Source organism: Stegostoma tigrinum, chromosome 28, assembly GCF_030684315.1.
Source record: "Stegostoma tigrinum isolate sSteTig4 chromosome 28, sSteTig4.hap1, whole genome shotgun sequence".
Taxonomy (NCBI): Eukaryota; Metazoa; Chordata; class Chondrichthyes; order Orectolobiformes; family Stegostomatidae; genus Stegostoma; species Stegostoma tigrinum.
The window spans coordinates 9,197,955-9,270,043 of record NC_081381.1 but is presented as its reverse complement, the minus strand read 5'-3'; the positions used below and the strand labels follow the sequence as shown (position 1 = coordinate 9,270,043).

At 42.0% G+C, this 72,089-nt stretch overlaps 2 protein-coding genes across 2 annotated transcripts; one reads left to right on the top strand and one right to left on the bottom strand.

Annotated features, from left to right (window-relative positions):
• Positions 1-28,287: 28,287 nt before the first annotated feature.
• Positions 28,288-37,350, bottom strand: LOC125466518 (trypsin-3-like). Its single transcript, XM_059655591.1, has 6 exons — positions 37,308-37,350; positions 36,425-36,575; positions 36,162-36,303; positions 33,409-33,675; positions 29,661-29,766; positions 28,288-28,451 (listed from the first exon to the last, which is right to left on the bottom strand). The coding sequence occupies exons 1-6, from the start codon at positions 37,348-37,350 to the stop codon at positions 28,288-28,290; spliced, it is 873 nt and encodes a 290-aa protein (XP_059511574.1).
• A 1,897-nt stretch (positions 37,351-39,247) lies between these two features.
• Positions 39,248-59,001, top strand: zmp:0000001088 (trypsin). Its single transcript, XM_048561103.1, has 5 exons — positions 39,248-39,293; positions 52,574-52,721; positions 52,820-52,964; positions 55,639-55,905; positions 58,782-59,001. The coding sequence occupies exons 1-5, from the start codon at positions 39,248-39,250 to the stop codon at positions 58,929-58,931; spliced, it is 756 nt and encodes a 251-aa protein (XP_048417060.1). The 3' UTR covers positions 58,932-59,001.
• Positions 59,002-72,089: the final 13,088 nt, after the last annotated feature.

Here is a 72,089-nt window from a genome sequence, read left to right as displayed (position 1 = left end):
TCAGGGCTGAACTAAAATCAATTCCTTTGGAACAGTAAAATAGTTTTGAGCATTCTCTTCTGACATGTTGCCCTAACTTTATTAATAGCCTGTTTAATGTTAAGTTGATTTCAATTTGTTTGTTGCAGTAATATTCTTAACATGAAATCTTTCCTTTTGGAATCTTCCATCAGTCAGCTGTTGATTCATCTCTTTTAAAAAAAACGATTGACAAGCAGGAGTGTTGGACAGGGGGAAAAGCCTATTGGATAGACAGTGCAACTTATGAGCTTTAACGACAGGCAGTTATTGGCTTGCTCGCCAAGCTGCCTAGTTATTGTATAGACATTCTGTCACCATGCTAGGTAACATCAGTGCAGCCCATATACAAACCCATGCAGGACAGAACCAGAAATGACACAACCCAACAGAACAGACTGGATCATATAAATACCAGGCAAAGTAGAATGACATTGCTTCATCGGAGGCCGCACTGATGTTAACTAGCGTAGTGAGGAAATGTCTGTAATAATCAGCCAGCTCGACAAGCAAGCCAACAACCTGAGCTCGAAATCTTAAGAGCCTTAAGAAGCTATGTTGTGACAAAATGTTTCATCTTGCAAGTATCATGACATTTTGCAAGAAAACAGATTCAAGGGGAAAACATTTAACCAAATGAGAGAAGTGTGCTGATTAGTTGGCAAGTGAAATCTTGTGCATGCACTCATTAATGCTGATTGATACTAATAGCTAGGTTTTATTTAAATTTAAACCAGACAGGTTGACTGTGAACATATGAACAAGGAACATTAGGAGGCTACTTGGCCCTTTGAGATTGTTCAGCAGTTAAATAGAATGATGGCTGATCTGATTTTAACCTCAACTCTCTAGTCCCGAATCCCCCGATAATCTTTCATCTCCTTGGTAATGAAGAGCCACACTCCCTCTGCCTTTAAAAATATGTAAAGATTCTGCATCCCCTGCTTTTTCAGGAAGAGAGTTCTGAAGAGACTCGGCCATCTTGAGATGAAAATCCTGTGATTTGAAGCCAAAATGTTGGATGTTTTCAAGATGGTGTAAAATATAGCTCTTAGTGATAAAGGGATTAAGTGATAGAGGGAGAAAGCAGGAACCGGGTATGGAGTTGGATGATAATCCATGATAATATTAAATAACCTGCTGTTTCTGTTTTGTGTTTAGGTGGGTAACCTCTTAGTTTAAAACTATCACCCAAGTTCTAGAAACTTCCACAAGAGGAAATATACTTTCCAAATCTACCTGATCAGGTCCCATTAGGCTCTTTTTTTTTATGTATCAATTAAATTGCCTCTGACTCTTCTGAATTCCAGAAAATCCCTACCCAAGTCTGTCTAGCCTTTCCTCGGAAGGCAATTGACTCTGGTCTGGTCAGAGATAATGGGAACTGCAGATGCTGGAGAATCCAAGATAACAAAATATGAAGCTGGATGAACACAGCAGGCCAAGCAGCATCTCAGGAGCACAAAAGCTGACGTTTCAGGCCTAGACCCTTCATCAGAGCCTCTCTGATGGAGGGTCTAAGCCTGAAACGTCAGCTTTTGTGCTCCTGAGATGCTGCTTGGCCTGCTGTGTTCATCCAGCTTACATTTTGTTATCTTTCACTCTGGTCTGGGTGTTGCCCTAAGAAATGATTCAACAAATAGTATCAATCTATACTGGTAAATATGATCAAAAACAGACGTTGCTGGAAAACCTCAGCACGTCTGGCAGCATCTGTGAAGAATAAATCAGAGTTGGCATTTCGGGTGCAGTGACCCTTCCTCAAGTGGTGAATATGATGATTATTATGTTTTATTTGCTTGTTCAGACTGGGTTGAGATATAATAATGTCTACAATGAACTGTCTCTTCATGAATGTGGAATCAAAATCCCGGAAAGGCCTTCCTAGCAGCATTATGGCACATCTGCAGATACCATTACCTATCGGGGCAATTAGGAAAATATAAGTACTGGTCTAGCTAGTGATTATGCTATTAAAGAAAATGAACAAAATCATTGCCAATGTTGGATAATGTTGACTCATTTGTCACTTAATTTTTTTCAAAGTGACGATACTTTAATCCCCTGTTAAGATAGAAAAAGAGTCATTGCAAGTTATTAGGTATATACTTGGAAGGTATTTTTATCTTAAAAACTATTTCCTTTTCATTTCATACATGTAGTCACATGCCAACATGTATGATTCTAGTTTCAATTTATTTATAATTGTGTTTGAATTTCATTTCAGAAGTACAATACTTGTGCTACACACATAAAGATTTTGTCCTTCTAAATCATATCCTTTTAAATACTGAAAAATAAAATGCTGGCAAAACCAGTGGAGAAAAAGAAAAGCATTAACATGCCAAACTGAATTGGACTCTTATTTGTAAATTTTGAAATACTAGCTAATTTCTCTTGCCATTGCATAAGGAACCTTGACAGGCAGTGATATAGAGGTAATATAATCGCATGTCTCCATCATGAGAATAAAGAAAAAGACTTAAATAACAGGGAAGCTAATGGTGCAATATGGGAGGACGGGTAAAATGTCTTGAATGAAAATAAATTATTGAGCTAACAAGTGGCAAGTAACAATGTTCATGCCAGGCTGTGGTATGAGAGAGAATCAATCTAGCCACCACTACTTCATATTCACTGGCATTACTACCACTGAATCACAGGATATAAATACAGTGGGTACACAGTACGTCAGAGACTGGGAACACTACAGCAAGTAACTCACCTAACTCCCCAAAGTCTATCCATCATCTACAAGGCACAAGTCAGGATTATTATGGAATACTCCCCACTTGGCTCTTGGATGATTGCAGCCCCAACAACACAAGAAGCTTGATGCTAAACAGCCTGCTTCACAGGCACCACATCCATTAGCTTCAACATTCCTCTTCTTCACCGGCAATGCACTGCCTCTGCAATGTCTACTACCTGCAAAATGAACTTCAGTAACTCCCGGAGGCTTCTGAGCACCTTTCAACCCTGCAACCTCTTCCAGGTAGAAAGACAAGATGTGGAGATGCCAGTGTTGGAATGGGGTGGACAAGGCCAAAAGTCTGACAACACCAGGTTATAGTCCAACAGGTTTATTTGAAATCACAAGCTTTCTGGGCACTGTCCCTTTGTCATGTAAAATGGAGAGACCACCCAGGCACAGACTTTATATTCAGAGAGACTAAAAGATCATAAAAATGGTGTGTGTGGAGTGTTGACAGACTGAATAATAGGTCTCTGCAGGTGATCAAGTCAGACGGTGTGAGTAAGGTGTCAGCAGCTGAATAACAAATGAAGGGATGAGCCTACAATCTCATGAATTGAGCCAGAGAGATAATTACAAAAAATTAAAAATAAAGCGGTGCTGGAGACAACCCAAACAGCTGGAAATAAGATCAATAACAAGGTGTAGACCTGGATGAACACAGCAGGCCAAGCAGCATCTTAGCATGCTAGGTATGAGAGTTGCATGCCAAGGTTCTAACCAAAGTAACAAGTCATCCAAAACTATACAAACCGATTAAGGTAAAGAGCTCATAACGAGTTGTCAAGGCGCTGTGTAGCACGACATGAACCCAAGATCGCAGTTGAGATAACAAAGTGTGAAGCTGGATGAACACAGCAGGCCCAGCAGCACCTCAGGAGCACAGAAGCTGACGTTTGCTCACGGTTGAGGCTGTCTTCATGGGTATTTGTCTATCAGTTTCTGCTTGGTGGTTCTGGGCAGGTGCAGGCCGTCACCTGCAAGCCATTCACCATCCTGCCTTGAAGTTATACTGTTATTCCAGATTTACAGATCTTCAGTACAGTATTTTTCTTTAAAAAGATCTCAGTGTCATTGTTAAACCTGTAGCGTTAGTTAAGCCTGTCGAGAACCTTGGTTTGACAACTTGAGTGTAGTACGCAGCTTTGGTTTCTACAGTACAAAAATAAAAAAAAATTGCAAAAATATTTGCAAGAGCTGAGAGGTTACGCCGGAAAGATTGTGAGGAGAAAGCTATGTGATCTGAATGAGGTTTTTGCCATTGTGAACATGTTTAAGTTAATGAAGGTGTTTCCCCACTTGGGGAGTTTAAAATATAAATGACATATATATGATAGTCACTAATAAATCCATTAGGAATTTCAGGGGAAACCTCATCACACAGATTGTGTTGACAAAGTGGAACTTGCTTCCACAGGGATTGGCTGGACTAAATTAAACAAATCCATTTCAAAGGGAAGTTGGTTGAACACAAAGAATGGAATAAAGATTATGCTGAACGGATTTGATGAAGAGGAGATGCCAGGAGTCTTGTACAACACAAAACACCTGCACAGACCAACTGGAACAAGTCGAGCTGCGTATAAGCGGTCAAAGCCAATGCTTACTCACCCCTAGATAATAAAATGTGAGGCTGGACGAACACAGCAGGCCAAGCAGCATCTCAGGAGCACAAAAGCTGACGTTTCGGGCCTAGACCCTTCATCAGAGCACTCACCCCTAACAAGGCATGACTTTGGACTCAGCAACTGCTCTGTACAGTTGCTCACAAAGCCACGTAGTGGTGAAACCATGAAACTGCAGCGCTACCAGCTTTAACGTTACAGTACCGCAAACATGAGGAAGGCTTCCCTGGCAGGATGGGAACTAACACAGACAAGATTGAAAGTCTCAGGCCTGATACTATTCACAAAGACCTTTGAAAAGTTGAGAAGATGTGTAGCTTTTAACAATATATGTAAACTGCAGTGTACGTTATTGTTTATGTTGTGATCGTTGTGTATTTGCAGATTAATCATGCTGTAGAAGTCCCTTCCAATTTTAAAGTCCCACAATTTACAATAGCAAGTGGTTTCCAAGCTGTTGTAGTTGCCTATTCGTGGGGTAGATGTCACTCCTAATTGTTGTTGTGATTTTTGTTTTGGAGTTTGGATTGTAAGATAGTCACGTATGTTGATGATCCTTATATGACAACATCGCATTATCTGGCCGGTACAACAATCCAGCAGGAGGAAGAGTGGATTTAGATGGATGAGGACTTCCTGCAGTTTGGAGTTGTCAGGAATGTGTAATGTAAGCACATAAGCCACAATTTTAGCTCCGTGATTATACACATTGCAGGAGAAAATGCACGTAGAAATGATTTTCCTTTTTACTTTAAATGAGGAAATTCAGAAGAAAAATCTAATGTATTATCTATATGTATTGTATTAAATCAAAACACAGCTGCTTATATTCATAGTGACCTCAAAGGCTTACTTTACAATACTTTTTAGAATGCTTTTCATTCTGCATTTCATTAAGAAAGCAGAAAAAATTTGTAGGGTGTAAATAACAGGAAATGGAGCAGTGAAAATGAAACATGCATTTCAGCTCTTTCTCGGTTCCCAGCCAACTGTCTTGGAACATCACCTCCAGCTGTGATTCTCAGTTCATCTTGTGGCCTAATAAGACCATAAGACATAGGAGTGGAAGTAAGGCCATTCGACCCATCGAGTCCACTCCGCCATTTAAATCATGGCTGATGGGCATTTCAACTCCACTTCCCTGCACTCTCACCGTAGCCCTTGATTCCTTGTGAGATCAAGAATTTATCAATCTCTGCCTTGAAGGCATTTAATGTCCCGGCCTCCACTGCGCTCCGTGGCAATGAATTCCACAGGCTAATGTTTATCCTAAAAGTAATTAGTGTCAGCCACTTCCAGGAACTAAGGTGTAGCATTAATAACCTAATTCTTTCCCTGTAACATAAATCCTCAAAAATGCTTAAAAGCTTTTGTTAGAACCAAACAGGAATTTTTCAATATTTCACAGGATGAGGATGTTGCTGGTGGAGCCAGCATTTATAGCCTGTCCTTAGTTGCCCCTTGAGAAGGTGGTTGTGAGCTTCATTTATTGAACCACTGCAGTCCATGTGCTGTAAGTAGACCCACAATGCCATTAGGGAGGGAAGTCCAGGATTTTTGACCCAGTAACACTGAAAGAACCGCAATATATTTCCATGTCAGGATGGTGAGTGGCTTGGGGGGGGATCCTAGAGGGGATGGTGTTCCCCTGGATCTGCTGCCCTTGTCCTTCTGGATGGAAGTAGATGTGGGTTTGGAAGGCGCTGTCTGATGGGGTGAATGTTATTATCGATCATGGTTTGCAGGAATGCCTGATTTCAAATGGAATGTGGGAACAGGCAATGCATATATTAAGAATTAATTGGGTTTGAATTGTTTATATCAGTATGGGGACCTCATAGTCATTGGGATGAGAGTTTTATGCTTACTGAAATAAAGCTGTCACAAAGTAGTGTGGACTTGGACTCTGCTTAAATACAATTGTCTTTTGGACTCTAATAGGAAGTTGTGCAGTGCAACTTGTATGTGGTACATGCCATAGCTACTGAGTGTTGTGGTTGAGAGAGTGAATGTTTGCCGGACGTGGTCCCAGTCAAGTGTTCTACTTAATCCTGCATAGTGTCAAGCTTCCTGAGTGTTGTTGGAGCTGCACCCATCCAGGCCAATGAGGAACATTCCATCACACTCCTAGGCCTTGTAGATGATTAACAGACTTTGGGGTGTCAAGAAATGAGTTATGCACTGCAGTATTGCCAGCCTTTGACCTGCTCTTAGTGGCCACTATAATTATATGTCTAGTCCAATTCAGTTTATGGTCAATGTGACCTCCATGATGTTGATAGTTGGAGATTCAGGTATGGTAATGCTATTGAATATTGATTTATGATTGTGGAGTGGAGTCAATGTGGATTTTCTAATCTCTGTTCAACTTTGTCCACGAGCATTCAGCACATGTAAAGCAAGTGAGTACATTCAGTAAATCCAATATAGCACATTCACATCCGAATCAGCGAGATATATGTTGAAGACCCACTGCAGAAACCTGAAGACAAAGTACTAGGCTGGCACATCTAGAACAATACTGAGAAAGTCTGCATCATGATTGTAATGAGGTCAGCCAGCTGGACTTCATAGAATATGAGTTCCCTGATTGGACCAGATGAACAGCCCCAATCAGGGAGCCCTGGCTGACAGATATAAATAGAAGTGTCAGACATCATGCTCATCCTGAGAACTGACTTTGAGGGAGCTGGATCAGTGCCAGGGTCTTGCCATATGTAAACAAAGGGTGACTTGGTGGCAGGATACCAGTCTCTGTGGAGTTATTTCATGCTGCACTATCAGAGATGCTGCCTTTCATAAAGGCATTAAACACTCTACTCTCCCATTGCTATGCAAAATAACTCATGGTATTATATCTAGATTGAGTTGGGTATTCTTTTGATCATCTTAGGATCATATTTATCCTCAACCAAAGTCACTCAAACCAATTACTTGGTTATGAGACATTATTGCTTTACATAAGTTGTCTGTTGTGTTAGAATATTAATCGGTGATCACATTTTAAAATAAAATCTGAACAGGTTGCTAATGGCTCTGGGCTATGTTGATGTACGAATGGTGTCATTATGTTTAGAGTTATTTACATCATGTGTTTTTAGGGTGTAATATTCTACTTGGACTTGAAAATTGACAATTTTTGTAAATAGCAGTATTCAGAGTCATACAACATGGAAACAGACCATTGGTCCAACTTGTCCATGCCAAACAGATGACCAAAATTGATCTAATCCCATTTGCTAACACTTGGCCCATATCCTTCTAAATCCTTCCTAATCATGTATCCATCCAGATACCTTTTAAATGTTATAAATATACCAGCCTCCACCACTTTGTCTAGCAGCTTGTTCTGTACTCATACCACCCTCTATGTGAAAAATTTACCCCGGAGGACCCCTTTAAATCTTTCGTCTCTCACCTTAAACCTATGCCTTCTAGTCTTCGACTCCCCTATCCTGGGGAAAAGACCTCAGCTATTCGCTGTATCTATGCCCCTCATGACTTTTTAAACTTCTATAAGGTCACTCCTCAGCCTCCCCTGCTCCATGGAAAGAAGCCGCAGGCTCTGCTTATAACTCAAGCCCTCCAGTCTCAGTAACATCCTTGTAAATATTTTTGCATCTTTTCCAATTTAATAACATCCTTCCTGTGGCAGCAAGACCAGAATTGTGTGCAATATTCCACATGGGGCCTTAGCAAAATCTTGTATAGCCATAACATGACATTCCAACTGATATACTTAATGCTGTGACCAATGAAGGCAAGCATACCAAATGCCTTCTTCACCACCCTGTCTACCTATGACACCACTTTTAAGGAAGTCTGTACCTGCAACCCTAGATCTCTGTATTCAACAATACTCCCGTTGGCCCCACCATTTGCTGTGTAAGTCCTGCCCTGGCTTGTCTTGCCACAATGCAAAACTTTGCATTTATGTGAACTCAACCCCATCTACCATTCCTTGGTCCACTGGCCCAGTTGATCAAGATCGCGCTGTACTCTTAGATAACATTTTTCACTGTCCCCTATAGGGCCAATTTTGGTGTCATCTGCAAATGTATCAACCATGCTTTCCATATCCTCATCCAAATCCCCTATATAAATGGCAAACAACAGTGGGCCCAGCACCAATCCTTGCGGCACACTGCTGGTCACAGGCTTCCAGTCTGAACAACAACCCTCTACCACCACCCTCTGTCTCATATTGTCAAACCAATTTTGTATCCAACAGGCTAATTCTTCCAGAACCCCATGTGGTCTATTATTTTTAAACAGCCCACCATGTGGAACCTAGTCGAAGGCCTTGCTAAAGTCCGTGTAGAAAATGTCTACCACTTTGCCTTCATCTATCTTGTAGGTTACTCCATTAAAAAAAACTCAATCAGTTTTGTGAAACACAATTTCCCACGCACAAAGCCATGTCGCCAGCATTCCCTCCGACTACTTACCCATTGCTGATATTAGGCTCACCAGTTTATAGTTCCTTGGTTTCTCCTTGTAGTCTTTCTTAAATAATTGCACAGTAGCCACCCTCCAATCTTTGGGTAATTCACCTGTGGTTGTCGATGATACAAATATTTCTGCTAGGGCCTGCAATCTTCCTTAGCTTTCCAAAATGTTCTGGGATACACTTGATCAGGTCCCGGAGATGAATAGGAATCAACAATAAATTGGAGCACAGATGGACAGGCAAAGCCTGTGTTAGAACAATCTTTAAGGAAGAAGTGGTTCAGGTTCAGGCTCCATATGTTTCAACAAAAGGCAGGGGAACCAAAACCAGGGCTTGTTGGATAAAGGATGAGTAAGAGAATATGATTTGAAAAGAAAAGAGAGGTTGTATGATATCACGCCGAGGAATTCTTCAGGTGAGATGTGGGGAAAGCACAATAAGTTCAGGGAGTGAGATAAGACTGGCAAAGAGGCTGAGAATAGACTGGCAGATCATGTAAAAGGAAACTCAAAATTCTACTAATCTATAAAGCAGTAAGTTGGTTGTAGGAGGGAGTGGGCTTTATGACAGACAGAGTCAGTGATATACGAGGCTGAGAGGCACAGTGCAAAGCCAGAATTGTAAGGAAGAGGATCCTGACAAAAGTAGGAGAAATTAATGGGCACAAAAACAAAGTTGCTGGAAAAACTCAGCAGGTCTGACAGCATCTGTGAAGGAGAAAACAGAGTTAAAGTTTCGGGTCTGGTGACCCTTCCTCAGAAAAGGAAGGGCCTGAGGAAGACTCGCCGGACCTGAAATGTTAACTCTGTTTTCTCCTTCACAGATGCTGCCAGACCCGCTGAGCTTTTCCAGCAACTTTGTTTTTGTTCCTGATTTACAGCATTTGCAGTTCTTTTGGTTTTTATTTAGAAGCTAATGGATAGGTTGAAAATTGTTAGTAAGGATAAAGAGTAGAGACTGGCTATTTTTGGGTCGGATTGGTTGTTGGATCCAGATTGCTTGGATCCTGGGTTGATAAGGAAGTGACAAATGGAGGTCATGCCATGGCTAGATGGAAGGGAAACACCAGAGGATTGGAAAGGCTGTGAGAATGTTGTCAATATCTACACATGGGTCAGTGTAACAGCAGTGATGGGTAAGGTATTAATGGGGAGATGGTAGAATAGTGGGGATATCACTGGACCTGTAATCCCTAATACTAAGCTGGGAACATGGGTTTAAACACCACCAGGGCAGAAGGTGAAATTTCAATTCAGATAAAAATTTGTATTTTAGAAATGTAGGGCTATAGAAACAAAAATCAAGAAAAGATCAAGCAGGCACTTAGAGAAGTTGGAGTTAATTAAGGAGATCAGCATGGATTTGTAAAAGCCTGATTGTGCTTTACTTAATCAAATTGAATTTTTGTTGAAGTACCAGAGAAGGCAGATTCAAGAATTATCACAGATGCTTATGTTTTTTTAAAGTGTTTGACAAAAAAATATAGTTATCAAAATGAGGCTCTTAGAATTAGAAAGGTTAGTAACAGTTTAGATAAAACAAATTGGCTTAAGGACAGAAAACCTGATGGGTTCTGGTCACAACACTTAAGAAGGATCTGAAGGCCCTTGAGAAGGTGCACAGGAGATTTCCCAGAACTGTCCAGGAGTGCGGGACCATATTTAGTTACAAGGTTAGTTGGAGAAGCTGGGGTTGTTTTGCCCACAGAAAATGAGTTGATTGAGGTGAAGAAGATTCTAACAGGTCTGCATAAGACCGATGAAGAGAAGCTGTTCCCATTGACTGATAATATCAGGACCAGACAGTTCTGCAAAGTGAATGAGAAGAATTTATCTTTTGGTCATGGTATTGGATACAGAGAAAGTGATAGTGAAAGGAAGTTAGATGACCATTGAAGGGAGCATTTTTGCAGGGCAATGGTGGGGGGAAGGATTGTTCTCTAGGCACCAGCATGGACTTGATGGGTTGAATGACCTCCTTCTGTTGAGAAATGACTCAATAACCACATGATTCTAGGAATATTGTTTTAATAATGTCCATATTAACTCTACCCAAAGTTAGATCAGAATTGGTAAACTATTGGATACAAATCAACAACTGTATTGTTGGACGTATCATCAAATGGAATTGTCAATTAAATGCTTCAGACCATTAACAGTAATTCAACTACTGTCGTATTTCACGTCATTAAAGCAAGAAATACTGAGTGTACTAGGATCTAAATGTGGTCTTTGTGATGTATCAGCCTGTATTGAATATGTCAACGTTAGTAAATGCAGATGGGGAAGGAAATTTAAAAGGCAACAAAATGAAATAATGGAAATGATTAAATAAAACAATGTTGCTAAAGAGAGGAAGGCGAAGCTAATACACCTCGAATTGCTCTGTAAAATAAAGTTGAGTGTTTATATACCCAAAGAACGTCAGTGTAAACTGACATCTTCAGTAAAAGGTTGAGCAATGAATATTTGTGCCTGGCGGTGCAGGGCTGGTCAAGTAAGGGAGCTGGCTGAAAAGATTATGTTTGAAAATGAAACCCACCTGAAAGTTGTAGCAAGTGGATGAAATATCCAATGATTAAAATGTTTAATGTTGCTGTGTTTAGGACCAGGACTTTATGTGTGTCAGGTGAAATATTTTCTCCCACCAGGTCCAGGCAGGATAGTGTGGAAAATATTCAAATTTTTTACAGAGTCTGTTCATGGGATCTGATTCACTGTGTGGGAGAATCATGACAACATTGGAATAGATCACAAATACTGAAGACCAAATTTTAGATTGATTCAAAAAAAACTCCAGTTTCTAAATTAGAAGGGCCTGATTTAACATACCTTTCTATTATGGGCTTGTTGAGGGAGTTCCATGGGGAATTGCTTTGATTGTTATTTGGCCACATTTTTATTGAAATACATCAATATTGAACAATGTAACCATGACCCAGTGACAGAGGAACCTTCCTGCATTTTACTCCCTGCCAGTTGTGAAGGCAGAATGGTCAAACCATGTGTTCTATGCAATAAAAATAAACAGCTTTCAGTATTATTACATCAATGATCTCTGCTGTAAAGATTTTAAACCTGCATTAAACATACTTGCCTAATATAACAAAAACTGCTATTAATGTGTTTTTTTGTTATAGTTTGAGCAGGGATGATGCTCTTTACCGGACATTAATTTAACAACAGTGTAACAATTGAAAAGCATTTTGAATTTTGTAGTACTCCACTAGTTTGGGCCTGAAATGAAATCCCTTTGGGGTCTGGAATTGTTTCTGGGGCAAATGTTTTAAGTGTGTTTCATTCTGACACAGATCTCACTGCCCAGATAGTTACAGCAAACTACAACTTTCAAAATATGAAGCCCTAGATCTAAACATAGCAACGCTGAAACATTTTAACAGTTATATAAGATGGGTTTCATCTTCAAACATGATCGTTCCGGCCAGCCCTCTTTATGGCCCAGTCCTGCACCACCAGGCAGAAATATTCACCACTCAGCTGGATCCTGGAGATTGTCAGTTTATACTTACCAATCTGAGATCTGGAAACATTGAGAAGGTCTGGAATCTTTGTAATGAAATGCTGTCACAGCTGGAAAAGGAGGATGAATTGCAGAGTTCTGAGAGTCAGCCATTGGATATCACCCAAAGCAGCTGATGTCCCCAGTCTGTGTGAGGGTTCCAGTGACACTGCACCTGGGAGTATTTCAACTATATCCTCCACATGGGGTAAACAACACAAACTGAGCCTTCTGTGACACAAGAACCCTCTTCAGGTCTGTTTTGTATTTCTCTTCTTGCATTATCAGATCTGCTTTATTTTCAGTTTTTTTCTTCTAAACTATGGTTCTGGAAGAGTTTTCATGCACAACTCTCCCACCACCAAATCACCCTGACCACTAGTGCAGGCAATTCGAAGTTTATAAATAAAGCACATTACGGCCAATGAGAACCAGCAAAAGCGATTGGGAAGGTCGGACCTAGGGAAAGTGGGATAGGATTACATCAAAAAAGCAGCGAGAGCATTGATGGACACTGTATGCTCCCTCTCCAGGGACACCTGGGCACAAATATAGCTGCGAAAGAGGGGCAGACAGTTGGCAGAGATGACCCTCTCCACGGCCCACTACCTGGACATATTTATAGCCAGTCTGGCCAGGCCCAGGAGCAGACCCACGAGGATGTCCTTCAATCTGCCCACACCTCTCTGCACAGGGTGCCCAAAGATCAGGAGCATGTGGCTGAAATGTAACCAAAAACAAAACAAAAGAATTTTCTAATAACTGAAAAAGGAGAGCAAATGCTCACAACCAACACATACATAGTCCGTGGATTCCACAGCATTGTAAAGTCAACAGTTTGGCTGGGAGTCCGTGAACCACTGTAATTTGCTGTTGCTTGGGATTGCTACGTGCTACACCCTCCACCCTCGATCCCCAAGGGAACCGGGAAGGAGTCCCACTTCGAGAACCCTCCACAGGGGATTCCCTGCCACCAGCCCAGGTCTGCTTTTTACAGTTTGTTTCCTTTATACCATGAGGTGCAATTATGCAAAACTGAGCACCTTGCCCAGCACAAAATCACTGTGATGACTTTCTCCCTTTTCAGTTCATTTAACCAGTACCAGTAACTACCCCACTCACTTCTCACCAATTAAATACTTACAAGCAAAGCCCAGACTGGGCAATGCAAACTGTTACGAGTTGGGGGAGGAGGGATTGTGTAGGGAGAGAGTGAAGGGACTAAAGCAAAATGGAGTTGGGGATAAGGCATTGCATCCCCCGCAGTCTGGGCCAGCTTTATTTTTGTTTTTTAATCAGCCTGTTTGGAAATGTTATTACACACTGCTGGAGCATTTGGCACTTGAATCCAGGCCTCCTGGTTTGGAGGTAGGGACACTGCCACTGCATCACAAGCCTCGGATGATGAGTTCTAGTTGGGCAGGCCATTGCCTGTTACCATGGAAACTCATACTCAAGGAGTTGGGAGATTAAGTAGTAATTCCCAAGAGCCTTGTAGGAGTTAACACAGGTTACGGGACTCCAAGCATGAATTTCTCTCTCCACCAGAGCTGCTGTGTTCCTCCAGCACTTTCTGCATTTGTTATTAAACTTTGTGTTTGATTGAAAGAAGGGAAATATAAAGCAGACGTGAAGAGGGTTCTTGTGTCACAGAAGACTCAGTTTGTGTTGTCTACTCCATGTGAAAGAATATAGTTGAAGTACTCTCAGGTGCAGTGCCTGACAACACATTCACACAGTGTCACTGGAACACATTTACTAATGAATACCAACTTCAGACATTCAACAGCTCAGAAAGAATCAGGCTGGTATAGCAAGCTCAATCTGCCCTTTACTGCCTGTTCCCTGCAGCATGGAGACACAGGAGAAATGTGACAAATGCAGAGCAGATACTGTTGCACCAACTTCTTTCAGACTTTCTCTGCCTTGCTGGATTAGAAGCGTTATCAGCTACAATCTAGCTTCTGAAGTTAGCTCCCTGCATTACAGGTGAATGTAGGAGAACCTAATAGTGCATTGGAGATTGGTGATAATGGGAACTGCAGATGCTGGAGAATCCAAGAGCATCCAAGTGCATTGGAGATGCCTGCTACACCACCCAACAAAAATAAAATCCTGCTGATGCTAGAAATCTGAAGCAAACAGAAATTGCTGGAGAAACCCAACAACTCTCACAATGTGTTTAAGGTTCTTGTGAAGATTTGTAGCTTGGGCCATGGATGAAGTTGTTGACTTGCTCGCTGAGCTGCCTGCTTAGCATACAGACTTTTCTCACCATGCTAGGTAACATCAGTGCAGCCTCTGATGAAGCAAAGTTGTTCCACTCTGCTTGGTGTTTATATGATCTGGCCTGTTAATTTGAGTTGTGTCATTTCCGGTTCTGTTCTGCATGGATTTGAATATGGGCTCTAAGTCCACATGTTTGATAATTGTATTATGGATTAGTAACCAGGCCTGTAGGAATTCCCATGTGTGTATGTGGTTGGCTTGAGCTAGGATGGTCACGTAGTCCCAGTTAAATTGATGGCCTTTATTGTCCAAGTACATTGAGACAATTCATCAAACTTTCCCAGTGCACTTGGACAATGAAGGCCATCAATTTAACTGGGACTACGTGATCATCCTAGCTCAAGCCAATGAAAGACATGCTTGGGAATTCTTAGAGGCCTGCTTTCCAACCCATAAAGCAATTAACAAACATGTGGAATTGGATCCTATATCCAAACCCATACAGAACAGATCTGGAAATGACACAACTCAACTTAACAGACCAGATCATATAAATTCCACGTGGAGTAGAATAACATTGCTTCATCAGAGGCCACATTAATGATGTTACCCAGCATGGTGATGAAACGCCTGTATGATAAACACCAGCTTGGTGAGTAAGCCCATAGTCTCGCAGTGTGTGCGGTGAGAGAAACAGAGTTAATAATTTGAGTCTAATCCGACTTTTCTTCAGGACTGAAGAGCTTCCTTATTGTCCAGATCAGATAATGGAACAGTTTAGTCACTGTCAACATTGCATTGATCCTCGGCTGGAATGAGAATTTAATCGTCTCAGATTTTACAAAAGCTGCAACAACTGCTTTGGAGTGTAACAGTGATATCTGTGGTCAGAGACACTTGACAGCACATAGGAATGTGCTGGAGCCCGGGTTGGGGGTGGGTGGGAGGGGGGAGGTAGTGGGTCTCCAGAATTCTCTCAGAGAGAAAGGGAAGCATCCAAACTGCATGGGACAAGGTAACAGAAGGGGTGATGCAGCTTCCTGCTGTAAAATGTTCTGTGAGACAGTTAGCAGAGTGCAGCCTCCTATTCTGCAAACAAGCAGATTGTGGTTAAAGAGGTAACCCTGAGGCTGTTACAATAAAGTATGGAGGTCAGGAGGGGGGAATTCCAGGATAACTGAAATGTGAACCATTTCTAGAAAACCCACTTTGACTGAAGCCGTGGGGGATGCGGTGTGTGTGGTACAATGTAAATGTCACTGGTGCAACTTGCCTGGAAAACCATGAGTCATCTCTTGCTGTTGCACTCATTGCCATTTAGAAAAAAACTATTAGAAAACGGTGATAAGCAGCATTTTAAATGTTTGTTTTTCTGTTTGCTTGCCTGTTTTCACCAGAAGCTGAGAGGGATAGCAATAATCCATGGTTTGGAGGATTTATTGCTGTTGTTATCCTGCGACCATACATAGAACATAGAACATAGAACATAGAACATAGAACATAGAACATAGAACATAGAACAGTACAGCACAGAACAGGCCCTTCAGCCCACAATGTTGTGCCGACCATTGATCCTCATGTATGCACCCTCAAATTTCTGTGACCATATGCATGTCCAACAGTCTCTTAAATGACCCCAATGACCTTGCTTCCACAACTGCTGCTGGCAACTCATTCCATGCTCTCACAACTCTCTGTGTAAAAAACCCGCCTCTGACATCCCCTCTATATTTTCCACCAACCAGCTTAAAACTATGACCCCTCGTGTTAGCCATTTCTGCCCTGGGAAATAGTCTCTGGCTATCAACTCTATCTATGCCTCTCATTATCTTGTATACCTCAATTAGGTCCCCTCTCCTCCTCCTTTTCTCCAATGAAAAGAGACCGAGCTCAGTCAACCTCTCTTCATAAGATAAGCCCTCCAGTCCAGGCAGCATCCTGGTAAACCTCCTCTGAACCCTCTCCAAAGCATCCACATCTTTCCTATAATAGGGCGACCAGAACTGGACACAGTATTCCAAGTGCAGTCTAACCAAAGTTTTATAGAGCTGCAACAAGATCTCACGACTCTTAAACTCAATCCCCCTGTTAATGAAAGCCAAAACACCATATGCTTTCTTAACAACCCTGTCCACTTGGGTGGCCATTTTAAGGGATCTATGTATCTGCACACCAAGATCCCTCTGTTCCTCCACACTGCCAAGAATCCTATCCTTAATCCTGTACTCAGCTTTCAAATTCGACCTTCCAAAATGCATCACCTCGCATTTATCCAGGTTGAACTCCATCTGTCACCTCTCAGCCCATCTCTGCATCCTGTCAATGTCCTGCTGCAGCCTACAACAGCCCTCTGTACTGTCAACGACACCTCCGACCCTTGTGTCATCTGCAAACTTGCTGACCCATCCTTCAGTCCCCTCATCCAAGTCATTAATAAAAATTACAAACAGTAGAGGCCCAAGGACAGAGCCCTGTGGAACCCCACTCACCACTGACTTCCAGGCAGAATATTTTCCTTCTACTGCCACTTGCTGTCTTCTGTTGGCCAGCCAATTCTGTATCCAGGCAGCTAAGTTCCCCTGTATCCCATTCCTCCTGACCTTCTGAATGAGCCTACCATGGGGAACCATTATGTAAAACTTTACTCATCTCTCACGAGGTTATAAATAAAATTATGTTCAATTCCAGTCACCACACATTAGGGAGGGTTTCAATATTTTACTACAGTTTTTACCAATTTAGAAAATGGTGACAACAGCTTAGTTGAAAATGTGGTGGTGAGCAACTGAGCAGTATAGTGATAGATAAAGAGGAGGTACTAAGAAGCTGGCAGCACTCCAGGGAGAGAAATCAGCAAGGCCCAGATGGGATGAATCCCAGATTACTGAAAGAGATAAGGGAGCAAATTGCGGAGGCGTTGACAGTAGTTTTCCAGGCCTGTCTGAACACAGGATCAGTCCCTGCAGGATCATAAATGTGATACAGCTGTTTAACAAAGGAACAAAGGATAACCCAGGAAACTAGAGAGCAGTCAACTGGACATCAACAGTGCAAAAACGTTTGGCATTGCCTCCTCATGGTGGGTGGGTTAGCAACTTATAAATTTTTGGGATTGATGGGGCCCTGGCACCATTGATCAGAGGTTGGCTAAAAGATAGGTAACAGGGCAGGTATAGATGGGCATTTCTCAGATTGGAGATTAGTTGAAAGTAGTCTTCCCAAGGGATTGGTGTTAGGACTCTTGCTTTTTCTGATTTGTATAAATGATTTGGAGGCGGGTGTTGAAGGGAAAAAATCTCTAAATTTGCAGCTGATACTAAGCTCAGGAGAATAGTGACCTGTGAGGCTGATACTGAGCAACTTCAGAGGGATATTGACAAGTTGGTTGAACACCTGGCAGGTGAATTTCAATGCAGTGAATTGTGAGGTAGTGCATTTTTGTGGACAGCCACAAGGCAACACAGGCTCGATGGTACAACTTTGAGGGGAGCACAGGAGCAGAGGGACTGCAGGGTTCACGTGCAGAATTCTCAGGAAGGTGGTTAGGCAAGTTGAAACAGTTGTTAAGACTGCTCACAGGATCCTTGGGTTTATAAAAAGATGCATAGAATATAAAAGCAAGGAAGTGATGCTTCACCTCTCCAAATCATTGGTCAGACCACATTTGGAGTATTGTGTTCAGTTCTGAGCACCTTATTTAAAGAAGAGTTTAAAGCCTGTGAAAGAGTGCAAAGGAGATTTACTAGAATGAGGCATTTTAAGTACAAGGAAAGATTAGAAAATTTGGGCTTTTTCACCTTGGAGCACAGAAGATTAAGAGGTGAACTTTTTGAAGTGTTCAAAATTATGCATAATTTTGACAGGGTAAAGGAGGAGATTCTGTTTCTATTGGTTAGTATGTCAGTAATTAGGGATCACAGTTTCAAGATAGTTAGCAAGAGAGCTAGGAGTGAGAGCTAGGAGAAGAAACTTCTTTACTCAGAGAGTTGTTAGGATTTGGAATGCACTGCCTGAGAGAATGGTGGAGGCTAATTCTATCAGAGATAGTAGGAACTGCTGATGCTGGAGTCTGATATAACAAGGTGTAGAGCTGGAAGAACACAGCAAGCCAACCAGCATCAGAGGAGAAGGAAAGCTGATGTTTCGGGTCTGGACGCTTCTTCAGAAATGGGGGAGGGGAAGGCAACTCTGATAAATAGAGAGAGGTGTTAGGGTTAGGGTTAGGGTTAGGAGGCTAATTCTATGGAAGATTTCAACAGAGAGTTGTGTATTTATTAGAAAGTGATGAATTTAGAGAATTACAGGGATAGGGCTGGAGAGTGGGACTAGCTGGTTGGCTGGGCCAGACACAATGGTAAAATAGCCTCCTTCTGTACTGTAAAATTCTATGACTATAAACATGGGAAAGAGCAGGGAGTGGGATTTATTGAATTTGGTAAAGTGTGAAGGGTCACATGGCTGTCAGATAAAATATCCAGGAAGCATAACAAGTTAAAAAGAAAACTGTGACTGGTTCTGAAACTGCAAGTCGGCACAACATTGTGGGCTGAAGGGCCTGTTCTGTGCTGTACTGTTCTATGTTCTAAGTACAAGTTGGTTAGGTACTGTCCATTTGTTGCTTGTTGTGAACAGTCAAGGGGATATACTGTCTGTGATGGTACACTGTCTTTGGGATGTAGCTAAGAGCAACTTTTTAGCTTGACTGCAACACCTTGTTTGTGGTGACACCACTGATGCTGCTAATGTACTGGAGCAGCATGAAACAAGTGGCTTCACCTGTGCTTGAAGCTTTGTGATACCTTCCCCTTCCAGAGTAATCAGAGGTAAACTGGGCACTTTCCAGGGGCTGATGCGTGTAGTGATTGGAACAAGTCGGCCAGATGGACCTCACAGAATATGCGTTCCCTGATTGGAGCTGTTAATCTGGCCCAATCAGGGAGTCCTGGCTGACAGGTATAAACAGGAGTGTCAGGGGTTATATTCACACTGAGGACTGGCTCTGAGGGAGCTGGATCAGTATCAAGGACTCTCCACATGTAAATAAAGCATGACCTGGTGATGGGATTCCAGCCTCTGTGGGCTTATTTCAGAATGGACTGCCTGCCTGTCACTATTCCTAAATTTCTCACTAAGTATCACACAGACACACGCACACGGACAGCCACAAGGCAATGCCCTGACCAGATAGTGTCAACCTGCCTGGTTTAAAATTTAGATAGATGCTAACTAACCTGCTCAGAGATGTTCTGAAACACCTCTGGAGCAGTGTGGGACTTAGACCTTGATTTTCTGGCCCAGAGATAGGAACAGTACCACTGTAGCACAAGTGCCCATTTCCTCAGTTTCTCAGGTAGGAAACAGCTGAATTCAAGTTGCACTTGTTCATCAAGGAGGAACTGTGAATGATGCGATTGAGAAAGATGACAATCAGCTTGCTAGACCTACCTAACTAAAATATGGGACAGGTAGCAAGGTTGTAATGTCTTTGTCTCTGGGCCAGAAGGTTCATCCTCAACTATCACTGAAGTAAAAGTCTGAACAGTTTGTTGTATTTTTAAACGAAGCATGAGGGTTAAGGCCTGAGAAAAGCCCTTTTCTTGTTCTAACGGAACGCGAACAGAGAAGCTTGAAAGATTATTCCCTGTGACAAACAATCATTTAAGTAAGGATAGCCAGAACCGCAGATGCTGGAGTCAGAGATAACACAGCTGGAGGAACACAGCAGGTCAGGCAGCATCAGAGGAACAGGAGGGTTGACATTTTGGGTCGGGATCCTTCTTCAGGAATGGCGGAGGGGGAAGGGAGCTCAGAAGTAGAGAGAGGAGGGGAGCGGCTGGGGAAGGTAGGTGGGATGGTGATAGGTAAGTGCAGATAGGCAGTGGTGGGGATTAGTCAGTGAGGTGGGAGGAGCGGATAGGTGGGAGAGAAGATGGACAGGTTGTGTCAGGTCAGGGTGGCAGGGATGAGAGGGAGGGTTGGACATGGGATGAGGATGGGCCTGTGGTCTTTTTTTGAAGAATCATGGGAGTTGCTGTTCTTGTTTTCTTCATTAATCCTCTGTCACCAAATCACCCATGAGTGTTTTTTGCCTCGATTAACTATCATCAGTAAGTTACTCACATTTTCTAGTTGGTTAATTTATACACCCCATTAGGGGCAATGCAAACCATCAAAGGGGAGGGAGATATCATGAGAGCAGGAAGATGCTCCTGTGCTTCACTGCTTTTATCACCATGCCCATTCTACAAACTGCCTTGTCTTCCTTACTAACATATTAATGAGCTGGTTTGAGCTCTAAGTGTTTGAATGTACTTGTTGGGCTGTTGTTCAGCAGCTCTCTATGACTGAGGTAAGTCTGAGGCCTAGATCATGGTGAAAGCCCAGACCAGATTAGCCTGTATCCACTGGAGTTTGAAGGAGTCAAAGATGATTTAATTGAAACATGTACCAACTTGAGGGGACTTGGCCAGGTTTGAGACATATAAAATAATCAGAGGGTTAGACAGGGTGGATAGGGAGAGCCTTTTTTCCAAGGATGGTGATGGCGAGCACGAGGGGGCATAGCTTTAAACTGAGGGGTGAAAGATATAGGACAGATGTCAGAGGTAGTTTCTTTACTCAGAGAGTAGTAAGGGAATGGAACGCTTTGCCTGCAACAGTAGTAGATTCGCCAACTTTAGGTACATTTAAGTCGTCATTGGATAAGCATATGGACGTACATGGAATAGTGTAGGTTAGATGGGCTTGAGATCGGTATGACAGGTCGGCACAACATCGAGGGCTGAAGGGCCTGTACTGTGCTGTAATGTTCTATATGTTCTATATGTGGAAAGGATATTTCCTGTTGTAAGCTGGCATGGTGGCATGTTGGCACAGTGGTTAGCACTGCTGCCTCACAACACTGGGGACCCTCAGGTGACTCTCAATGTGGAGTTTTCACATTCTCCCCATGTCTGTATGGGTTTCCTCTGGGTGCTCCAGTTTTCTCTCAAAGATGAGCAGATTAGATGGACTAGTCATGGGAGATATGGGAGTTACAGGGATAGGATAGGAGGCTAGGTCTGGGTGGGCTGCTCTTTAGAGCGTTAATGTAGATGATTTGGGCCAAATGGCCTCTTTCTGCACTGTAGGGATTCAATGATTCTTGTGGAAGAATCTAGAATTAGGGGTCATGATTTAAAAATAACAACATTTAGGACAGAGATGAGGTAACTTTTTTTTCTCTCAGATGTTTGAGAGTCTTGAAATTCCCTTTCTCAAAAGACATGTGTGAAATTTTTAAATATTTTTAAGTCAGAGAGAGATAGATTCTGATTACGAAGGGGTTGAAACATTATCGGAAATATGCAGGAGTATGGAGTTGTGTTAAGATCAGACCAACCATGTTTTTATTGAGTGGCAGAATAGGCTCAAAGGGCAGACTGACCTCGTCTTGTTCTTTGTGGGTATGTTTATGTTTGTCTGACTCAGTGTCAATGTGGAGCATGGTCGTAGACTGTGCAGAAAGTCCACAAAAGCTTCATTCAAGACCCAATATTTAATCTGGATTAAAGTGACTTCCCATCTTCGGCTGGAGTTGCTGAGTAGTACTCAGAAATTGACTCCGCAGAGGAATTCTCAGATAAATTGTTTATGACATTTTATTCCTGGAATTCCATCAAGGCACCACACTCACCACCTGGTCAAGACATTATCTTCAAAAGGCAAATGTTCTTTTGCACAACTTCCCTATCTCAAGCGAATCCTGCAGCTCTCACCTGGAGAGTTTCCACATTGCAAGACGCCTGTGTGTGGAGTTACATTTAAGGGGAATCACAATAGGCACACGTAGAAAGAGGAGCTGATAGGGTGAGATGAGGATGAATGTGCAGTGTAAACACTGACGAATTGGGTCAAATTGCTTGTTTGTATCCTGTAAAGACACTATAATATCCTTGAGGTCTTTCCAGAGGGAGGAGGGTAACTTCTTCAAGGTAGGCATCCTTCGAAGAGGCTTCACAGTGGGGTTAAAATTGTTACAGAGATAGTAGGAAATGCTGATGCTGGAGAATCTGAGATGACAAGGTGTAGAACTGGATGAGCACAGCAGGCCAAGCAGCATCAGAGGAGCAGGAAGGCTGACGTTTCAGGTCTAGACCAATCCTTCATCGTGTATCAGTAGCTGGTTGTGTACTGCTGGTGCTATGAGTTCTACTCCAACAAAGTTCACACTCCCTAGCACACTCTGAGTGACTCCCTGGTAGCAAAAATAAATTTATAATACCAGAGAAACACACAATATTTACTGTTAAATTAGCATCTTCTTGACTCAGGAATATAAATACAAAATTCATCAAGAGTCTGGCCATGGAATACGAACATCTAACTGGGACTTGTTTTTCTATGGAGTTGAAAAGGCAGCTTTTAATCAGATGGGCTCAATATTGTTGTTGGAATAAACTTTTGAAAGCTGCCTATTATAACTTAAGTATTCCTCATTAAGTAGAACAATTTCCTAACTCACAGACTTGTTATTAATTTGTCTGACACTATATTTAATATATTTTCATTCAAATCCAGTGTGTTTCTGTTTCTGGTGCAAAGAATATGTTTTTGAACCATAAATTGCAGCAAATAACTGTCCCCAGCCCCATTGCATCGTATTTATTTCATTCTGCCATTTCTTCCATCCTTTCCATTCTATCCCCATCCCTCACAAAACCTCTCCCCTGCTAGTGGCTCTTTATTGTTCTCTCCCCCACGCACCACCGCCCCCCCCCCCACCCCCCCCCCCCCCCCGCCCCGCACCAACCACTGGCAGCCACAAAAACAGCATGCTGTCAATCTCCTCTCAAGCTGCACTTGCCTCTGTGTAAGCCAGGCACTGCCAAGAAAAACCTACCAGCAGACTCACACTTACCAATCAGAATACTGGGGTCTGGAAACAAACTGAGGAATTTGATCCCAGATGAAGGGTTGATTTTGCATTACAGGATGAGGCTGGCTCTTTGTGGAGAGCATAAAGAGCTCCTGGAGCAGGGATCCCAGAGTTGAAGCTGACACTGAATAGTTGGGATCATGTGATGTGGTTATAATGCAGTGTTTGTATTGATGCAGTAGGATTACTTAACAGGCTAGTGATCTGTTAGTCACACTAAAGCCCATACATATCAGTCCACTGTACATTTAAATATTGCACTAGCCCTTTTTTTGCAGTCTCCCTCTATTTAGACAATCCAAGTCAATAACTTCCAATTTACTGGATAGGCTGGGAATGTTTTAAACTTAGGCTTCCTGTATAGAGTAAAACTTTTGTGCCCCTGGGCTATCACAAAATTAAAGTTGTATTGGCAGTGTGCAGGGGCAGCTGTCAACATCAGTGGTCTGTTGGCTATACATCACAATATAAAATTTCAGTCCATGCTCAGACCTTTGTACAGAAAGGAATTTATTATCCCTGCATTTATATATGCAGGTTCTAATTAGTTAATCTTGGCATTTCGGTGAATGTAGGTACTGCCATCTGTCAGTGATTAATATGAGGATCTCACTTGCCTCCCATCCATTTAATTCTCTAATTCTCGGAACCACATTTCCATTAGAGCTTCTCGATGTTTTTCTTGGTCCCTACAGCCACGAGATAGTTTTATCTGAATGATTGGGGATGATTTTCTGAGCAGGCAAATGTGAATATTTTATCTACTGCAATTGTTAGGTGTTATCACCTTCATCGATCTGGGCCAATTGTACAACACTGATTCCTTTAATTATCAGAAATAGATTTGATTTATGGAAAACAACTTTCCATTCCTGGTCTATTTTCAAATAATAGATCTTGTCAATAATTGATCCATGCAGAACCACACAGGGAGAACACATTTGTGAGTCTGTTCTTACATGGTGTTTGTGAATCCAGATACCAGTTTGATTCAGTGCCTTTGACAAAGAAGGGAAGATAGGAGGAAAACACACTAAAACCAGGTTATCCTGAATGCCTGGGATTTATATTCAAAACAAACTCTTGCAAACTAATTGAACAGAATGGAAAATACAACAGTTTGTAACAAGTAATTATTCCATTCACACACTTGGTGCTTTAATTTGAGCAAAACTACTGTAATTGAAGCAAATGCAAATAGACAAACAGAAAAAGTGTTACATTTGTGTAGTCATTATCTTAGAACATATATGAATTATTATAAAGAACAAATATTTTGAACAAGGGTAAATGAATCCAAAAAAACTGTCTCCTCATGACAGACAACGAGTTGTATACTATGTCTTCCAGTTATGGAAGATCTTTGTTGTTTTTGTTTAGGTCACGGTTCATAATAATTTGGTCACAATCCTAACATATTGCTCAAGCTACATTCTCAGTAGCTGTGGGATACAATGTGATCCTGCTGTCCAACACGCCACATAAATCCTTTTTTGTTTTAGTCAAACCAATTGAACAGCCAGAACCTGAGCACGTCAATGAGAAGAAGCTGGAGCACTATTTGGAATTTATAGTAAAAAAATCAGATTTTAACATGTCTTTAGGGGTGAGGATAGCTGGTCTTCTAGTAGCTTTTACTGGAGGATTGTAGAAATGGAAGAAATGGTTAACATCCTCCAGCTAGGCCTGATACTGGAGAATGAGCCTGGCCATGTGATTGAAGTTTTAATGGGGGACATTTTCAGGAATAGTGACCATAATCCAGGTAGACAACATCCGATGCCCTACCCTCACCAATCAGCTTTGTCTCTTCCTCGAAAAACTCAATCAGATTCGTGAGGCACGACCTCCTCAGCACAAAGTCATGCTGCCTACCATAACTTTTAAGTTACTTATAAATAAGAGTAATCCTTAGATGAAAGTACTAAATTAGGGGAAGGCTACCTATGACAGTATTAGGCAGGAATTGGAGAATGTAGCTTGGGGACAGCTGTTTGAAGGTAAATCCAAATCTGGCATGTGTGAACCTTTTAAAGGCCAGGTGATTAGAGTTCAGAACCAGACATTCCTGTGGAAATGAATGATAAAGATAGCAAGATTCAGGAACCTTGGAAGACAAGAGAAGTTGAGAGATTAGTCAAAAAGTGAAAAGAGGCATACACGAGGTTTAGGAAACTGAAGACAGGCAGACCCCTCAAACAATACAAAGATAGCAGGAAAGAACTTAAACAAGGAGTGAGGAGGGCTAAAAAGGGGTCATAAAATGTCTTTGGCATCCAGGATTAAGGAAAATCCAAAGGTGTTTTATACACACTATATGGAGCAAGAGAGTACCTAGGGAAAGAGTAAGTCCACTCAAGGACAAAGGAGGGAATTTATACATGGAGCTGGAGGAAGTGGCTGAGGTTCTTACTCAGTACTTTACATCAAAATTCAGATATGAGAAGGACATGATGGATGATGAGTTTAGAAAAGGGTTTGTTGATATTCTGGGGCATATCAATATAAAAAAGGAGGGGTTGGGTGTTTTTAAGAATCTGATGGGATCTATCCCAGAATGCTGAGGGAGGCAGGTGAGGAAATTGCTGGGATCTAGTACGAAATCTTTGTATCTCCTTTAGTCACAGGAAAGGTCTCAGAGGATCTGAGAATAGCCAACATTGTTCCTTTGCTTAAGAAGGGCAATAGGGATAGTGATAGAAATTATAGGCCAGAGAACCTTACTTCAGTGGTAGGAAAATTATTGGAGAAGATTCCTAGAGACAGGATTTACTCACATTTGGAAAGTTATGGTAGGCAGCATGACTTTGTGCTGAGGAGGTTGTGCCTCACAAATCTGATAGAGTTTTTCGAGGAAGTGACAAAGCTGATTGGTGAGGGTAGGGCATTGGATGTTGTCTACATGAACTTTAGCAGGGCTTTTGATGAGTCACCTCAAGGCAGGCTGATACAAAAGATGAAGCCACACTGAATCAGTGGTGAGCTGGCGAGATGAATACAGAACTGGCTTAATCATAGCAGGATAATAAAATGTGAGGCTGGATGAACACAGCAGGCCAAGCAGCATCTCCTGAGATGCTGCTTGGCCTGCTGTGTTCATCCAGCCTCACATTTTATTATCTTGGAATTCTCCAGCATCTTCAGTTCCCATTATCTCTAATCATAGCAGGATATATTTTTCTGACTGGAGATTTGTGACCAGTGGTGTTCCACAGGTATCAGCACTGGGGTCCCTGTTGTTTGTAATATGCAAATATGATTTGGAAGAGAATGTAAGTTGCTTGATTAGAAAGTTTATGGATGACACAATGATTGGGGGAACTATGATAGAGGAGGATTGACAGAGGATACTGCAGGATATAGATAGTTTGGAAAATTGGGCAGAGAAATGGCAGATGGACTTTAATCTGGACAAACATGAGGTGATGCATTTTGGAAGATCTAATGCAGGAGGGAAGTACACAGATCCCTTAGAAGCATCAACATATAGAAGGATCTAGGAGTACAAGCTCACAGTGCCCTGAAAGTGGCAACACTAGGGCATAAGGTGCTTGAGAAGGATTATAACATGCTTGCCTTCATCGGGGTCAGGGCATTGAGTATAAGATTGGCAAGTTGTGTTTTAGCTGTACAGAACTTTACTTAGGCCGCCTTTGGAATAGTGTGTACAATTCAGGCTGCCTAACTACCAGAAGGAGGTGGAAACTTTGGAGAAGACATAGAAATTGTTCACCAGGATGTTGCCTGATGTGGAGGGTATTAGCTGTGAGGAGAGATTGGTCAAACTCAGTTTGTTTTCACTTGAACATCGAAGGATGAGGAGCGACCTAATAGAAGTTTGCAGAATTATGACAGACTTGGATAAAATGGATAGCCTGAGTCCTTTTCTCAGGATAGAAATGCCAATTACTTGGGGGACATAGTTTTAATATAAAAGGGGAAAAGTTTAAAGGAGATGTGAGAGGCAAGTTTTGTTTAGACAGAGGGTAGTAATTGCCTGGAATGTACTGTGTGAGGAGATGGTGGATGTTGATACAATAACAACATTTAAGAGGCATCTGGACAGATATGTGTGTCTACAGAGAATAGTGGGTTATGTAATATGTAGATGCAAAAGGTTTTTAATTTAGAAAGACATCATGTGTCAGCACAGCCTTGGTGGGTTGAAGGGCCTGTCCCTGTGCTGTGCTGTTCTGTTCTTTGTTTAGCTGTCAGCTGAGATGAATTTGTAGTTTTAAGTTAGTTACAGAGATCTATGTGTTGCAAGTTGCACTGTTAATGTCACTGGATTAAATTGTGTTATTTAGAATCATATTTACCGGGAAAATTCCTATTTCCAGGGAACAGCTCACGGAAAAGAGTAGGTCTGCAGCTTGTAATTGGTTGTTGTTACAGTGAATGAATGGACACTCCGGGATGTGTCCCACATTTCTCCTAACTACATGTTCTGTGACAGTCACTGCCATTTGCCATAGCCAAGCATTGAATTATTCAATGATAGTGATTGTGTCCAAACTGATCTTATCTCAACGGTAATGGGAACTGGAATAAGTGATAGCATGTGTCTCTAAGTGCAGCACAGGGTTGAGTAGAGATTATGTTGGGAAATCCTCAAGAGGCTCTCTGACTTAATTACTGATTATCAAAAATGCTATTTGCCTATTTTTGACACATTAGAAGTCTAGTTTGGCTGTACTTCATGTGACAAGGCTGTGTTTGCTTTATTGTTTCCGATTGTTGGCTGGAGATTTTGTCATTTCTTATTGTGATTGGACTATAACTGCATTCGTGATTGTTGTCCCTGTTTGAGGAAGATATCGAGGGGAGACTTGTCTTCCCCTGCATGGATCTCAGAGTGGGATTTGGGTGGCTGGGGAGGGGTGAGCAGGAAGTAGCCAAAATGCTGAAGCTCCAGCTGTTTTTGGGAGCCAAACAAGGCTTAAATTGTAAGGGGCACTTATTAATTATGGAAGCAGAAGCTTAACCAGTTCGCCGGACTGATTCCCAGGATGGCAGGACTAACATATGAAGAAAGACTGAGCTTGTACTCTCTGGAATTTAGAAAAATGAGGAGGGATCTCATAAAAAAACATATAAAATCCTGATGGTATTGAACAGGCTAGGTGTAGAAAGAATGTTTCCATTGTGGGAGTCCAAAATTAGGCATCACAGTCTAAGAGTAACGGGTAAGCCATTCAGGACTGAGATGAGGAGACATTTCTTCACTCAGGTAGCTGTGAACCTGTGGAATTCTAATCCACGAAAACTGTTGGGGTCAGTTTGTTAGATATATTCAAGAGGGAGGTGGACATGGCCCTTTGGCTAAAGGGATCAAGTGGTATGGAGAGAAATTGGAAGTGGGATACTGAAACTGCATGATCGGCCATGAACATATTGAATGATGGTACAGATTTGAAGGGACGAATGGCCTACTCCTGCAGCTTTAGTCTATGTTCCTATGTTTAAGGATAAGCATGATTAATTAATGGGCCACAAGGTTAACCCAGGGTCCAGCAGAGCAAAGTGTGAAACCAAAGATCAGGAATACTGCAGCCCAGGGTGGGGAGTTTGGAGAGGATAAGTATTAAATGCGTGAGATCAGTGCAGCGAGCCACTCTGAGGAGAACACACTGGGAAGAATAGGAGAAACAAAGCAGCCCAATGAAAGACAAAATGAAGGATGTGGAGTCAGCTGATACAAGAAACAAGCAGAAAACAGCAAAGGAGCGAGTTCATAATGTATATCATTGGATTATGTCATCAAGGCTGGCCAGCTCTTTCCCAATGGTTTGTCATCAATCTTTCACTAAAGAATCGTCTCTTGAACCTACACAAACCGATTGATCTTTCTATAAATTCCTACTGAACGATTTTTCAGAGTGATTAACTCCTTTGAAATCAAATCAATGTTTGTTATAAGTTGAAGATTAATGATTGTGTATTCAATTACAGAAGTATTTGAAAATGGTTGAATAATTGATAATTGGCCTCAAAACAACAAAATGCTGAAGTATTCTGTAGAATTAACATTAGCAAAAGTCTAATTGGGTGGCAACTATAGTACTTTTATGACTAAGCAGCAGCGGTAAATGGTAGATAATTCTCAAAACCTTGCTATTTTAGTTTGAATCCAATTTATGTACTTGCCCACTCTTGTATATACACCTGGGTATTTGTAATGTGCACAGCTAATTCCCCAGGATACAATTCCTTCAATGACTCCATTACAAATCAGTGGTCCTCCAGAATCACCCTGTCAGGAAGGAAATAAGAAAAGGACAACCAATCAAGAGCTATTGAGAATTTTAGTTTGACAGTGTCAAATACCTGTAGTATTTCACAGCAAAGCAAATACAGTCCTCAAGTGAAAGGGAATTAGAGCAGGTAAATAAGCCACAGGGATTCAGAGAGGATTGAATTTAAAGTCACACAGTTTGTTGTTTTGTTTGATACAGTTCCAGCTGCTGTGGAAGCTTTGGAATTGAATGTAAACCTGATGTAATGTGATTAAACCTTCCAGGCAGTAGCATTACTGCAGCAAATAATTCAAAGCAAATAGATGTAATCTTCTCATTGTTTGCCTACTAATATTTTATGAACATTACATATATGTATGGTAAGGATTAAGCAAAATGTACTTTCTATTTAGCATTAATTTAATACTTAAAAAGATTCCCAGTTTTATTTTCTTCTTGTTTCTGGACATAATGGACATAGCATCTCTTAGGTGTATTATCCTAGTGGCCTGTCCTTCATGTATAAGCTTATACAGTGAATGTTGGCAGACAGTTTAGCTACAAATACCACAAATACCAGGAGATTCTTCATTTAACATTTTTTTTAAACAGCCCCTTTGGACATACTGCAACAGACTCCTACAGCAGCTGATACTTCAGCCTAGGCTTTTTAACCCAGAGGCAGGGACACTGCCATTGCACCACAAGACTCTTTAGGATTTGATATTCAATGCCCACAAATACAGTTATTTTGGTTAACAATAGAAATCTGGGTCATTTTCCCTTTCTAGCATATGGGTACTGAGTTGATTGTATTGTTCTAAAACTAAACGCTTTAGTTCAGTTGAGGCAATGGCTGAAACCGGAGAGCTCCAGGCCTGTAAAACTTTCAGATAACAGGCCATAGCATGCTTTCCTGATGAGGAATTTGTAGTGTGCATCCAAAATCCACACAACTTATCATATGTTAAGATAATAAAATGTGAGGCTGGATGAACACAGCAGGCCAAGCAGCATCTCAGGAGCACAAAAGCTGACATTTCGGGCCTAGACCCTTCATCAGAGAGGGGGATGGGGAGAGGGAACTGGAATAAATAGGGAGAGAGGGGGAGGCGGACCGAAGATGGAGAGTAAAGAAGATAGGTGGAGAGAGTATAGGTGGGGAGGTAGGGAGGGGATAGGTCAGTCCAGGGAAGACGGACAGGTCAAGCAGGTGGGATGAGGTTAGTAGGTAGATGGGGGTGCGGCTTGGGGTGGGAGGAAGGGATGGGTGAGAGGAAGAACAGGTTAGGGAGGCAGAGACAGGTTGGACTGGTTTTGGGATGCAGTGGGTGGGGGGGAAGAGCTGGGCTGGTTGTGTGGTGCAGTGGGGGGAGGGGATGAACTGGGCTGGTTTTGGGATGCAGTAGGGGAAGGGAAGATTTTGAAACTGGTGAAGTCCACATTGATACCATATGGCTGCAGGGTTCCCAGGCGGAATATGAGTTGCTGTTCCTGCAACCTTCGGGTGGCATCATTGTGGCAGTGCAGGAGGCCCATGATGGACATGTCATCTAGAGAATGGGAGGGGGAGTGGAAATGGTTTGCGACTGGGAGGTGCAGTTGTTTGTTGCGAACTGAGCGGAGGTGTTCTGCAAAGCGGTCCCCAAGCCTCCGCTTGGTTTCCCCAATGTAGAGGAAGCCGCACCGGGTACAGTGGATGCAGTATACCACATTGGCAGATGTGCAGGTGAACCTCTGCTTAATGTGGAATGTCATCTTGGGGCCTGGGATAGGGGTGAGGGAGGAGGTGTGGGGGCAAGTGTAGCATTTCCTGCGGTTGCAGGGCAGTGTGGAGCGAACAAGGGAGTCACGGAGAGAGTGGTCTCTCCGGAAAGCAGACAGGGGTAGGGATGGAAAAATGTCTTGGGTGGTGGGGTCGGATTGTAAATGGCGGAAGTGTCGGAGGATGATGCGTTGTATCCGGAGGTTGGTAGGGTGGTGTGTGAGAACGAGGGGGATCCTCTTAGGGTGGTTGTGGCGGGGGCGGGGTGTGAGGGATGTGTTGCGGGAAATACGGGAGACGCAGTCAAGGGCATTCTTGATCACTGTGGGGGGAAAGTTGCAGTCCTTAAAGAACTTGGACATCTGGGATGTGCGGGAGTGGAATGTCTTATCGTGGGAGCAGATGCGGCAGAGGCGGAGGAATTGGGAATAGGGGATGGAATTTTTGCAGGAGGGTGGGTGGGAGGAGGTGTATTCTAGGTAGCTGTGGGAGTCGGTTGGCTTGAAATGGACATCAGTTACAAGCTGGTTGCCTGAGATGGAGACTGAGAGGTCCAGGAAGGTGAGGGATGTGCTGGAGATGGCCCAGGTGAACTGAAGGTTGGGGTGGAAGGTGTTGGTGAAGTGGATGAACTGTTCGAGCTCCTCTGGGGAGCAAGAGGCGGCGCCGATACAGTCATCAATGTACTGGAGGAAGAGGCGGGGTTTGGGGCCTGTGTAGGTGCGGAAGAGGGACTGTTCCACGTAACCTACCTGCCTCTTTGTAGGTTACACTCTCTCCGTGACTCCCTTGTTCACTCCACACTGCCCTCCAACCCCACCACACCTGGCACCTTCCCCTGCAACCGCAGGAAATGCTACACTTGCCCCCATACCTCCTCCCTCACCCCTATCCCAGGCCCCAAGATGACATTCCACATTAAGCAGAGGTTCACCTGCACATCTGCCAATGTGGTATACTGCATCCACTGTACCCGGTGTGGCTTCCTCTACATTGGGGAAACCAAGCAGAGGCTTGGGGACCGCTTTGCAGAACACCTCCGCTCAGTTCGCAACAAACAACTGCACCTCCCAGTCGCAAACCATTTCCACTCCCCCTCCCATTCTCTAGATGACATGTCCATCATGGGCCTCCTGCACTGCCACAATGATGCCACCCGAAGGTTGCAGGAACAGCAACTCATATTCCGCCTGGGAACCCTGCAGCCATATGGTATCAATGTGGACTTCACCAGTTTCAAAATCTCCCCTTCCCCTACTGCATCCCTAAACCAGCCCAGTTCGTCTCCTCCCCCCACTGCACCACACAACCAGCCCAGCTCTTCCCCCCCAACCCACTGCATCCCAAAACCAGTCCAACCTGTCTCTGCCTCCCTAACCTGTTCTTCCTCTCACCCATCCCTTCCTCCCACCCCAAGCCGCACCCCCATCTACCTACTAACCTCATCCCACCTCCTTGACCTGTCCATCTTCCCTGGACTGACCTATCCCCTCCCTACCTCCCCACCTATACTCTCTCCACCTATCTTCTTTACTCTCCATCTTCGGTCCACCTCCCCCTCTCTCCCTATTTATTCCAGTTCCCTCTCCCCAACCCCCTCTCTGATGAAGGGTCTAGGCCCGAAATGTCAGCCTTTGTGCTCCTGAGATGCTGCTTGGCCTGCTGTGTTCATCCAGCCTCACATTTTATTATCTTGGAATTCTCCAGCATCTGCAGTTCCCATTATCTCTTATTATATGTTAACTTGTTGAATCCCAAAATCATCCTGATTAAATTTATAATGAAAATTACAGCTTTAATTTGAATTACTAGTTTACAAATAGTTCTAGATGGAATATTATTGTGAACAGAGGTAATTAGGAGGTTAAATATAAAGAATTACAATTAGCCATACCTGACAAGAATCCTTGCCTCCTGTACTATATCCCGCACAGATCATGTAGGGACGCACTCTTCCACTGTATGAAGAACGTCTATTGCACTTGTAGCGAGGAATGATTGGAACCTTGACAGCCATAAGTACATCAGATAGACTATAACTGTAAACGGTGGTGACTCCCCAGCCAGAGACTGTACATAGGGTATTTTCAGGAACCATTTCATCAGTAGATGGAATTGCTACAAAGTTGATGTATGCATTCTGTTTTGCAGGCGTTTTCAACTGATAAAACAGAAGTGTTACCTTTGATACATACACAACAGATTTGCTCAAATGTTGGTCTGCAATATCAAACTAATTTGGGGTTGTAACGATAGTATGTATCATTGGCAACTGTTTGAAGAGTAGTGACCTATTTTGACGTATCTCCTATTGTGACCCACTTGAACAAACCTCTATGATTAGATTAGATTAGATCAGATTCCCTACAGTGTGGAAACAGGCCCTTCGACCCAACAAGTCCACACCGCCCCTTGAAGCATCCCACCCAGACACATTCCCCTATAACTCACACACCCCTGAACACTACGGGCAATCTAGCATGGCCAATCCACCTAGCCTGCACATCTTTGGACTGTGGGAGGAAACCGGAGCACCCAGAGGAAACCCACGCAGACACAGGGAGAATGTGCAAACTTCACACAGACACCCGAGGCCGGAATTGAACCTGGGTCCCTGGTACTGTGAGGCTGCAGTGCTAACCACTGAGTCACCGTGCCCCCCCCAAGGAGTAGTCATTTTAGATGCTTCGTAACATATTCCTTGACACTTCCTTGGTATTTAAAAATGGCACACTGTCTCCGACAAAAGTTTTCCTTCTGCTGCTTGGGAATAATTTTGTAGAATATCAGGGCAGCAATGTTTACTTCCTATTCACCCTTCATCAATAAATGTTTCTTTTCTCATCAAAATCCTTACACATGCATTCGGTCCACACAAAAAAGTCTCAACAAGCATTTTTTTCCTTGGTGTGTACCCACCATTGCACCCTTTTTGAACCTCATTATGATACTTGGCAAATACACAGCATGGAAATGGGCCATTTGCTCCAAAAGTGTATGCCAAACAGTTTTGAGGCTGTTGGTAGCAATTGAAATGTAACTGTGAACATACATAAGATCATTTATCATTTTATCAACAATAACATCTGAATGGAAATTTTCACTTTTAGTGTTGTTATGTGTAATAACAAGACCAAATCATTCCCACTGATGTACAGAACAAATGTCATTTTCAGCAGCATGATAATTTGAAATTGTAATTTTCTTTTCCAATTTTGAATTGGTTAAGCCAATTCCAACAAAGTTTGGGTGAGCTCAGAGATACAGTCTTGCAGAAATAAAGCTGGCATTGGGACATGGAGGAGAACCCTCAGTAGATGGAGTTCTGCCTCTGTTAGAATGTTGAAAAAAAGTCCAAAGTATGGGGTCATTTCTTTTGCCTGTTGCCTACAGTCTCACTGAGATTTCCAACTGGATCTGGGCTACTGAGGAAATTCCACCAGATATGGTCTTGATTCCAGATGCAGATGTGATAGGGCCTGAGAACAAAAGTAAATATGACTGTGCCTCACATCAGGAAGAAATTAAGGAGCTGCCAGTATGATGAAGAAAAGTTTATAATGATGTAGTATGTTCTGTGACCACAGGAAGAGGTCTGAATCTGAAAGTACTTTACAGCCAAAGAAGTGATTCTGAAGTGTAAAAGTACAACTATCAATGTATATGTGGCAGGCTCCCACAACAACAAAATGAATGGCCAGATCAATGACCACTGGGGAAATCAGACCCCTCCTCCAGATTTCCAGCACAAATCAAACTATGGAAGTCTAGCACATCCTGAGAGGGAGTTCAGGCTTTGATTTGACACCTCATCCAAAAGGCAACATCTGAGTGGTCTTGACAAGGTGGACGTGGAAGAGACATTCCTTTTGTGGGACAGTTCAGAGCTAGGGGTCACTGATGTAAAATTAGGGCTCACCCTTTTAGGGCAGAGATGAAGGGAAATTTTTTTTCTCAGAGGGTTGTGTGCCTTTGGAACTCCAGAAGAGAGTGGGGTCAGTGAATATTTTGAAAGTGGAATTTGATAGAAGAATCACGGGTTATTTGGGTAAAGGAAAATATGGAAGTAAAAACACAAACAGATTGACTATACTCTTATTGAGCAGGCTTGGGGCACGAAATGACTTACTTCTGTTGCTCATTTGTATGTTCAGGAAGTGCAGTACTCCTTTAGTATTCTGTCAGAGTATCAGTGTTGAAGTGGGTCTTGAACCTACTGTGCTTCATCTTATAGGCCTGAGTGCCACTAACTGAGCCACAGCTAACAGATGAATCTCCTTCTTTCTGGCATAGGATTTGACCTCTGGCAAAAGGCAGACACCAAAGCTGTATCAATGCAAGCCCTGGGTTACCTGTATCAATGGTTTAAAAGATTTACCCTTGGGACTCATTCAAGGGAAAATAAAACAGAAGCTGAAGTTTTATTCCTGCTGAATGTCAAAGGGATGTTGCAGAACTTCCACACTTGGCAATTTAAGCTGGAATGTCAGTCTGACTCAGTGTTACAGTGAGGTGACCACTTGCTCTCAGAACTGTCTCATGTTTTGAGACGTCAGATTTTAAAACACAATTTTACCTGCTAATGTAAACACACCAACACTGTCCCAATGACACTTGCTGTTTATTGTTATACTTCACACAACTTACTTTCATCAGCATGATGTCGTGCCTGAATGTTGCAGGTTGGTAGAAAGGAAACAGTATAAGTTTGATCACTCTGTAGAACTGTTCATTGCCATCTGACCTGGAAAGGCTATGTTCACCCAAAACAACTGTAATGAGATATGGACTGGAACAGAAGAACAACCACATGAAGAGTCGTGAATTTATATTTGATTTTTAAAGCATTTTATATAATTTACTTGTTATTTTAAAACAGACATTGTAACTTATATTTATAAGGAACCTACGGTTTCACACAATGAGCTGCTGACAGGATCCACCTGGGGTTAATTAAAGTCCCACTGCAGTAATGTACTGATCTTATCTGTAAGGAGGCTTGATACGGGATAGAGTGAGGGAAAACTTCAGATCCTCCAATGATCCTGTCTTCAACTAGACCTGAGAAATTAAATTAAATGTATTTTTAAAAATTTAGATCTGAATTTTTGTTTCCAGGTTGGGGAGTTGGGTGATTCCCAGCTCCACAAACCCTCCCAGGAAAACATGCCCTGGAAGTGTGGACTTTTCTTCTGAGAGTGGCATGAAAATGGGAGTCAGTTCAGTCAAACCCAGGACAAGCAGAGGGGCTGCTGGGTGCACAGGCTGACTGTGCAAACTGCCAGTCGCATTTCTCCATCATTATAAAAAAAATAGTCTTAAACCCTTAACCCTCCCACCCCCAGATCTCCACACACTCAACATCTCATGCAAATCAGCCCCAGTCACTCCATTCATCCCCATTGTCCCTTACAGCTCCATGTCACCTGAGTGCCAACACATGTCGGCCCAAGTCCCCACACCCACTGTCCTTTGTCCTTACGTACTCAATGTAAACCCAGCCACCATGGACAGACCTCAGGGCCTATGCTGAAATTCAGTGCTGCTTTTAAGTGACTTTTGATTAATTCCTTTTATGACTCCCAGTTTGAGTTCCGCCAGGGCCACTCAGCTCCTGACCTCATTACAGCCTTGGTCCAAACATGGACAAAAGAGCTGAATTCCAGAGGTGAGGTGAGAGTGACAGCCCTTGATTTCAAGGCTGCATTCGACTGAGTGTGGCATCAAGGAGCCTGAGCAAAACTGGAATCAATGGGTATCGGGGGATGAACTCTCCGGTGGTTGGAGCCATACCTGGCAAGTAAGAAGATGGTTTTGGTTGTTGGAGGTCAATCATCTCAGCTCCAGGACATCTCTGCAGGAGTTCCCCAGAGTAGTGTCCTTGGCCCTACCATCTTCAGTTGCTTCATCAAAGACTTTCCCTCCATCATAATGTCAGAAGTGGGGATGTTCGGCAATGATTGCACAATGTTCAGCTCCTCAGATACTGAAGCAGCCCGTGGTCAAATGCAACAAGATGTGGACAGTATCCAGGCTTGGGCTGACAAGTAACAAGTAATATTCGTGCCACACAAATGCCAGGACTTGAACATCACGAATAAGAGACAATCTAACCATCACCCCATGGCATTCAACAGTATTACCATCACTGAATCCCTACTGGCAACATCCTGGGGTTTTCCATTGACCAGAAACACAACTGGACTCATTACATAAACACTATGGCTGTAAGTGTAGATCAGGGGTTAGGAATACTGCGGCGAGTAACTCACCTCCTGACTCCTCAAAGCCTGTTCTCCAGCTACAAGGCACAAGTCAAGAGTGTGATGGATTACTCCCCACTTTACTGGATGGGCGCAGCCCCAACAACACTCAGGAAGTTCGGCACCATCAGGAATAGGCAGCCCGCTTGACTGGCTCTACATCCACAAGCATCCACTCCCTCCACCACCAAAATAATTATTAACCTCTCATTCTCTGATGCTGATCCCATAAATGTTGAGAAAATGAAGCAATTACAAACTGATCATTTCATTTTTGCTTGTTGCTTTTCAATTTGATTGCACAGTGTTGTCAAATTTGAGGACATTGTACTGAAACAGTGGCTGGCATCAGTAATAGTTCAGTCCAGCCCATTGGTTGGAAAGCACTGGAAATATTTAATGACATAATTTGCACTAAAGATCCCATGGATGAAGAGATTGTTCAGCCATATCAACAATCCTATCTAATGCTCCAAGAGAGATATTGAACTTGAAACATTAACTCTTTTTCTGTCCTCATTGTGTCCTAGGATGTGCAGGCAAGGTGGATTAACCATTGGAAATGCAGAGTTATAGGGATAGGGTGGGGGTGTGAGTCTGGCTGGGTTTGCTCTTCAAAGGGTTGGTGTGGACTTGATGTGCTGAATAGCCTGCTTCCACATTGTAGGGGTTCTATGATTTTGACCATCTGCATTGCTCTTAACATGCTTTGAATGCAAATTATTCAATTGGAAACATAGGCGATTTACTGATGGTGGTCAATAAGTGGGAAAAAAAACATAGGTGATGGGGGGGAAAGAAAAATTAGTTGTGTGGAAGAGCATTTTCTGCATATAAGAAAAAATGGAAGCCCTGTAACCATGTTCACCATTTCACAACAGGCCATTTGGAAAGATAGCCAATTCTTACTTATTCTGATCAGAGAAACTGCATTGAGGTTCAAACAGCACAGAACATGTCTCAGCAAAGGCGATATAAAAAAACACACTTTTAAACAAATCACCGAAGTGACTTTTAATGGATGCCTCTCACATCTACATTTCTGTCTGAATTTTTTGAGTTCAATACAACATACCACATGAGTTTCTACACAGTGTTTTAAATTTCAATGTGCCACTTGAAACTTGACAAAGTTGTTTGTGGAGAGGTGTAGAAGATAAATGTGCTATTGAGGCCCTGTTGACGGTTAAGTAGCTTTATTACTTTAACAATGTTCTTTTCAGCATTACGATATAGATCAGCTCTCAGGAAACTGTCTGCCTTGAACACCTTTGTTGGCTGTGCAACTCTCAGCGTATATGCAAGACTAGATATTCTACCAGTGGAAGCTCCATTGCAACCCACAGCATCAGCAAGTAATGGACTTTAGAAGTTTACAACCATTGTGTTTGTACTGACCCCCTTAAACAGAATCCATTTCCCTTTCCATCTCTCAGGGGTAGAATTGCAGCGAGAGTCTGGTGGTCTTACATGGCCTGGATGAATTTTCATGTGCCATCTTCTGCGGTTTTTCTCAGTAAGTACACAAGTAAGATATTGATTGCATTTCTTGTTGAATCTTATGGTGAAAGAGATGGAGATGATGGAATCAGGAATGACCCCTCACACTACGGTCCTCAACCATGAACATGTGTTAGACAAAAGATGAGCTGGTCCTGCACTTCCAGGAGAGGGTTTTGGAGAGGTTGGTGGACAGGATGATGGAGATGAAGGCAATCCATTTCCTGGCGATTGCCAAAGGTGACCATACCAACAAGACCTGCCTGGACAGGTAATGTAGTAAGAAGGTCAATGACCTACTCTCTGTAAGGGTAAGTGCCAACATCTTTGACATGCTACCTGACACTCACAGGGCCAGCACTCACTCTAACTCTGTTACATTTTCTAACCATCACCCCTTAGCATTCACTGAATTCACCCTCATCAACTTGCTGGCGGTTACCATTGACCAGAAACTGAGTTGCACTAGCTATATAAATACTGCAGGCTAAACTAGCAGGTTAGATACTAAGAACAGTGTGTCGATATCTCACTCCTGACTCCTCCAATCCTATTGATCATCTGTAAGGTCTGGATCAGAGTAACTCCAACAACATTTAAGAGGCTTGACACCATCGAGTACAGAGTAGCCCACTCGAGCAGCCTCCTGTCCACCACCTTCGACATCAACTCCCTACCCCTCTGATCAGTGGTAGCATTGTGTAACACAACAGCAACTCACCAAAGGCTCCTCCGATCGCATCTTTCATACTCTTCGAACACAAAGGACAAGGGCAGTAGATAGATGGGAAAACACCCCTCCCTCTCCCCACCACACCCCCCCACCACTGCCTGTAAATTCTCCTCCAAGCCACTTGCCACCCTGACTTGGAAATACTTTGCTGTTCCTTCACTGTCACTGGGTCAACATCCTGGAATTCCCTTGCTAACGGCATTGGATGGTGTATTTACACCAGGCAGACGGTGGCCCTGGTTGAGCTTCCCCATTCCTCTGGGGTAGAGGATTCCATTGATTCAGCACCCTCTGAGTGAAGGAGTTCCTCCACATCTCCGCCTTATATGGCCCATATCTTCTCCTAAATTTAGATCCTCTGATATTGTTCTCACTAGCCTATCTACATCCATCCTGTCATATCAGTAAGAATTTTACTGGTTTCAATGAAACAACCTCCTGTTCCTCAAAGTTCTATAGAATACAGACCTGGTTTCCTTAATGCTGCCCCCATCGAACAATCTCATTATCCCAGGGATTAATGTGGTGACCTCTGTAGCACTCTATCTGTGGCAATGCAGCCTTCCTTAGAGAAAGAGAGCAAACTGTACATAATACTTAAGGTGAGGTCTCACTAAGGCTGTATAAATTACGGCAAGCCATTTTTACTCCTGGATTAAGATCCCCTGTCATGAAGATGAATATACCTTTTGCCTTTCTAATTGCCTGCTAAACCTGCATGCTAGCCTTTAGTGAGTCACGGACACCTATTTAAGAAATATTCTGCCCTTTTTTATCTTACCAAAGTGAGTCACTTCACATTTATTCACGTTATATTCAAATGTCATCTGCTATCCCAGCCTGTCCAAGTCCTCTTGAAATCTCTTTGGACCCTCTTCACAACTTGTCAAACAGAATTTCTCTTCGTAAATTGACACTATTTTCAAAATGCTCAATTATTATATCCTTTAGAATAGATTCTAATATTTCACCTACTATGGCATCAGGTTTGTATTTGCAACTCTCCATTTTCCTCCCTTCTGAAATTCTAAGGTTATATTTGGCACTGTCTAATAAAATTATGAAAGATAACATCTAATGTATCCACTAGCTCTGTAGCTATCTCCTGCAATACTCAGGGATGAAGGTCATCTGATCCAGGAAGTTTAATAGCCTTCAATCCAGCTGATTTTAAGGACCGCTCTTCACTAGTATTGGCTTTTCTAGGTGATTTTCTGTACTTTCTTCTGTGAAGAAGGAACTATTGAGGTTCTCCAGTCTGAATTCTCCTTCCCCTGCTGTAGTAGGTACACAGTGTGCTTCCAATTGTTTCCCTTTTAAACACAGTTGAAGCTCTTATAGTCTATGTGTTCCTCACTAGCTTTCATTCATATTCTCATTTCCCTTTCTACAAAAATTTGATGGTCCTTTTCTGCTGCTCTCAAATTGCTACAAATTGTCCTATTTCTGGTATCCTGAGAAGATATATCATTTGATCTAATACAATCTTTAACTTTTTTGTTAACTGTGGTCGATTCACCTTTCCCTTTATAACAAGGTGTAGAGCTGGATGAACACAGTAGGCCAGGCCTGCTGTGCTTGTCCAGCTCTACACCTTGTTATCATGTATTCTCCAGCATCTGCAGTTCCTACTATCTCTCACCTTTCCCTTTGATTGTTTGGCTTTAGAGGATTGCATATCTATTGTAGATCTTGTTACTTTCCTTTTAATGAGAATTATTGCGTGTCCACCATCAACTATTTTAATATATCTTCCGATCTAGCATGACTATCTCTTACCTTATGCCTTCAACAATGTTACATTTGTAAGGAGCAGGGAGCTCAATTGGAGTAATACAATCCAGAGAACTTTCAGAGATAGGCCACATGGCCCAATTCTGGGTGGAATAAGCCAATTGCAGTTTTTTTTAGGAGCACTTGGGACCTGCCTGAGTGCAACAGCCCATTGCTCCCACTTTCTTTCTATGCAACTCCTTTCAGCAAAATATGTAAACCCACCAGAGAGGGAATTTTTACCACTCGTGGAGGATGCCTGAAGAGGATTGCTTGGAATTTACTCCACCATTTAAAGCAATAGGAATTCAGCCAAAAGCACCCCAGTGCCAGCAGCTAGTGTGCACACTGAATAACTTTGAAATCAGAAGAAAATTTGGGATAACCCATGACACATCCTTTCTTCATGAGTTTAGCTATTATTTAGCCACACTAGTTTCTGCGGAGTTTTCATGTTATTTTTATTTCTCCTCAGACATGTACACGTGAGTGTTTTAATTTCTTGGGGGGTGGCCATAGAAACTTACATTATCCAAACTATTTGTAATTCATTTTTGCACCTTGTTTGAGTAAGTTTTTTTTACCAGGAAGTGACTTTTTGAAAAAAATTCGCTGATACTGACACCCTCTGGGTCCTATATTATTGATGATTTTGTCAACTTGTTGTAATCAGAGTGCAAGTGAACTAGAATGGAAATAGTACATCCCTCCAACCTGGGTTGAATTATATCCATTTATGTCAGTTGATGAGCATTGTTTGAAAGCAGGATTGTACTTGATTACTCTGGGGTCTGAGGTCAGACTGCGCACTGGACCTTATTACTGAGTGTAGGGTAGATGAAGATTGGACAGTTGGCTGGAGGTGGGAAGCATGTTGCCCTCAAAAACAAGTTCTGATAGGCACCACCACTTTTAACAGGAAGGTTCTTTATGATCCCAACAAGTACTGAACAAATCAGAACTCAGAATGAAACCTGGCTTTACAGATTGTATTTCTGATTACTCTAGACTCTAATTATTGCACTTGGTTACTTCAGTGGTTAGCATCGTCCCTCAAATACATTTTCAGTTCATGGACCTTCGAGGTCCATGCATGGCAATGATTTCTGCAGCCAGAAAGATCTTAACACAAACATCAAATGTTCAACCTATTTCCCCAGCACCATCTGTTGCAGAGACTCGATCCCAGAGAAATATCATTTATAGCTCAACATTTACATCTTTACTTACCTGAGGTTTTCCAGTTCCTTTCCCTTGGCTGTTATAACTTTTATTTTATGATTCTTTTCCAAATCCATTGGCATGGAACTCTGATAATCCTGACAAGCCTAAACTTTCTCAATCCTAGCAATTTGACAATTTCTATCAAAACTCTCTTGCTTGAAGCTCAACAGAGTAGAAAGCACTTCTACTGAAGTGACCTGTCCTGACTGAAAAGTTCTCCTGAAAACTAAAACTTGCTTCTGAACTCAACTCCCGATTCTTCTGAGCTAATACTTTGAATCTTGTGTTTTGAATTTCAAGCCAAACAAATTGCTTTAATGGCTTTACCCAGCTGGTCATAACTCCAACGTTATAAGCATTTTATCCTTTAATATTTTGGAGGTTCTTCTAGGCACTCTACTGCAATCACATCCATTTTTGGAACAGCTGCATTAAGGTCACTGGTCCAAATTTATATTCTGACCTTAAAAAAAACTTAACAGAATTGACCACATCTGTCTGCCTTTACTTTAAAACCCAAATCCCCAAAACATTAATATATATAAAATAAAACAAAACTTTCATCTCAAAGATCAAATGGAAAAAACAATCATTGAAATAAAATACACTCTCTATGAATTCTAGCACAGAGCCAAAGTCATTCTGTTTTTATGAATTCTATTATGAGCTTTACTCTGCGGTTTCTACTCAGTCCAAAGTGTTATTCGTATCATAGCCATTATGAGCTAACCCTCACCTTACCTTGTGCAATGCTCAGCAACCCCAACAGCTTCAGATATACAAGGGCTGTCATTCTGTAATATCTGTGACACACACAAAACAGAGACATTTAGTTTCTCACATGTTTAGCTAAACCTCAGCTCGATTCACCAATAGCTAACTGTGTTTCTCCTGAAATGAATTGAGTCATACAGACTGGCCAGTTGTTGGTCAAAGTAAGTTTGGTGACGCAGCAGAAGGATTTTAATTGGAATAAGATGGGGGAAAGGCAATCACTTTTCCAACTGACTGGTGTCTACGCAGTAGGTTTTACTGAGAATGTAGTTATCTTCACCACATGATGGAATAGTTTGCCTAAATCACTGACAGACATGAAAAACATTCAGAATGTTACAGAATGCCCACAAACCTGTAGAGCAGCGAAACACTATCGCTTTCTTGAATGGTGGGGAGAGCAATAAATGGCACATGAAATAAAAATGGATTAATGAAACACTAAATAAAAATAAACTTTTTCTTCTGTGCCCAAACAACTTAAAACCTTCAGTTTCTATCCGACAAGAAACATAAGAGTCATTTAGTTTCTGAGTATTAGTTACAAGATTCCACCATTCCTGAAAAAGCAAATTGGAAATGAATAACGAGCAAGATCTGGCTTACATTGAATTTCCTTTCTGTAAGCAGACATATGATTGAATCATTCAATTATATCCAATTAACCTTTATGTCAATGAATTTTAGATATTTTAAAAAACTTCAATGACTTTTATATTTATTATGAGCTACACGTACCTTCAGGAAAGGACGAATAATAAATAACCCCACAATCTTCACCCTTTGATCTGCTTTGATTGTTGGTTTAAAATTAAACTGACAAGTTTCATAGTTCTTTTCATTATATATGTCAGTAACATTATACTGCAGCATTACCTAGGTAATCCTATAGTAGATATTTTCATGAGCATGCCTGAGGGTGAAAGGAGTACAATTGGTCCTTCGTAAATATACATTTTCTGAACTAATTCTCGAGTTACGTCCTTTATCACCAAGTGTTAAGGAAGAAATCCAACTCCTTTGTATTATTGCTGGTAAAAAAGCCACAGAGTAGATTACATCTATAATAGTGTCACAAAACAGTGACAAATGCATAATTTTTACTGTAACAAATTATTGTGGCTTGAGATTCTGATTAACAAGACAATTCCAACCCTATCACACAGCAAGCACCTGAAGGGTAAATGTGATTTAAAGGAGGAATTTCAAACTCGATGGAGATTTGACTGGAAGCCTGACAATGCAGCCAATGTTTACAGATTCACATATACAAATATTTCATTTTCTACGTTTCTAACCCAGAAGTCAAGATATATTTTAGTACTATATTTAATTATTTCACAGACAAGACTGAGTGGAACGTCTCTGTATAGCATTATCTCGATCTCTTTCATTAAGCACAGTCAATTGTCATTAACTATAGCATCCCAGAAGGATATCGGTTGATTACTTCATGGAAAAAGGGCCAAATTTTGGAAAAAGAGGAACATTAATAAAAACACAAATTAGGACAGGTTTCTCAGTAAGCTATTTAACTGTGCAAGAACAGGCGAGGATTGTTAGAATAAGTTGTTCTTTAATGAAGTTACTGCTTAGTTAGAGAATCTAGGCCATTGCCAGTTACTTGACGTAGTTTTGCTCTTACTGCACATTTTTGATCAGCTGGCAAATTGCTGTGAAAAGGAACTCTCCCCTGTCCATTGACAGTTGCCATTACAAACAGTAACTTAACAATAAAGTGACAAAAATATCAATGGGCTACATTTGTCTCCAGTAGCCCTAAGGAAGGGAGGGGTTGACAATCAGCCAAGGCTAATCTTGTTGGAAAACACATCTTACCGACACTCACTACCCAGTCTCAGGCATAAGAACGTGAAAGAGTTGGGATGACAGAGGTTTCCTGCACATCACAGAGCCATGTCAGCATAACTCAGTTACCTCAGGAAAGGAGGGAGAATATTAAAGAAAGTAGGTTAATAATAGCCAAAGGTGACCTAAAGGTAATTCCCTGTGAAGGGGGAATTTTGGTGATACTCTGTCACATGAAAGATTAGACTGGAAATCAGCTTAAAAAATGTTGAAATATTACGCTTATACACAATATTTGCTTCTGTATTGTACAAAAGACAGATGAAAAGTTTTCTAATCAGTTTAAATCTGGTCAATTTATGAAATGATGTGATCATCCCTGAGGTTTACCTCTACTCTGAAATTATATCAGTAAGTCAATACTCCAAAATTATAGAGGAACAATTTTTAATAATTCTCAAACAATGCAATCTATAGATGAAAGACTGTAGATGCTGTAAATTGGGAACAAAAACAGAAGTTGCTGGAAAAGCTCAGCAGGTCTGGCAGCATCTGTGAAGAAAAAAAAAACAAAGTTAACGTTTCCGAGATAATGGGAACTGCAGATGCTGGAGAATCCGAGATAACAAAGTGTGGGGCTGGATGAACACACCAGGGCAAGCAGCATCTTAGGAGCACAAAAGCTGATGTTTCAGGCCGAGACCCTTCATCAGAGAGGGGGATGGGGAGAGGGAACTGGAATAAATAGGGAGGGGGGGGGTGGATCGAAGATGGATAGAGGAGAAGATAGGTGGAGAAGAGACAGACTAGTTAAAGGCACGGGAATGGAGCCTGTAGAGGTGAGTATAGGTGGGGAGGTAGGGAGGGAATAGGTCAGTTTTGGGAGGATGGATAGGTCAAGGGGGCAGGATGAGGTTAGAAGGTAGGAAATGGAGGTGAGGCTTGAGGTGGGAGGAGGAGATAGGTGAGAGGAAGAACAGGTTAGGGTGGGCGGGGACGAGCTGGGCTGGTTTTGGGATGCAGTGGGGGCAGGGGAGATTTTGAAGCTGGTGAAATCCACATTGATACCATTAGGCTGCAGGGTTCCCAAGCGGAATATGAGTTGCTGTTCCCGCAACCTTCGGGTGGCATCGTTGTGGCACTGCAGGAGGCCCAGGATTGACATGTCATCTAAAGAATGGGAGGGGGAGTTGAAATGGTTTGCGACTGGGAGGTGCAGTTGTTTATTGCGAACCAAGCGTAGGTATTCTGCAAAGTTGTCCCCAAGCCTCTGCTTGGTTTCCCCAATGTAGAGGAAGCCACACCGGGTACAGCGGATGCCGTATGTCACATTGGCGGATGTGCAGGTGAACATCTGCTTGATGTGGAAAGTCATCTTGGGGCCTGGGATGGGGGTGAGGGAGGAGGTGTGGGAGCAAGTGTAACACTTCCTGCAGTTTGCGGGGAAAGGTGCCGGGTGTGGTGGGGTTGGAGGGGAGTGTGGAGCAAACAAGGGAGTCACAGAGAGAGTGGTCTCTCCGGAAAGCAGACAAGGGTGGGGAGGGAAAAATGTCTTTGGTGGTGGGGTCGGATTGCAGATGGCGGAAGTGTCGGAAGATGATGAGTTGTATCCGGAGGTTGGTGGGGTGGTACATGAGGATGTGGGGGATTCTCTTTTGGTGGTTATTGCAGGGACTGGGTGTGACAGATGAGTTGCGGGAAATGGGGGAGACACGGTCGAGGGTGTTCTTGACCACTGCGGGAGGGCGGGGGTGAATTTGCGGTCCTTGAAGAACAAGGACATCTGAGATGCGCGGGAGTGGAATGCCTCATTCCAGGTAGCAGATGCAGCGGAGGCGAAGGAATTGGGAATAGGGGATGGAATTTTTGCAGGAGGGTGGGTGGGAGGAGGTGTATTCTAGGTAGCTGTGGGAGTCGGTGGGCTTGAAATGGACATCAGTTTCTAGGTAGTTGCCTGAGATGGAGACAGAGAGGTCCAGGAACGTGAGGGATGTGTTGAAGATGGTCCAAGTGAACTTGAGGTTGGGGTGGAAGGTGTTGGTGAAGTGGATGAACTGTTCGAGCTCCTCTGAGGAGCACGAGGCGGTGCCGAGACAGTCATCAATGTACCGGAGGAAGAGGTGGGGTTTGGGGCCTGTGTAGGTGCGGAAGAGGGACTGTTCCACGTAACCTACAAAGAGACAGGCATAGCTTGGGCCCATGCGGGTACCCATGGCCACCCCCTTTCTCTGTAGGAAGTGGGAGGAATCGGGTGCTTTGATCCGTCCTCAGAACTGATGGTAGCTGGGAAAACGTTGGTTTATATTGCAGGAGATATGGAGGTGGGTGGGGTAGGGAGTAAACAATAGGACAAAGGAGAGAGCCCAAAGAGAGAGAAAAGCAGTTGGATAAATAACAGCAACTCATATTCCGCCTGGGAACCCTGCAGCCATATGGTATCAATGTGGACTTCACCAGTTTCAAAATCTCCCTTTCCCCTACTGCATCCCTCAACCAGCCCAGTTCGTCCCCTCCCCCCACTGCACCACACAACCAGCCCAGCTCTTCCCCCCCAACCCACTGCATCCCAAAACCAGTCCAACCTGTCTCTGCCTCCCTAACCGGTTCTTCCTCTCACCCATCCCTTCCTCCCACCCCAAGCCGCACCCCCCGCTACCTACTAACCTCATCCCACCTCCTTGACCTGTCCGTCTTCCCTGGACTGACCTATCCCCTCCCTACCTCCCCACCTACACTCTCTCCACCTATCTTCTTTACTCTCCATCTTCGGTCCGCCTCCCCCTCTCTCCCTATTTATTCCAGTTCCCTCCCCCCATCCCCCTCTCTGATGAAGGGTCTAGGCCCGAAACGTCAGCTTTTGTGCTCCTGAGATGCTGCTTGGCCTGCTGTGTTCATCCAGCCTCACATTTTATTATCTTGGATAAAGAAAGGACTTGCTAACGATCAGGCTGGGAGGGTGAATAGTTGTTAATGGGAACTGTTAGTGACTAACAACAGGGGGTGTGTAATGGCAGGCTACATGGTAACAAGGCCTGGTGTGTGGCATAGGGGGCTGGGGCATGGGAGAGTTCAGGCCTTAAAATTATTGAACTCTGTACTGAGTCCGGAGGATCCGCAGGGCACTCTTCTCGTTAGTTTTACACTTTTCTTTGGAGGGGCTTTGTGGCTGGTAGACCTTTACAAAAGATGACACCACAAACAGTGAGGCGGTCCCTCAGCACTGACCCACCGACAGTGCGGCACTCCCTCATCATTGACCCTCTGACAGCATGCACTCCCTTGGCACTGACCCTCTGATAGTGCAGCACTCCCTCAGCACTGACCCTGACTGCTAAACTCATGTCACTCATCACAGAATGGGTCAAATCAAGACCATCCTCATTTGTCTCAACTTAGGCATTCCCGCATAAATTGGCAGTGGCATTGTTAGAGCTTTACGAATGGCAATCTTCACTAAACAAGACACTTCATATAAAATCTACCTTGAGATCTTGAGACCTAATTTGGGTGCTGATATCAGTGCTTTTGTCTCTCAGTGATTACTCTCTTGTGCACAGGAGCAATCCAACTCTTCTGTAGGGCTAAATATAGTTAAATAATTAGTCCTGGACCATGAATGTTATAAATCATTCCCTTACTAACTATGAACATATTTAAAATAGAAGCAAGTTTGTGAATCTCAAAGTTGAATTCAGCATCTTCTGCATCTTAACCTCAACTTCTCTGATTATCATAATTTCTGCATCAAGTCAACATATTGCAAAGACAGCATTTCTCCCAAGGTTCAGTTTTGCACAGAAGACCTTTTTGGTGCTGATTCAAACCTTCCTGAATTTGGTACTTAGAATTTAACAGCTTAACTAAATTAAATTTGCATTACAACTGGGAAAGCTTGCAGCCACAGTGATTTCTGGGGTTAGCTCAGTATGAACTATTTTCTGGGTTGTATCATTTTCGGAGCCACATTAGTTGGGAAGTGGGATTCACCATTGAATGCAAACAGGAGGAAGTTGAGAAGTCTGTCAAAGATTTTTTTGTTTAAATGAACTTGTTAAAAAGCACCTATTTTCTAGCATCACAGCAAAGTTCTTAAAACTTGATTTGGTCAGTAATACGAGTCAATCACAGCTCGAAAACACAACACTTCTTAACCTTCGATAGATACACCAATTGATCCAACTGGAAACAATCATTAATAGATAATAAAATGTGAGGCTGGATGAACACAGCAGGCCAAGCAGCATCTCAGGAGCACAAAAGTTGACGTTTCGGGCCTAGACCCTTCATCAGAGAGGGGGATGGGGAGAGGGAACTGGAATAAATAGGGAGAGAGGGGGAGGCGGACCGAAGATGGAGAGTAAAGAAGATAGGTGGAGAGAGTGTAGGTGGGGAGGTAGGGAGGGGATAGGTCAGTCCAGGGAAGACGGACAGGTCAAGGAGGTGGGATGAGGTTAGTAGGTAGATGGGGGTGCGGCTTGGGGTGGGAGGAAGGGATGGGTGAGAGGAAGAACCGGTTAGGGAGGCAGAGACAGGTTGGACTGGTTTTGGGATGCAGTGGGTGGGGGGGAAGAGCTGGGCTGGTTGTGTGGTGCAGTGGGGGGAGGGGATGAACTGGGCTGGTTGAGGGATGCAGTAGGGGAAGGAGAGATTTTGAAACTGGTGAAGTCCACACTGATACCATACGGCTGCAGGGTTCCCAGGCGGAATATGAGTTGCTGTTCCTGCAACCTTCGGGTGGCATCATTGTGGCACTGCAGGAGGTGGACATGTCATCTAGAGAATGGGAGGGGGAGTGGAAATGGTTTGCGACTGGGAGGTGCAGTTGTTTGTTGCGAACTGAGCGGAGGTGTTCTGCAAAGCGGTCCCCAAGCCTCCGCTTGGTTTCCCCAATGTAGAGGAAGCCGCACCGGGTACAGTGGATGCAGTATACCACATTGGCAGATGTGCAGATGAACCTCTGCTTAATGTGGAATGTCATCTTGGGGCCTGGGATAGGGGTGAGAGAGGAGGTGTGGGGGCAAGTGTAGCATTTCCTGCGGTTGCAGGGGAAGGTGCCGGGTGTGGTGGGGTTGGAGGGCAGTGTGGAGCGAACAAGGGAGTCATGGAGAGAGTGGTCTCTCCGGAAAGCTGACAGGGGAGGGGATGGAAAAATGTCTTGGGTGGTGGGGTCGGATTGTAAATGGCGTAAATGTCGGAGGATAATGCGTTGTATCCGGAGGTTGGTAGGGTGGTGTGTGAGAACGAGGGGGATCCTCTTTGGGCGGTTGTGGCGGGGGCGGGGTGTGAGGGATGTGTTGCGGGAATTACGGGAGATGCGGTCAAGGGCGTTCTCGATCACTGTGGGGGGAAAGTTGCGGTCCTTAAAGAACTTGGACATCTGGGATGTGCGGGAGTGGAATGTCTTATCGTGGGAGCAGATGCGGCGGAGGCGGAGGAATTGGGAATAGGGGATGGAATTTTTGCAGGAGGGTGGGTGGGAGATGGTGTATTCTAGGTAGCTGTGGGAGTCGGTGGGCTTGAAATGGACATCAGTTACAAGCTGGTTGCCTGAGATGGAGACTGAGAGGTCCAGGAAGGTGAGGGATGTGCTGGAGATGGCCCAGGTGAACTGAAGGTTGGGGTGGAAGGTGTTGGTGAAGTGGATGAACTGTTCGAGCTCCTCTGGGGAGCGAGAGGCGGCGCCGATACAGTCATCAATGTACCGGAGGAAGAGGTGGGGTTTGGGGCCTGTGTCGGTGCGGAAGAGGGACTGTTCCACGTAACCTACAAAGAGGCAGGCATAGCTGGGGCCCATGCGGGTGCCCATGGCCACCCCCTTAGTCTGTAGGAAGTGGGAGGAGTCAAAAGAGAAGTTGTTGAGTGTGAGGACGAGTTCAGCTAGGCGGATGAGAGTGTCGGTGGAGGGGGACTGGTCGGGCCTGCGGGACAGGAAGAAGCGGAGGGCCTTGAGGCCATCTCCATGCGGAATGCAGGTGTACAGGGACTGGACGTCCATGGTGAATATGAGGTTATTATTAATCATTAATCATTAATAATAGGTCAAATACTGGCAAATGGGCCCAGGTCAGATTGGGATGTCAGGTCTGTGCTGATGAGTTGGACCACAGGGTCTATTTCCATGCTGTATGACTCTATGAAAGTTTGTAATTTGCCCAGAAGCAAAGCCACCCTTTCAACAGTAGATACATCTATTTAGTAAAGTATGGAAGCATAAAAGATTACTTTAAACATTTAATAGGCTGAAATAGACAGGTTGTGGCCAAAATGAAGCAACACTTACTATGTTGAAGTGATCCTAAGCACGATTTATTTCACCTCAAGCAGAGAATTACAGTTAAATCTGATACATGTTGTTAATGCTTGATTGCAGTTTTACAGATTCCCATTTTAACCCAATTACAATATCTAATGTTACAAAGGAACCTGCCGGGGGAAACTCAGAATAAAAGAACACTTGCTATGCTAAAACTTCTTTGCCGTTCCCAGTCAGTGAGCTCAGTTTTACTCCGTTAGGTGGGTGTTTGATCTTTCTATAACCATAATACAAAATGAACATCTCCAATATTTATATATTGTTGCTGTTTTTGTCAAAACTGCCAGCAGCATTTGGTAAGTGTTTGCACATTAACTTTGAACTTTCTTAACTCAAAGTCACGTTATGAGACTTGATTGCTGCTTACTTTCTATCTCAGCTGAGATTGTTTTGAAAGCAGAAGCTGAATATTTTGTCATTTTGTCTCCTGAAACTGAAAATGTGTCAAATTGATTCAGAAGATCTGAGAAGGCTGTCATCTACACCACAGCCCAATTGTTACTTATTCTTTACTGCAAACATGTTCAACCAAAGAAATCAAACCGCTGAATGAATATAGCTGGCAATGTTCAATTGCAATGTGATTGTTGGATTAAACAACCAGTATCTGTTTGAACCCTGCAGGAATACAATGACAAAACTTGGTTGTTTTATTTTAACTCTTCCCAAGGCTGGTCCCGGATTGTTGGTGGCTATTCAGTATTACCGCATTCCATCAAATACCAGGTTTCTCTGAGGAAACCAGGAGGAACTCATTACTGTGGGGGGTCCCTGATCCACCGGCGATGGATTTTGACTGCTGCACACTGCAATTATGGGTTTGTGGAATTCTGAATGTAAAGTATTCCATTTAATGTAATAAAGGAGACCTTATTGATGCACAACCTATGAACTGTGTGTTCCTGCTTCATTACAGTGGTGCTGAGCCAATGCAGATTGTAGCAGGGGAGCACTCATTAACTAGATATGAAGGTACTGAACAACTGTTTCGCCCATCAAAGATTATACCCCATCCTCAATATGACTCAAAAAGAAAAGATTCGGATGTCATGCTGATTAAGGTAAATGTCTAATCCTAGATACCGGTAAGTATTGAGTCTCAGTAAATAGTAAACTCTGTGTTGTATCTTCAGCTTTCTCCTGCAATTCCAAGAACTTTTCAAAGATGGAATTTCTTATTTGTATTTATGTATCAGCCAGAACAATAAATATTCATGTCAAAATGAAAGCTAATTTGTTTTTCCTTAATGGTGCATATTATTCACTTATCCACAAATCTAGTATTCCCATGAATGGCTCCTCAGTTCCTTTTTCAGTTGGATAAATGTGTTTGAACAATCATTCAATTTATACCTAAACTGGATTCACAAAACTGCCACCGTAACCAGCAAAAATGACGGAATGGATATCCAGTTCTGTTGACCTACTTACATTGTAATCAATCCCTGAAACTACATAACACGTTCTCTCCAATGAAATAACCTTTTCAGAAAGTTTTTCTCCCAATTTTCTGTACAACCTTGGTTTTGTTTGTTTAACTTAAAAGCACATTACAGTATCTGTAAATCTCTCCTGTTGACAATCAGTGATGACTCCCAAAGCCAGGGCTGAAGGAGAAACCTGGAACAGCTTTTTGTTTCATTGCAGTTTTTTCTTGTGATTTAACAATGTAGCCATTTGTTGCAGACTTTACGCTTTATCGGTAAAATGAATAATCTCATTTGAACATCATTGAATGAAAATCTGAGCATTCACATGGTCCATCCACAATATGTTTGTTTTCCTCTTTAATAAATATCCAACAGTTATTACTCTGGGCCTAATAATTCTCCCTTGGAGAATATATGATACATAAGAAGGAGTTTCCACACTAGATTTTTCAATTAAATTTTTTTAAGAAAGCCAGAAGTTTTATTTTACTAGTCAGCTGTTATTTCATCAGTAGAGGGGTCCCTCACAATGTATATAACCACCTCCCTTGATGGCACAGTTGCCAGAGGATGGTAGCTATTTACCTTAAGGTAGCCAAAAAGTGGACACTGTTTGACTGACGTGAACATAATAGCTCATTAGCTGGTGCTCCAAGAAGTCAGACAAAAGAATAGCAGCAGTTTTAAAAAAAATGTGTTTTGACAGAATGTTTAGGTGAGCTTCCACAAGGAGGGCCCATACATTGACGCCTGTGTGAGACACAGCCTACCTGGTTAGTTAAAAGAGGTGTTTTTCGGCATTCTAAAATTAAAACATCCAATTAACCTGGGAGATGGTAGATAATGTTCTCACAGATGAGGGCTTGGAAAATGTTCATTTTTTCCAGAAGGAGCCAGAAGATATTTTAATAAGGATGATGACTTCAGCTTGTCCAAGGGGGCATAGCTACAAATTGAGGGGTGATAGATTTAAGACAGATGTCAGAGGCAGGTTCTTTACTCAGAGAGTGATAAGGGCGTGGAATGCCCTGCCTGCCAATGTAGTTAACTCAGCCACATTGGGGGCATTTAAACAGTCCTTGGACAAGCATATGGATGATGATGGGATAGTGTAGGGGGAGGGGCTTAGATTGGTTCACAGGTCGGTGCAACATCGAGGGCCGAAGGGCCTGTTCTGTGCTGTATTGTTCTATGTTCTATGTTCTATGTTAATCTGGATAGCATCATAGTCAAATCCTAATAATGCAAAAGCAAAATACCGCAGGTGCTGGAAATTGGAAATAGAAAAAGAAAATACTGGAAATCCTCAGCAGGTCAGGCAACACCAAGGATAAAAATTGCAGGTCTGTGACCTTTCATTAATCCTGATGAAGGCTAATAATGCTGTTTGTTTTGCTATAAATTACAGTGCAGTGTATTGGGATAGCACAGAGTAAAGATTTACTAGTCACTTCCTTCTTTAAGATCCTGACTCTTTATGCTTATCTGTGCAGCCACCAGTTCTGAGGAAGGGTCACTGGACTCGAAACATTAACTCTATTTTTTCCTTCACAGATGCTGCCAGACCTACTGAGCTTTTCCAGCAACTTTGTTTTTGTGCCAGTTATTAAAGACTGTTGAAGGTTCATCTTAGATTGTTAGATTGTGACATTAACATTTATTCCTTAAGCTCCTTTAATGGTTTGGTGGGTAAGTTGTACAGACAAGTTACCAGTCATGGATAATGTGAACCAAAGGAACTATGGATGCTGTAAATCAGGGACAAAAGCAAAGTTGCTAGAAAAGCTCAGTAGGTCTGGCAGCATCTGCGAAGAAACAATCAGAGGTAATAGATAATGGTTAATGCGAAGATTGCATAGAGCTTGACAAAGATGCTACCGTTATGGACAATATCTTGATGACTTCTCCAGGCTCAGCTTCTGGATGTGGAGTGGGCCTTGGGGGAGCGTTCCAGAAAGGACCTTGTCCATGTGGATCTCTCTCCCCGCTCCCACTGGAGCAGACGGAGCAAAAAACAAGAACAAAAGCTTCAGGTGACAAGTGAAAAGTTCAGAACCTGGTGATTATGAGGCTGATGGTTTGATTGCACTGGGTTATGATGAAGTTATTTACTCGTTACCCTTTACCCTATCCAGCAATGCTCACAATATTGTAGGTCCTCGTACTGCTGTTGGTTCTTGACTTAGTTTCATCATTTTTGAAGTGTCATCTCCTTTATGTAGATATACTAGATTGTATTACAGTTATTTAGAACTAAAACATATTGTTTCTTTCTGACCAAACATCTCTGATGTATCTGAAACAGCTTTCACGTCCTGCAAATCTGAACTACTTTGTTGGGATTGTACCTCTGCCTCGCCAAAAATCATCATTAGATGCAGGCACGTTATGCCAAGTGTCTGGGTGGGGCTTTGTCAGTGCAAATGGAAAGTTCATTCCAAGGATTTTGAGGGCAGTTCAAGTGCCCATTGTGTCTAATTCAAAGTGTAATCACACGGACTCTTACAATGGAAACATCACCACAAACATGATCTGTGCTGGATTCACCACTGGAGGAAAAGACTCATGCCAGGTATGAATATTTTCACTCAGCACTAAGGCATTGATAAAATATACAGTTCTAGCATTTTCTGCTGTGAACTGTAATCAATGTGTAGACCGTAGGCTTCAGGGTATTTTCTAAACTGGGATTAGTATAAGGATACAGCTGAGTGATGTAGTGCCTCAGAACAATAACCCACCAGCTGAGACATGTGGATTTGAACCCAGCCGAGACCCAAAGTGGTGGAAGTATCTATTCTCAAAAAAACTGCATTCTGGCAGAAAGCTGTCTATGAATGGATATCAAAGTTACAAGTTTCTGAGGTGGCAGTGATAGCAAGCTGACTCATGACCTATTAATATCAACTTGGTTAACCTATGATTACATTTGAACATATGAATTCACAGCAGGAGTAGGCCATTCAGCCCATTGAGCCTTCTCCACATTCAATTAGATCACAACTGATCTGACTATAACCTCAAATCCACATTTCTGTCTATCCCTGACACGCTTTTATCTCCTTACTTAATACAAATCTATACATCTCTGTCTTAAGAATATTCAAGCACTCTTCTTCCATCACCTCTTCAGAAAGAGTGTTCTAAAGACCCATGACATTCTGAGAGGAAAAAAAAAATCATTCACCTGTCCTTAAAAGGTGACTCCTAATTCTAGTTACTCCAAGAAGCAGGAACATCCTCCCTACATCTACCCTGTCAAGATATTAGGGGAGCTCATGTGTTTCAATCAAGTCACCTCTTAAACTTCTTACCTGCAAATGAATACAAACCTAGCCTGACTAATCTTTCCTCCTAAGACAACCCTGTCTTTCTAGGTACTGTCCCCGTGAATCTCCTCTGTCCTATTACCAGTGTGTTTATGTCCTTTTTTAAATACGGTGACCAATCCTGTACTCAGCAATGCAGATACCTCACCAGTGACCTGTATTATTGTAATGTAACCTGCCTACGACTTGATTTCCTCACATTTTGGTAATATTCTATTAGCCCTCCCAGTTACTTGCTGTACTTGCCCACTACCTTTTATGATTCACACATTAGGACACTTAAATCCCTCTGCATCGCAGAGCTCTGAAATCTCTCACTGTTTAGATACTATGCTCCTTTAATATTCTTCAGGCCAAAATGGACAATTTCACATTTTCTCACCCCTGTGGTATACCATTTGTTACATACTAGCCAACAAGAGAAAGACTCATTTCTGACACCTGTAAGCAATCCAGTTTTCTATCCATGCCAATATACTACACCCTGCATCGTGAGCTTTTATTTTCTGCAATAACCTTTGAGGCATCCTTTATTTTTATAATACTATTTTATAATAATTTCCTTCTGGAAATCTGAGAAGCTATGACTCTTTGACTCTATGACATCTACTGCTTCCACTTTATCTATAGCATTTATAGCTCCTCAAAGAACTGGTTAAACATGATTGCCCTTTCACAAAATCATGTTGATTCTGCTTGATCACATTGAACTTATTCAAGTGCTTGCCTACAACTTATTTAGTCATAGCTTCTAATATTGATCCTCTTACAGATGTTAACTAACTAGCCAATCGATTTGGTCTCCCTTCCTATTAGAACAAAATAATTACATTTGCTACTTTCTGATCTAATGGGTCTGTTCCTGAATCAAGGGGTTTTGGTAAATTGAAACGAATTCATCTCACAATCTGATTAGCTACTTCTCTTAAGACATGAGGATGAAGTCATCAGAAGCCAGGCCATTGTCAGCCACTACTCCAACAATTTACACTGGTGATTTTGTTTTTTCTGATTTCCTCCCTCCCATTTCTTAATTTGGTCGGAAAGTTATGACAATATTGTTCAAGAAGATCTCAAGGACGCCCGCTGATTAAGGTCCATATTCTGCCTGACAGCTTCCTAACTTGTATGACCTGTGCACTGCCTCAGCCAGGGGGACCGTGATTGGTATTTTGTTTGACAAAGGTTGATGAAGGATTTAAAAACATTTGTTGATATTTGATTTGGAATTTTCACTGTGAAGTTCTGTGGATGCATCTAATTACTGAGGCATGAGATTACTGTGAAGCCATCACCACAGTCACTGTCTAACTGTCTGAACAAGACACATAGTAATGGAGAACCAATGGACTAGACCGGAGGATGATAGACTGCAGCAAAGATTTACTCACTGCATAAACATTAAAGCACTTGCAACCTTAGTTTTAGATTGGTTAATAAACAGCCTTGGGTTTCAGCCAAAGAAAACACATATTTTGAAAGCTTGTTACCCCATCCCACCACTGTATCATTAGTCGCTGTAGTAACAGTAATTTATTTTCCACAAATGCATCCAAAGATTAACATCCAATGCTCATTAAATCCTAAACATAATATTGATATTTCTCAATGCTATGCTAGTTTTGATCTGTGGTTGTTATTTAGCATGTACTGTGAAACAAATACTATATTTCAGGAAAATGCCCTTCTCTTCCATTATTTCACAAGTTTTGAAATAGAACAGCAGCCAATTAATTCCTCAATTTCTGCGATTTCTCTGATAGGATTATGATATGTTTAAGTTGGCATTCCGTGGAGAGTTGTTTTATTGGGTTGGGAGCAGTTTAGAGTTTAACCTTTCAAATTATAATTCATTTCTGTCTTTCATTCTATCTCATTCAAATGTCAAAATTTATGGACTTTGAATGAGTAAACAGTAAATTTGATTCATCGATGTATTATGAAAATTATTTAGAGCAACAAAAATGTATTTGCTATTGCATTTAGCATTGATTAAGTTGTGCTTGCAATAGAAATGGTTCCTGTTTTTAAAAGGGAGAGTAACTATGGTTTATTTGTGCTACGTTTCATACTTTACTTGTCATTAACTGATATGCAATATCGTGTTTTTTTTTCTCAGGGAGATTCTGGTGGTCCACTGATTTGCAAGGGCAGAGTATATGGCATAGTGTCTTGGGGCAAGCTGTGTGGTGACGGCAGGTTTCCTGGGGTATACACAGCTGTGGCAAAGTTTCGTAGCTGGATTATTAGGACCATCAAAAGATCGTAAAACTGTCTGATTATCATTTCTTATGGAGTTAAGATTATTATTCTGTTAACTTCCTTGCAGTTTTATTCCATATTAAAACATACAGAATGACAGGATACATTTTAAGCAAAGTAGAGTAGGAAAATTGGTTTGCATGGAATTTATAGAATTATAACATGCAACAGTCTAGGTGGAGGCCATTTGACCCATCATTCCTATGCTGACAGCTTGATAGAGATTGCCAATTCATTCCACTCTCTTGTGGCATTTAAATGGCTTTTATAACTGGAAATTGCGTTCAAATCATATATGACAAACATAATTAGCACACAACTCTGATCATTTTCATCATCCTATAAGGATTTTACATTTTAATAGCTTAGAACACAGATTTATTGAAATTAGATGGAAAGACTGCACTTGATTGAGTTTTTATAGAGTACTCCTTATAAAATGCTGTCTATAATTCTTTCATTCACCATTAACTCCAAAGCTAACTATCTGTTTTTCATTTTGCTAACAATAAAGTAGCTCTAAACTTGTGTGCTTTTTTATGGCTTTGATATTTACACATTTGTCACAGTTCATTTCAAAACTGGATTTATCAAAATCAGATATTCAATCTCATGCGTATTTACTGATATTATCCCATACTTAAAATGGCAGATTAATTAATATTACATAAGATAAAGATGCTGGATTCTGTTGGTGCATCTTATGTTGGTTTCATAAATTCCTCTTCTGAAGGCACAGATTCATAATAAAGCCCATTCCCACAGCCAGTGACCTGTGGTTGATTGTCTTCGTTCATGTGTTTGTATGAACAGGGAACATTGACTGGATAGGAGGTACTGGGTTGACTCCTAACTGCTCTCTGAAATGGCTGAGCAACCCAATCACACATTGGCCTAGAAAGGGACACACACAGCCCATGAATTAACGCTAAAATGATTCAGCAACACAGCACTTTACGTCTGAGCCTGATCCACCCCCTGGTAATGACTGTCCACACAGTTTGTGCCAAGCTCACTGGCCAGCTTTGCTCTTCCCTCATCCTCACAGTGTTGAAATTACCTTCCCACTGTCTCCATGCTGGGAATAATTTTTTCCAAGGACTTCAAAACGCTAAGCCCTTTCAATTATTCCCGTAAATCAGTGCTTTCCAAACACTTTCCATCGTGACGCCATTTGAGAAATGTGGTAGAATCAGGACAGAAGTCCAGCAAGGACTATCCTGATGACAGGAGCAACTTGCTGCCTCTTTCACTAGGTTCCTAGTGTTAAAATTGTCAATGGTCAGCAGTGGACTTCCTATTAAAGGCGATTATTGGCACTAACTGCATATCTCACGTCATTAATATGCAGCTTCCTATTGTACCGCCTGCCAATGAACAATGTACACACTGAAAATTCTGGTCATGGGACTCAGAGCAGATACTTGGTAGATTCACCTGTTTTCTCTAAAGGGCTTCCATGTTGGTCACTGAGCACCAATATCTCCAAGTACACTCAATGGGCACCTTCCACAGACATTGCCATCCAACATGTTCCAGCCTGTATGAACCCTCATGTAGAGTTCCTTGGTAATAGTGGTGTGTACTATCTACAAGAGTGGCCTTTGGCTGACATTGGTTGACAAGGTACACAATGGACATTTAAAAATGGTGCTGGCACCAGGGATACCATCCATTCCAGAACCTTCTGGGTTAGTAAGCAGTACAATTAGGCAAAATGGACACTATAGACGGGAGGTAAGTCATTAATGAATTCAGTAGGATGTGGGATGAGGGCTCACTCAGCGTCATTGAGAGAAACCCCCTGTGAAACTCAACTAACTGACACTTAGCCAAAAAAACTAAGAATCAGTGGAACAAATTATTCTCTAATTGTTGTTAATTCAATTTTTTATAATGGAAAAATGTAAAATCGCAAATCATAGTTGCTACATGCTAATGTTTTCTAAAAGGTCACAATATGTTTTCGAGAATCTGGATTTATAAAACATCTTGTAAATTTCCATGTAGCTGCACCCTCAGTGTAGGGTTCCCATTGACAGAAATCTTCTTTATGTCCAATCTTTAATGAGTCATCACACTCCCTGCATTAAGGCCTTTCGTTGAATGTGTATCCGGTTGGTTACACCCAGTGCAAATTCCCAGATCATTCCTTTCTTTTAAATTGTATTAAGATTCAATTTCTCAAAGGTTTTCTTAATTTAAGATATTTGATCTTTTGGTGGGAGCGCGGGTCTTTGTTGAACAGTAAAGAAGCAAGTTCTTTCAGAAATGATCTAGTTTAGATTTAAGGGTAAGTCCCAATGAATGAATAACAACATGATTATTGTACATGAGGATGGTGATTGACAAACATGGGCAATCTGTCCTCTTCCCTTTCAAAAAAAACTGTCACAACACAGGGAACATATACCAAGAAGATAATGACATAATTGGGCAGAGTCAACATAGATAAATGAATGAAAAGTCATGTTTTACAAACATATTGGTGTATTTGAGGGTGTTACCGATAGCATTGATAAAGGACACTAGTGGATGTGTTGTATTTGGATTTTCAAAAAGCTCTTGGTAACTTCCCACCTGAGAGGTTAGTAAACAAAATAAGAGCAGATACAATGCGGGGGGGCGGTGTGTGTGGGGGGGGGGGGAGGGGGGTGGGGGGGGGGGGTGGTAATATATTCCCCAGATACTGAAGCTGTCCATGTTCAAATGCAACAAGATCTGGACAATATCCAGGTTTGGCTTGACTAGTAATCTATGCAAGTGCCTGGCAATGATCATCTGCAACAAGATAGAATCTAAGCATCACCCCTTGACATTTCATGCCATTTCCATCATTGAACCCCCCCCCCGCCCCCACTACCAACACCCTAGAGGTTACCAAAGACAAGAAACTGAACTGGACCCAGCCACATCAATATTGTATCAATACAATGGATACAAGAGCAGGACAGAGTTTAGGGAACCTGCAGCAAGTAACTCATCTCCCGACTCCCTAAAGTCTGTCCATCATCTACAAGGCACAAGTCCGTAGATGATGGGATACCCCCCCACTTGCCTAGATGAGTGGAGCCTCAAAAACAGTCAAGAAGCTTGATATTTTTCAGGATAAAGCAGGCCACTTGATTGGCACTACATCCACAAGCATCCCCTTATCCACCATGATGCACTGCAGAAGTTCACTGAGGCTCCTTAGAAAGCAACATCTAAACCCATGGTCATTTCCATTTGACGGACAAGGACAGCAAACACATGGGAACACCACCTGCAAGTTCCCCTCCAAGCCACTCACCGTCCTGACTTGTAAATATTTTGCTGTTAGTTAAGTGTTGCCGGGTCAAAATCCTGGAATTACCTCCCTAAGGCCTTTGTGGATATATCTAAAGCACATGGACTGCAGCGGTTCAAGAAGGCAGCTCACCACCGCCTTCTCAAGGGGCAACAAGGGATAAGCAATAAATGCTGGCTAGCCAGTGTTGCCCATATTCAATGAGTGAATAATAAAAAAAAGCATTTGAGATTAGTTAGGAGTTTTACAATTCCTTCCCATGTCCTGTTCAATGGTTGATGTATACATCATTATATTTCCTGGATGTTTCAAAATATTCTTTTCCAAAATATCCCAAAGGTGATTGGTTTCCTCCAGTTTCACCAACTAAACACCAGACAAAAGTGCCCTCCTCTGCTGAAGTGTGGTCTCTGCCATAACGTAAGAAATGTAGCATCTAATTTCTGCACAGCAAGATCCCACAAACTGTAATGTGATTATGACCAATTTCTTTTTGTAGTTTGATTGAGGGATGCATGTTAGATAGGGCCCCAGGAAAAACAACCCTTGCTCTTCTTCCAAATACCAGTGCATTATGTTGATATGATCTGAGCTGAAGGTAATGCTGGATAAGGAAAATCCCAGAGTGAAGTCTGGCTTGCAATTTGTTTATTGTGATGGTCACTTGCTGAACACATTCACAAGAGGCTTTTAAATGTACCTTTGACTAAACAAACATAAAAGTGAATTACACACAAAAAAAACACAAACAATGTCACATTGTACAAGAATTATTTGAAAGTCTCATTTCAAATATCTGAGATAAAGATCCAGCCCTTTTACCTTCAAAAACGTTATGGGTACTCAAACTTCAGTGAAAGGTCACCTTGTCTCCATTTTAAAGTTCCCTGATCAGTTGACATGATTGTAATCAAATTATTTTGGCAAATTTCTGTATTCATTTAACGCTATTCTCGTTAGTTAATTACTCTTCTGGAGAGCCTTAAAGAAACAACTCATGCCTCTCACTTATTACATAACATGAGTTCATTAAATTCCATGTTTTTTATTCTCGTACCATTTTCGAATGCATTGAGCTGTTCACCTTAAGAGTCTAATGACCACAATAAAACACATATAAACAAATCAATTTCTATTGACCCTATCACAACTCAGAGTGAAAACTACATTCTTCCTCTTCTTAACGCGTACAATATAGAAATACAAATCATATTTAAGGCTATAAATTGATTTTCCAGTTCAAAATCCAAGTTTGTTTTTCTTTAATCATTCACGGGATGAGTGCGTTGCTAGCCAGGCAGCATTTATTGCCCATCCCTAATTGCCCAGAGACCAGTCAACCACATTGCTGTGGGTCTGGAGTCACATGATGGCCAGACTGGGTAAGGATGGCAGTTTCCTTCCCTAAAGGATAGTAGTGAACCAGATGGGTTTTTCTAATCATTAACATTGGATTCATGGTCATCATTAGATTCTTAATTCCAGATATTTATTGAATTCAAATTCCACCATCTGCCATGGTGGAATTTGAACCCGGGTCCCCAGAATATTACCTGGGTCTCTGGATTAACTGTCCAGTGATAATACCATTAGGTCATTGCCTCCCCTAAAGTTTCTAAATAATAACAACATTAATAACATATCATAAATCTTCATCATAATATGCATCTGAGAGGACAGTAGGGATCTCATTTTAACATCTCATCCAACTTGCTTGAATCTTCAAGCATTACTTTTCTAAATTCAAGTTTAGTATCATCTAATCAATACTCCTTGATTTATCTCATCTTGCTCTTTATCTTTTTGGTGCCTGGTGGTGTGCACTAGTATCTGAATATTTATCTAGGTTTCTGAAAGAAGAGACAGTGCAAAGCTCCTGTCAAGGATTCTGGACATTCACAATTCGGTATCAATAGACAAAGTAATTTAGTACTGTGTTCACAGAAAAAAGTTTGGCAGAACTCAAAATATTGTTTGGAGAGGGAGAAGGACAATTTTTGTCACAATAATGTCTGGCATAAGTGACGGGATGTTGTGTTTTGAACATTGTGACATGTGTTTAACAAACATTTTGTCAGGTAGGTGATGCTTTTTTAGTGAATGCTTTCAGATACAAAGAAACATTCAGTTGTCATAGAGATGTTCTTGTTAACAGACATCTATTGTAACAATACAATGCAGAATAATAGATAGTATTCCTTTACTAAGTCAATACAAAAAAGCACTAGCCTACATCCAGAGTTTGAAGTAATTGCTCCCCAAGCAGAAATCACTTATAGGATATGCCATGAGAGAGGTTTCACATTTATTGTTTTACAAACACAATCACTCCTCAGTTGATTAAATTGGTTCAAGGTGGATAACATTTATAGCTCAGTTGTCAATCTGATTTATAAAGCAAATCTAATTTCTCAACCCTTTTGTTTTTTATTGCTAAAAATGTTGGCATGAAAATTCATTAGTTCAGTCTCTTGTTCCAATTTGACAAGCCAATTGAATAATTTAAATCTATGTATTTTAAATTAATTTCATCACAAAACTAGCCATTACATTTTCAATTCTCTCCTACCAAAAATCTTTCCAATTCTTAGAGCAGTCAGTTATTAAATGTTAGTCATAGAGTCATTGAATTATAGGTTTACATCACAGAATGAAGCCCCTTTGGTCCATCACATAACTACTGTGATCCTATCTTCTGTTGCCAATCACTTGTCTTTTTGTGCTCTGGCATCGAAAATGCATAGTTAAATTAATATTATTGGACTGTTGCTGAAGGATCTTGGCTAATAGCCTGGCTTAGATTGACTCTGGTTCAGGCTATCATTTGACGAATTACAGTGATAACAATTTGGTTTTATCTTCAGTCACAGTCCCACTACGTATAACGGGCATTGCACTAATTCTCTGAGTCACTTAAGCCATACTACTTCATTCAACAGCTGGTTTGATCAGACAGCTCCTTTTCTGGATATTTTGGGGATCGAACAGTGAGAATATGGAGGTGGTGACATCATGGTATTGTCACAGAGTTTAGCCAATTCTGAGAACCCAAGATGGTGCTGTGAGGACATGGGTTCAAATCTCTCCATGTTAGTTAGTTAATCAAGTCTGGAAATAAAAGTCAGCTTAATTGAGAACATATAACCATCGTTGTAAAAACCTATCTGGTTCACTAACACCTTTTAAGGAAAGAAATCTGCTGTCCTTACCTGGTCTGGTCTACATTTGATCGCAAACCGATAGGAATTTGGTTGATTCTTAACTTTGGAAACAGTAAGACATGCTGGACCAGCCAGTGTCACAGATGTCTCACAACTCAATGAAAACGAGGCAGTGTCACTATAACCTCTTGTTTGACTTGTTACTGTGAATAGATTTGGATGATGTAGAAAATCTGAAGTTAAATACCAGACACTAACCATCTTAATGATGGAGAGATTAAGGATGGTTAAGTCTCTGTTCTTGAAAATAGGAAAATATTACCCTTTAAACGGTTAAAAAAAATTGCCCTCATTCTTGAAGTTTGCTCGCTGGGTAAAAATTATATTCTCAGGTAACACTTCAATCTATGTTTAATGCAACATCTTAAAGCAGCAAATTTATCTGAGTGCTCTTGTTCTCAAAATATCAAATGTCATTGACTTTCCTGGCTAATGGGCCCAAAGCTGAATATAGCAATGCAGCAGTCACTCAGTTGATGTAAAGACAAAAATCTTGTTTTGTGTGGTGCAGCAGAATTAAATTACAGTCTCCAATGTCTTGCTTTGAAAATTGTCTCAAAAGAATGGCTTCTTAGGATTCCCAAAGGATTCAACTGCCAGTTTTATTTATGTTTATGTTTAAAGTTAATTGCATATTATAACCCCAATGTTCCAGTCATGGCAATACAGTTTCCTTAAACATTTGTCACTAGTTTTCAAACCTTTTAAAAGGTAAAAGGATAAAATTAGTGGAATTTGTTTCACTGAAGCAGCTTTTATTTCCTACGTCAACAAAACTTGAATTTATAAAATTCTTTATCATAAAAATGACTCCCAAAGATGCTGCACAAAGGTAGAATAAAACACTGATGATGAGCCAAATGGGGATTGTCAGTGACTTAGTCAAAGCAATGAATTACAGAGAAGATCAAAAAGACGAGAAGGACTTGGAGAGAGTCTGAAGTTTAGGAGAAGAATTTCAGAATGTGTGGCCTTGGAGATTGACAACAGAGCCACCATTTGTAGAATAAAGTGTGAGTGTCACAGGAATAGAGAGTCTGTACAAGTGATGGAGGGCTGGAAGAGGTTACAAAAAGAATAAGAGCTGAAAGATTTGAAGTTACAGATGAAGATTTTAAAATGAAGGTATGGGACACCAGAAGGTGCAGATTAAGAAAATTGAATCAGGGAAGTTTACTGAAGGTAGAGGTTGACCAAGAGAGCACTAGGATAATTGAGTATGGAGATAACAATGGCAAGGATAATACTGTACTTAACAGATGGACTAAGGTTCTGGGACTGTAAGAAGTTGTAAAAAAGACTGGGAAAATGCCATGAAGATAAATTTTAAAATTAAGGCATTAGCTAATTATGAGGCAATGCAATAATCCTACACAATAGTGATGACAGAACAATACTTGGTGAAGCTGAGACATGGGAAGCAGAGTTTGTATGAGTCTAGACAGCTGTGATGCCTGCTTTGTATCAGGGCTCAGGGCTGAAGGGAACTTGCAGTGGGGTGGGGAAGGATTCAGTTATCATGGCCAGTGTAGGTACCAATGACACTTCATCTTATGAGGAGCTAGGTCTAAAGTGGAGAACTTTAAAAGTCATAATTGCCAGATTATTACCTGAAACACATGCAAATTTTGCACAAGGCATGTCAATTAAAGAAATTAATTCATCGCTCATGGAGTGGTGTGAGAGAAGTGGTTCCAGTTTGTTTATGCTACCAAAATGGACAATTTCACATTTACCCATATTATCCTGCATCTGCCATGTAAAAACCCACATGCTCAATCTTTCCCTAATCTCCCCACCACTCAAACTCCCACTCAGCTTTGTGTCACTAGCAAAATTGGGAATATTATGCTTGATTTCCTCATTTAAATCATCGACATATGTTGTGAATAGCTGGGGCTCAAGCACTAATCTCTGCAGCACTTATTATCAGTTCCACCTTGAAAATGGCCCAATAATGCTGACTTTGATTCCTGTCGGCTAAGCAGTTCTCAATGCCAGCCAGCCTATTACTACCAAGCCCATGTGTTTGATTTTGCACAATAACCTTGGATAAGTAACTTTGTCAGAAGACTTCTGAAAATCCAAACACACCCCATCCATTGATTCTTCCTTATCTATTCTGCTATCTACATCCTCAAAAAGCACTATACTTGTACAAACTTTTGTCATGAGTCAATCCTCGCATTCCAGGTATTAGTCTAGTAAACCTTCTCTGAACTGCCTCCAATACATTTGTATCCTTCCTTAAAGAACCAATATTGTAAATAGTACTTCAGATAAAGTCTCTCTGGTGCCCTGTATTATTGACCTGCATATATCTAAGATGGCCTTGTGGTGTTATCACTTGGCTACTAATCCAGCAGTCCAGGTAATGTTCTGGGGCCTGGGTTCAAATCTCACTATAGTGGTTGGTGAAATTTGGAATCCAGTTTAAAATTTGGAATTAAAAGCTCAATGATGACCATGAAAAAATTGCTTGGGGAGAAAAACAACTTTGTTTCACTAATGTCCTTTATGGAAGGTAGCTATCAGCCTATATCTGACTCCAGACTCATAGCAATTTTTTTTAATCTTAAATACCCTCTGGACAATTAGGATGCGTCCATATCCCACAAAACAGTAAGTAAGCTCCCTACTCCTGTAGTGAATTCTTTTAATGGTAAGAGATAAAATTGTATTAGCTGCCCTAAATAATTGCTGTACCTGCATACAAACCTTCCATGATTCATGCACTACATCTCCTTCATAAACTACTCTTCTAACCATCTTTGTGACAATACTACATTTGGAAAATATTTCTTCCGTAGCTTCATTTAAGTCATTTACATAAGTTGTAAACAGTTGAGGTCCTGGTACCAATCCCTGTGGCACAATGCTTTTTATATTGTACCTATTTGAAAATGACCTATTTATTTGCTTCCTGTTTGCCCTTGACGTCAAGAGCTTTTATTTTCTGTAATAACCATTTGATGTGGGGCCATATCAAATGCCTTCTGGAAATCTAAGTACGGTACCTCCACTCATTCCCCTTTATCTACATGTTCAAAGAATTCCAATAGATTGGTTAAACATGGTTTCCCTTTCACAAAACCACATTGACTCTGCCTGATTACTTTGAAGTACCAAGAAATGTAAGGTGAACTTGCAATCAGCTCCGCCATGTCTGGCAGAATAGCTTTAAAGGGCTAAATGGCCTACACCTGCTCCTATTATATCAGCTTTTGGAGGGTAACCTATGCAAGGACAGCCCTGGGTTTGTTAGATTTCCAAGGTATTTAAATGCATAATTTATGTGTTTTTATTAATAACAAGCATGGTTACAGCAAGCTGTCTACATTGCTCTGTTAATCAGTCTTTTTAAAGTAAATAGCTCCTCACTTTTGACAGTGAAGGTTCCATCACTCTTTCAGAAAATTTCCATTTACAAAAGGTATTTAAGAATACCAATTTCTATGAGTGTTTTTCTTTCATTTTATTTTAAACCACTTTCTTGCACTGTCCTGATTGTAATTGCTTTTAGTTCATTTGGACGTTTTTCATATAGGATTTGATGCAGAGTTTTATGAGAATGTTTAGATGATCTATGTCATTTGGATTCCACTGCAATATCCCACTCGATGTCAGGTTATATTTTCATGGCCTGTTTCCGCATCATACTGTTTCACTGTTTAACCTCCTACAATTCTATCAATGGTTTTACCAATTATTAATGCAAGGCCAATATGACTGAAGTTTTGTTGTCTTTCTCCAGGTGAAGATAGAGACAGATAGAAGGAGGTGGGACCTATCATTAGTGTGATAGTAAGATTAGATCATAAATAGAAACTAAACCTTTCATAATAATTCCATGCTTTGTCTCGCAGTCTTGATATCTGTTTTCTCTTTAGAAACATTAAATCAATCAGAAGCTGCCGTTTCTGAGTCAATTTTCTTTCTCTGTAACTGCATCACGAACAACCATTCGCTGCTTGTTTGAAGCTTTGATAATGGGATTTTCTCACGCTGTGGCTGTGTACTGATGGTGAACCAATGGTGTCTGCAAGTGTGTGTGTTTGTCTGTAAGTGCTTGTGTGTGTGTCTAGAGTGTGTGTCTGCAAGTTGTGTGTGTGTGTCTGCGAGTGTGTGTATCTTCGAGTGTGTGTCTGCGAGTGTGTGTGTATCTTCGAGTGTGTGTGTGTGTGTGTGTGTGTCTTTGACTGTGTGTCTGTGAGTGTGTGTGTCTGCAAGTGTGTGTGTGTGTAAGTGTGCTTATGTGCCTCTGCAAGTGTGTGTGGGTGGGTGTGCGTGCTTGGGTGGGTGTGTACGCTTGTGTGGGTGTTGCCACACGCAAGAAATGCTGTCAGTAAAGAAAAACAAATAGGAGCCTCAGAAATAATAAATATGTTAGTAAATGCACGTGACACTGCTGGAAAGAAAGAAAAACTTGTGTTTTTATGACATGTCCCACAGCTTTAGGTTATCCCAAAGTGATTTTATGGTCAATGAAGCACTGACTGGAGTCACTGTTCGAATATGGGGATCTCAGCTGACAATTACACAACACATGTTGCCACACGGAGAAATTAATAAAATTACCAGATAACTTGCTAAAGATATTAGTTGAGAAGAAATCTCAGCCAGGACCCTGGACTGGAATCTCTTACAGCTCTTCAAAAAGGTGTCACCAGATCCCTGATGCGAACCCAGAAAAACAGACAGAACTATAGTTTAATGTCTCATCTGCGAGGAGACACCTCGAATAGGATGTGTAACATATACTTCGATTTTAGTTTCACCACATTCAGTAACAATTCAATCCTTTTTTTCAATTCATTTCTGGGATGTGGGTGTCGCTGGCTGGCCAGCATTTATTACCCGTCCCTACTTGTCGTTGAGAAGATGGTGGTGAGCTGCTTTCTTGAACCGCTGCAGCCCTCCTGCTTGTGTTGACCAACAATGTCCTTAGGGAGGGAATTCCGGGATTCTGACCCACCAGCAGTGAAGGAATGGCGATATATTTCCAAATTAGGATGGTGAGTGACTTGGAGGGGAATTTGGATGTGTTGATGTTCCCATGTATCTGCTGTCCTTGTCCTTCTAGATGGAAGTGGTTGTGGATTCGGAAGGTACTGTGTGAGGATCTTTGGTGAATCTCTGCAGTGCATCTTGTAGATAGTACACATTGCTGTAACTGAGTATTGGTGGTGGAGGGAGTGGATGTTTGTGGATGTAGTGCCAATCAAGCGGGCTGCTTTGTCCTGGATGGTGTTGAGCTTCTTGAGTGTTGTTGGGGCTGCACTCATCCAGGCAAGTGGGGTGTGTTCCATCACACTCCTGACTTGTGCCTTGTAGATGATGGACAGGCTTTGGGGAGTTGGGAGGTGAATTACTCGCTACAGTATTCCCAGCTTCTGGCCTGCTCTTGTAGCCACTGTGTCTATGTGGTGAGCCCAGTTGAGTTTCTGGTCAATGCTAACCCCATGATGTTGTTAGTGGGGGATTCAGTGATAGTAATACCATTGAATGTCATGGGGCAGTGAGTAGATTGTCTCTTATTGGTGATGGTCATAGTCCAGCATTTGTGTGGCGCGAATGTCACTTGCCACTTGTCAGCCCAAGTCTGGATATTGTCCAGATCTTGTTGCACTTGAACACGGACTGCTTCAGTATCTGAGGAGTTGTGAATGGAGCTGAACATTGTGCAATCATCGGCGAACATCCCCACTTCTGACGTTATGATGGAGGGAAGGTCAGTGATGAAGCAGCTGAAGATGGTTGGGCTAAGGACACTACCCTGAGGAACTCCTGCAGAGATGTCCTGGAGCTGAGATGACTGACCTCCAACAACCACAACCATCTTCCCATGTGTTAGGTATGGCTCCAACCACTGGAGAGTTTGAACCCAAACCCATTAATTCCAATTTTGTTAGGGGCTCCTTGATGCTACATGCCTTTGAATGCAGCCTTGATATCAACGTTTGTCACTCTCACCTCACCTCTGGAATTCAGCTTTTTAGTCCATGTTTGACCCAAGGCTGTAATGAGGTCAGGAGCTGAGTGGCCCTGGCGGACCCCAAACTGGGTGTCACTGAGCAGGTTATTGTGCTTAATAGAACTGTTACTGACAACTGCCATCACTTTACTGATGATCGAGAGGAGACTGATGGGGTGGTAATTGGTCCAGTTGGATTTGTCCTGCTTTTTGTGTAGGGAACATACTTGGGCAATTTTCTATATTGTTGGGTAGATGCCAGTGTTATAACTGTACTGGAACAGATTGGCTGGGGAGTGGCAAGTTCTGGAGCACAAGTCTTCAGTACCATTGCTGGAAGGTTGTCAGGGCCCTTAGCCTTTGCAGTATCCAGTGCATCCAACCATTTCTTGATATCATGTGGAGTGAATTGAATTGACTGAAGACTGGTGTCTGTGATGCTGGGGACCACTGGAGGAGGCCGAGATGGATCATCCACTCGGCACTTCCGGCTGAAGATTGTTGCGAATACTTCAGCCTTATCTTTCGCACTGATGTGCTGGGGCCTTCCATCATTGACAATGGGGGTATTTGTGGAACCTCCTCCTCCAGTGAGTTGTTTAAATGTCCACCACCATTCACCACTGGATGTGGCAGGACTGCAGAGCTTAGATCTGATCCAATGGTTGTGGAATCGCTTAG

Bases quoted from the DNA above. Each gene is read 5' to 3' on its own strand.
- LOC125466518 (XM_059655591.1), bottom strand. From the start codon at position 37,350: ATGATTGACCTCCAACAACCAAAACCATCTTCTTACTTGCCAG. The intron at 36,304-36,424 runs GTAGGTTCCTTA...CTTCTGTTCCAG, and splicing joins GCAGCTCATTGTGTGAAACC to TCCATATCTCATTACAGTTG. The intron at 33,676-36,161 runs GTAAGTTGTGTG...CTGTTTTATCAG, and splicing joins ACGACATCATGCTGATGAAA to TTGAAAACGCCTGCAAAACA.
- zmp:0000001088 (XM_048561103.1), top strand. From the start codon at position 39,248: ATGGCCTGGATGAATTTTCATGTGCCATCTTCTGCGGTTTTTCTCA. The intron at 39,294-52,573 runs GTAAGTACACAA...ACTCTTCCCAAG, and splicing joins ATCTTCTGCGGTTTTTCTCA to GCTGGTCCCGGATTGTTGGT. The intron at 52,722-52,819 runs GTTTGTGGAATT...GCTTCATTACAG, and splicing joins GCTGCACACTGCAATTATGG to TGGTGCTGAGCCAATGCAGA.